The following is a 72,089-nucleotide window of genomic DNA, read 5'->3' as shown; positions in this document are numbered from 1 at the left end:
ACGAAGAGATATGTTTGCAAAGGTGCCTTATAAACCTTGGCAGAGAGGGAAAAAAAACAGAATAAATAGCTTGTGGAGCGTTAATAAGGAGAAACGAGCAGAACTTTGACAACTCCCAAAAGATGCAGTGTGGGTTTCCCATATATCCAAACTTCAGGTTGTGATCCGTTACAGAGGGGCAATGACATACTGACTATTTACTGTCAGCTCCACCAGGTCACATGAAAACCTGCAGGATCATTATGTTGTACCACTGTGAGAGTAATGGAAATGTTAAAGTAACTCCGTCTTTACAGATCTACCAAAACTACGGTGGAGTTAACAGATGAAGCAAGCAGTACAAAGGAGCTGAAACAGTCAACCTCAAAGGTTGAGAGATTCGCCCACTACCTTGTGATTATAAGTTAATTGTAGCAGATAAGAAGAAATGAACATAGTCAGTTATGGTAATGTAACAGGCTGGAGAGAGGGGAAAATACAGGAAAGTGGACGTAAGGAATGTCGGTTCAGCCATGATCCTATTGAATCAGGCTCGAGGGGCCAAAAGGCTTCGATGTGTTCCGATTCCTTATGGTCCTTGTGAAAATGGATTTAGGGAATGAGAATGGCTGCTGATGACTAAATCTTTGCCCCTGCTTGAGGATTTGAGCTATTAGGAAAGGGCTGGATAGATTGGGAACTTTTTCCCTGAAGCATCGGAGGTTGTGGGGTGCCCTTATAGTGATTTGTAAAATCATGAGGAGCATAGATAAGATGAAAAGCATAAGTCTTTTCCCTTGGGTGTGTGAGAGTTCAAAACTAGGGGGCATGTTTTTAAGGTGAGAGAAGAAAGTTTGAAAGCGTCCCTAGGGGCAACTTTTTCATCTAGTGGGTGTTTTGTATGTGGAATGAACTGCAGAGGAAATGGTACATGTGGGAACAGTTACAACTTAAAAAAAACCTTTAGATAGGAACATAAATCAGAAGGATGTCGATGGATGTGGGCCAAATACAGGCAAGTGGGACTAGTTTGGTTTGGGAAACTTGGTCAGCATGGGCGTGTTTGACCGAAGGATCTGTTTCTGTGCTGTATGACTCTATGACTCTATAACACACCCAAGCCCACTCTCTCTGCATCTGCCATTCTCAGCAACACCCCATCCCCAAAAATGCACTTATCTGCGACCTTGCTCCTCAAAACATTGGCCGTTGACAGTAGCTCTGACCATGATTGTCCGATTGCTGAGCACTAGAGTTGTCAGCACATTGTTGGCCAGCATTTCCTGCTGTGCAAGATGTCCGCTTCCTGGGACTTGATTTCAGAGACATCCAGTTCTCGGAATTGGAGGATGATATGAGAAATCTTGCTGTGAAAAATTTGTTGAAGTCTTACCATCTTTACAGTGAGTGAGCAAGAGAATCAACAACGCCGATTAATCCTGGCTCTGAACACTGCAAAACTATTCTTGCTGGAGCAAGGGTCTTAATCTGTTGTGTGGGTGTCATCAATTTTTACAGTAGATGTAAATACTCACAAAAGGGTGAACTAGATGTATAGAATATTCAATATGTGAAATTATTTAAGTCACCAGCCATTCAGGAATATTTTTAAAGATAAGCTTACTGCTCAGTCGCATTGGAAGAAAAATATGTCCAAGTAGTTACAAAACTGTAAGGTAACATTTCCCCAATAGCTGTCATTCATCTTAAAAAAGCTTTTCATAACCTCTAATTATCTGATTGTAGTATTTTTTGTTATATCCAGAAGTGCTCTTACACGCAACTTTGTTTTCTTTTTCCCCATCACCAAATCGCTATGTTTTTTATTCATGTATTAACCACCACCACCAGTAAATCACTTGTGTTTCCAATTGAATAATTTACATGCAAAGCCTGTTAAAAGTCAGCTGAGACTCTAAAGATCATAATTTGTTTGAAAGGATCAGCTGCCACTGAAGTGAGCAAATCTGTTTGTTTTATGAGGGATTATGTTTTTGAGGGAATTTAAAAGCTTGAATGAGGCTTCATAAAGTTTTCCTTCAATATTGTGAATCCTGCAATACATTATTTCACTTTTGTCTTATTGAACCTCAGAATGGCTCTCACAGTCTGATCATCACAGATACTGTGTTGGCATGGGGGTGAGCTGGGAGTGGGTGGGGTTAATAAGGCCAGACCTTCCAAGGTTGAGGTGTGGAGGGCATAAATTTTAAGGGAATAACCAGGCAAAATCCCAGGGAATGTCAGCAGACTTTTTAAAAATCTCACCTCAGCACAGGGCAGTCCTTATGGTTACTCTGGTCTGCGTTCAGGATCATTGGTCCTGACTCTATGTTGCACTAATTACCACTCCTGTCTCAAGTGAAAATGCAGTTGGATGGACCACTTGAACACTTCTCCCAAGGCAGGATAATCGACTTTGGGAATTTCTCAATATGCACCAGCTCAGGCACACAAAATAATCAACTTTCTCTTCCATTTATACCAGGAGCACGGGTAGATTACATAGCCCTTGAGATTGTTTTATTCTTTAATATGATTACAACTGAACTTTTAGATGAACTCTGCTTTACCACTCTACTTGTATATCCCTTAGTGTTCAACAAATTATCGACCTTAGTCATGCACATGCCTAATAATTGAGCATCCACCAGACAATTCCAAAAATATACAATTCTCTAAGTGAAAAAAGTCTCCTTTTCTTATTCCAGAATGATGTAACCCTTATCAAGAGGATATAGTCCTTGTAATATCTCTAGTAAAAGGAAACAGCTTCTTAACATTACCCTGCTATACACTTGAAGAATGTTACATCTTTCACTTCTTTTGTTAATTTTTATTTGTTCCTAGGATGTGGGCATTGCTGGTAAGAATATATTGGAATCTGTTAATGCACTAGAGAAATGCACTGGTGAGTTGCCTTTTTGAAATATTGCAGGCCATGTGGTAGGAATATATGCACAACGATTTTGTTTGAGATTTCAAGATTTGGCTCTGTCAATGTAGGAACGAAAAAACAACTCAATTCAGAATGGTGTCTGGCTAAGGGGGACTTGTGGGGGAGGGGAATTGGGTCAATGGGCTGATGAAAGACAGATGGAGTTTAATTTGGATAATTGTGAGGTATTACATTTTAGTAAAACAAACAAAGGCAGAACTTATACAATTAATGTTAGGATCCTGGATAATATTGTAGGACAGAGAGACTTAGGGCTTTGGGTGCATAATTCTTTGAAATTTGCATCACAGGTAAATAGAGTGGTTATGAAGGTGTTCAGCATGCTTGCCATCATTGCTCAGATCATTGAGTAAAAGAGTTGGGGTTGTTTGCAGTTCTGGTCACCCTGTTACAGGAAGGATATCAATAATCTGAAGACAGCTCGTAAAAGATTGACAAGGATGTTATCAGGAATGGAGGATTTGAGTTACTAAAATTAGGCTGGATAGGCTGGGACCTTTTTCACTGGAGATTGAGGGCTGACCTTACTGAGATTTATAAAATCAAGAGGGTCATTGATAATGTGAATAGGAAGATGGGGGGTGTTCAAAACTAGGAGGCATATTTCTAAGGTAAGAGGAGAAAAATTTAAAAGGACAAAGGAGGCCACTTTTTCACAGTGGTTAGTGTGTGGAATGAACTGCCAGAGGAAGTGATGGATGCAGTTACAATTCAACATTTAAATGGATAATTACTTGAATAGGAAAAGTTTGCAGGGATATGGGGCAAATGCAGGCAAGTGGTATTAGTTTATTTTGTGAACATGATCAGTGTGGACTAATTAGACTGAAGGGTCTGTTTCCATACTGTATGACTCTATGACTATGACTCTGTGTCTGGTGCCTTTGTTCTTTTATATAGTGGGGATCTGGATAATGCTGAGAATTTTTTACTCTTGTTGCAGCTGCATTCATCCAGACTAATGGGGATGATTACATCAAACTCCTGGCCTTTGCAGAGGTGGACAAGGGTTATGGAGTCAGGGGATGGGTTACTTGCCACAGAATTTCCAATCTCTGGTGAACTCTTGTAGGCATAATATGTATATGATTGGCCCAGTCAGGTTTGTAGCCAATGGTAATCAATGATTGATTCAGTGAGGATTCGGTGATGGACATGTTGGTAAATGTAAATGGACTTCACATGGTCAGGAAGAAGAGATCACATCAGGAGTGAGACACAGCCCGAGTAAGTATATTGCTCAAGGACTTGGAATTCAAGGCAAGGGGAAAGAGGTCTTTTTTGCTTACTGTTTTTGGCTTACGGTTTGTAAGGTTTTTTGTAAATTGAAGCCCAGGATTGGGTGCCCATTAAACATCACAGGAAAATGTAATGTTCGTTGGTTGGCAATAATTACTTTTTGATGACCTAATACAGGTTCCTTTCAGATTGAATGTAAATCAGAAATATTTACAGATTACAAAACAAAAGACCAGTAGGAAATTAAAAATAAACAAATTATGAATTAAGTAGATAAAATAGAGATGCTGGGCTAGACAATGTGTTGTACCAGTCTGATATGGGAGCTGATGGGCATCATTGTGGTTTAGTGACCACATCTGTAGTAAGTGTTGATTGCAGAAATGACTCCGCGTGGATGACCTTCAAACAGTCTGATACACTAGGGAGGGGGGAGACGTACCTGGACACTGCATTTCAAGAGATAGTCAGAACCCTTAGACTAGCTACCTTGAACTCAGTCAGTGCACAGGGATATGAGGATGTGACTACAAGTGAGGCAGGTAAAGGGATCCAAGAGGTAGTGCTGATGGAGCCTTAGCCTTGGAACATGTCTAACAAGTTTGAGATTTTTGCACACTGTGTGGAAGAGAGTGGGTTCCGTAGAGAGGATGAGCAAACTGACCATAACACCGTGGTGCAGGGAGCCATTTCAGAGGAGAGAGAAAAGAAAAATGTAGTTGTACATTTTTGTGGCCAGCATCAAGTGTATGAAGGCTGTTGCCTGCCTGGCACCCAGGTTCAGGATATCTCCACTGGGATACAGTGGAGGGGAGGGGAAAGAACCAGTTATTGTGGCCCACGTAAGTAACAACGATATAGGTACAAAGAGGAAAGAGACTTTGATGTGGGAATATGAGCAGCCAGGGGTTAAATTAAAAAGGAGAACCAAAAAGGTAACAATCTCAGATTATTATCTGAGCCACTGGCTAATTGGCATAGGGTCAACAAGATTAAAGAGGTAAACACAAGGCTGAAAGATCGGTGTAGGAGAAACTGTTTCAATTCATGGCAATGTTGGCTGTAGTACTGGACCTGTTGCAATGGGGCAGGCTTTGCCTGAATCATATTGGGACCACAGTCGAATCCCATATGTTATGGCAAATCCCATAACGAGGGTTGTGGATAGGGCTGTAAACTAAATAGTGGCAGAGGGGGTTCAGTTGCATGAAAGATTGTGGAAAATGTCAAAGAGTGGGGGTGGCCACAGGAGAGGTTATTAAAATTTCCAGAACATAATATAGAGTATGGAAAGGCTCAGGAATCTAACTTCAGGCACAGCAGATAAAGGGGCAACAATGAGAAGGAGGACTGAGGGTGTTATATTTAAATGCATGTATTATACAAAACAAGGAAAATGAGCTTGTTACAGATTGAAATTGGCAGGTACAGTGTGATGGGTATCACAGAGACATGGCTGCAAGGGGATGAGGGCTGGGAACTAAATATCCAAAGATATGCATCCTACTGAAAGGACAGGTGGCTTATTAGTAAGAAATGAAATTAAATCCATAGCAAGAAATGATATTGGCATAGAAAATGTAGAATCTGAGTAGAGTTGAGGAACTGCAAATGAGAAAAGACCCTGATGGGAGTTATGAACAGGCTTCCTAGCAGTAGTAAGGATATGGAGTAAAAAATAAATGAGGAAATAGAAAATGCATGTAAGAAAGGTACTACTACAGTAATCATGAGGTCTTCAGCATGCAGGTAGACTGGGAAAAACAGATTGGCTGCGAACTCCAAGACAAGGAATTTGTGGAACGTCTACAAGATTCTTTTTGGAGCAGCCTGTGATAGACCCCGTTAGGAAACGAGTAATTCTGAATTTGATGATATGAAATGAGTCAGACTTGATTAGGGAATTTGAGGTGAAAGGGACAGTGACCATAATATGATGGAATTTGCCCTGCAGTTTGAGAGGGAAAAGCTGGAATCAGATGTAACGGTATTCCATTTGATTAAAGGTAACTACAAAGACATGAGGGAGGAGCTAGGCAGTGGACTATAATTTGGTATCATGTGATTTTGGATTTTGTTTACCCAGTCCAACACTGGCACCTCCACACCAATGGGAGCCTAGCAGGGGAGATTGGAGCATTAATGACTGCAGTTTCTGAGGGTAATTTTGGAGGCACAGAAGAAATCCATCCAAAGGAAGAAGAAACTAAGGGCAGGATGAGACAACTATGGCTGACAAGGGAAGTCAGAGACAGCAGAAAAGCAAAAGAGAGCATATATTGTGATGAAAATTGGTGGGAGGCCAAAGGATTGAGAAGCCTTTAAAAGCCCGCAGACAAAATTTACAAAGCAATAAGCGGGGGAGGGATGGAGAAGATGAAACATGACGATAAACTTGTGAGTAACATAAAATAAGATTGCAAGAGTGTTTTTCGGTATATAAAAGATAAGGGAGGGGCAAAAGTGGTCATTGGACTGCTGGAGCAGTAATAATGGCAAGCAAAGAAATCATGGAGGAACATTGTATCAGTTTTTACTGTGAAAGACAGCAATTGTTTACCAGAACTTCAATAGAGTCAGGGGGCACAGGTGAGAGTAGTGCCCATCATTAATGAGAAGGTTCTGGGAACAGAAAAGGTCCAAAGATGGATAAATCACTCGGACTGAATGGATTATACCCAGGTTCTGAAGGAGAAATTAAGGGGATTGTGAAGGCATTGGTCGTCATCTTCCAGGAATCACTGGAATCAGAGAAGGTCCCAGAGGACTGTAAAGTAGCTTATTTAACACTCCTGGTTAAGAAAGGAAGGAAAGAAGATGGGAAATTATTGGCCAATTGGTCCCTGACCTCAGTCATTGGTAAGGTTTTAGAGCACATTTTTAACGATGAGATTAGAGTTCTTGGAAGTGAATGGTAAAATAGGGCCAAGTCAGCACAGTTTCGTCAAGGAGAGGTATAGGATGGAGCAAAAAAATCCCATCATCTAAAATACCTAAGATGAGACCCTAGACTTTTCCAATATCTAAAATATTGGGCAAACTCCTGAAAGTGAGGCTGCAGCAAATACAACAGAGTTAGCAGAATGGAGATTTCTGTCTGAGACTATTGTTCAGCCTGGAATTCCAATTTACACCTCAATCAAAAAGGACAATCGATCGAAACTAACAGATTCTAGCCTGACATGGCCTTTATGCCTCGGGCTACCCAGTATAGACAGTATAGGACCTACAGAGATACCGAACATTCCACTTCAATTAAAATCCATTCACACATGCTCTTAACGATCAGAAAACCAATTTATTTCAGATGGAAACACCAGAAACAAAATGGAAAGCACAGATTTGGTGTGAAGCTAAGGGGCCCACAATCAGTATAATTGCAGACGCCGATCTCATCCAAAGGTGCATTCTGAGAGCTTCTGAGCAAGTCCTACCAGACATAAGCCTATTACAAGCCAAGAGAACCAACAGCAACTGACCACGACCAGCAGATCCAAGGACTGACAGACTCTGCAAACCAACCAACTCAACCAATACCACAAGACCTCCGACACAACCTGAGGTGAAAATCGGGCCTGCAAGCCAGCAGAAAGTAAGGAAAATCAAGGATTTATCCACTAGATTTAATACGCACCTTACCACATCAGTAGGCTCAACCCAAACTGAAACTACACAGCCCAAAGTCTTCATCCAGGCTCTGGGTATGGCAAGTGGGAACAGCCAGGCATGTCTCAAAACTGTTTTTCCCTCATTAGTGAGCGTAAACTCCCGAGACATCAAAGATCTGACCCAGGTGCCAGTGCATTGGGACCCAAAGGGTAGGAAGTCTGATTAAAGATTCTGTAACTAAAACTGTTATTTTCTGTGTGTGTCAGTCGGATAAGGTTCTATAGTGTTACTCCAGCTATTAGTGTATTTAATAGTATTACTGCTATGGGGATAATTAATTGCGTCAATTTCCTTGTTTATTATAATTACCTATTTTTCTTCTTTTATACTTACTGTTAATAAATGCAGAGATTCTTTTGCCCTGAAACACCTGTCTACTGCCTTCTTCATTTCACATTCACAAAATAAATCCAAAGCCTAGATCCAGGGATTGGTGAGTGATTCGAGCAATTTAAAAATCAGAACTTAACTGATTGCAAACCAGAACCCTCCAGAGGCTATGCCTGACAAATCTGTTAGAATCCTTTGAGGAAGTAACAAGCAAGTTAGATAAAGGCGAGCCAGTGGATATGATCTATTTGGATTTCCAGAAGGCCTTTGACAAGGTGCCATGCAGGAGGCTGCTAAATAAGGTAATAGTGTTGCGGTCAAGGTACTGACATAGATAGACTGGATTGGCTGACTGACAGAAAACAGAGAATGGGGATAAAGGGGTCTTTTTCATGATGGCAGCTGGTGACTAGTGGAGTTTCACTGGGGTCAACATTGGGACCACAATAATGATCTGCACAAAGGAACTGAGAGCATCGGTGTCAAGTTTGGAGACGACACAAAGCTAGGTGGAAGGACAGATAGTGTTGAGGAAACCAGAAGGTTGCAGAAGGATTTGGCCAGGCTGGGAGAGTGGGCAAAGAAAGTGGCAAATGGAATACAGTGTAGGAAATATGAGGTTTGTAGTTTACTAGGAAGAATAGAGGCATAGACTATTTTCTAATTGGAGAAAGACTTTGGTAATCTGAAGCACAAAGGAGTTATGATTCCTGGCTCAGGATTTTCTTAAGGTTAACATGCCAGTATAGTTGACAGTTGGGAAGGCAAATGTAATGTTAGCATTCATTTTGAGAGGGTTAGCATACAAAAGCAGGATGTACTGCTGAACCTGAATAAGGCTCTGATCTGACGATATTTGGGATATTGCGAGCAATGATTTTTAGATTAGATTCCCTACAGTGTGGAAATGGGCCCTTTGGCCCAACAAGTCCACGCTAGCCCTGAAAAGAGAAACCCACCCAGACTCATTGCCCTACATTTACCCCTAAGGCACCTAACACTACAGGCAATTTAACTTCGCCAGTTCACCTAACCTGCATATCTTTGAACTGTGGGAAGAAACCGGAGGAAACCCATGTACACACAGGGAAAATGTGCAAATTCCACACAGACAGTCACCCAAGGCCAGAATCGAACCCAGGTCCCTGGTGCCGTGAGGCAACAGTGCCACCCCAATATCTAAGGAAGGATGTGCTGGCATTGAAGGGAATTCAGAGGAAGTTTACAAGAATGATCCCAGGGGATAAAGAGTTCGTCATATCAGAAGCAGTTGAGGACTCTGTGTGTACGAAGGAGTTGAGGAAGATTGGGGGGGGCGGGGGCAGTATCTGATTAATACTTACAGAATACTGATAGACCTGGTGAGAGTTGACTGGGAGAAGATGCTTCCACTAGTAGGAAAGACTATGGCCCAGCCTCAGAGTGATTGAGCAACCCTTCAGAACACAAATAATTAATTTCTTCAGCCAGAAGATGATTTATCAATTGAACTCTTTGCTACAGAAGACTGTGAAGGCCAAGTCATTGAGTGTCTTTAAGACATAGATAGACAGTTTCTTGATTAATAAGGGAATCAAAGGTGTAGGGAGAATTGGATTGAGAAACATATCAACTATGATCAAATGGTGGGACACACGCAATGGGCTGAATGGCCTAATTCTGCTCCTATATCTTATGGTGATATGGTAGTGGTTAAATTTTGATTTGTTGGAGATGTCGTTGCTTGGTATGCCTGTGTGCTTTTATGGAAAAGAGTCATAGAATTTGTTTGAAGTGATGGTCCCTTTAAGAGCCGTGCTTCTCTGAGAGTTGAGTTTTGGTAAAACTTATCATGTAACTAAATTGATTTGAAGATAAACAATAGAAATAACTAATGATCAAGCAGAAGTTAATGACATAGAACAACAGATTTTGGTATTTTTTTTCAGACGATTTAGTTTTTAGGTCAGAACAGGATTGGTGCAGGAAATATCTCTTTTAAGAAGGATTCTGTGAAATTCTGTTTGTCTTTGGAAAGGTTTAAAATCTTGTCGAATGAGTGACTATGGATTATTAATGCTTTAAGAAATGTATTGCTTAAATGCTGGATATGCTATAAGGGCAAATTGAATAGGAAAGATTTAGAGGGATATGGGCAAGTGCTGGCAAATGGGACTAGATTAGGTTGGGATATCTGGTCATAGTGCATGAGTTGGACCTGATGAAGGGCTTTTGCCCAAAATGTTGATCTTCCTGCTCCTCAAATGCTGCCTGACCTGCTGTGCTTTTCGAGCACCACACTCTTGACTCTAATCTCCAGCATCTGCAGTCCTCACTTTTACCGAGTTAGACTGAAGGGTCTGTTTCCGTGCTGTATATCTCTAAGACTCTAAGACTACAATGAAACCATATTACTGTGCACTTCAGCAGAATCATGCTATAGTGTGGATGATTACAAAGTTATCTGTAATTACAGGTGTAGTCTAAGCTGTTAATAAAGCTCATATGAATTTTTCAAATAAATGGAATCCATGCTATTTAATCAGTGTTACTTATGAATAACACAAGAAACGTAACACACTGATCCACAATTGTCTCCTCTTTGAAAAAATAAGACAGTGATACAAGTTTGAAAATCACAGGAGAAAGCTTCATGTAAGATTTGAAACCATACAGAAGTTACAATCATTGCTCAGACGGTGAATACTTGATTTGTTAAAAATCAAAATTTTAGAAAGTGTAAATTGCAAGTGAAAACAGCATTGGGCAGATTGCGTTCAAAAGCAAGCAAAACACAGCAGCTGTATTTACTGAATCTCCACACATTGACCTTATCATAGCAAAACTATTATTAATTTCTTTCACATCCATTGTGCCTTTAAAGACAGGAAACATCACAAAGATGACTAACCAAATTCCCCAGCATGAATTGGAATGCGCAGACACATTACCTGAATTCATGCTCTTTAGACAAAAAAAATCAATTTGCTTGGTAGATTTAGCTGTTTCAGAAGCAAGCAGTGGATATAAAGATCACAACTAGAACTATGCCACAGATCTAATACTTCAGGCCTATCTCAAGAAGACTAGGGAGATCCCGCTAAATCACAGGAAATTCTGGACTATCAGCTTCATGTAAAAGAATGTTTAGAATTTACCATCTCGAGCTAAACATCCAGAGTCTGTATGATGCTGACATTTTATAAGAAACTCTCGCAAGAATCAAATGATTATTTTATCAAAAGGTCCTGTGACGCAGACAGTGACTGTGATTTTTCAGAGGCTGAGTTGCTTGAGCAGATAATAGATGTAAGTGGAGCTTCATTATCTATTGTAACTTACCAAAATGACATCTTGGAAAAAGAGAAAGATGGTAGAAAATATGAACGCATTGTAGCCAGACAACAACATCTGCAAACATTTGGTACAAGTACCTGTCTTGGCACAGTAGCCAGGTTATAGAAAACAACAAGCTGTATGAGAAATGTGATCGGTTCTGTCAACTGTGAAGCAGCCCTCAGTTGCAAGCTATTTACAAGTGTTGTCAACTACCTGATGAAGCATCGTCGCTCCGAACGCTAGTGTGCTTCCAATTAAATCTGTTAGACTATAACCTGGTGTTGTGTGATTTTTAACTTTGTCCACCCCAGTCCAACACCGGCATCTCCAAATAAGTCTGTGCCAGTGTTTATGCTCCACACAAGCCTCCTCCTATTCCTGTTCATATCACCTTATCCGAATACTCTTCAATGTCTCATACACTTAACTGGTTTTGCCTTTAAATGCTTCCATAGTATTTTCCACAACCATTCCTTGTGGTGGAGCACTCTCCAATTTTAGGGTAAATAATTTTTTTCCGAATCTCCTATTGGATATAAAATTCATTATTTTCTATTCTTGGTTGCTGGATTTTGAACTCCCTACAAGTGGGAACCTCATCATTATTTTAAAGACCAGTATCAGGTGGCTGCTCATCCTTTCTTTGAGATTTTTTTCCTCTCCTGATAATTTAACCCTCCAGTTCTGATATCAAGCTGATATCAAGCTCGGTTAGCTCGATGGCTAGTCTGTAGTTCAAAATAATGCTGACTGAATGGGTTCAATTCCATCCTTGTAGACTTGGAACCTGCCCCCTTGCCCTGCAGCTGAGAGTAGAAGTAATGATAAACAAAGCAATGGAACATCAGCAGACAACGAGCTGAGGGCAGTCTACACATGGTATCTTTCCCAAACTCCCCCATTGCCTCTCGTATTCATTTTTATAATGTGAAGATCACAATTAGACAATGTAATCCAAACATGGTTCAATCAAAGTTATTTAGACTTTTAACATTATTTCCCTGCTTTACAATTGCATCTCTCTGGAAATAAACTCAGTGCTTAGTTTGCCTTTTTGATGGTCTTATTCTGATCCTTTGTTATATTTCATCCCTTTGATCATGTACTCATTTCAATCTTTATTTTCCAAGCAGTATGTGGCATCCTCGTCTTTCTACCACAGTGTCTAAATTTATATGTAAACCTTATTTAACTTACTTTGCTGATTGTTTATATACTGACGACTTGACGTGGAGCCAACTAAGCTAAAACTGATACTTAACTGCATTCATCCTGGTTCTCAAATTTGATCCTGTTGTCGTCATTTACAAACATCATCATTTTTATAGCATTTGCAGGAACTTCCTGGATCAATTTGTGTTAATTATACATCTGGCCATCTTGCCACTACCTTGGTAGTTACAGAGGAAGTACATTATACTGGGCTCGAGGCTATTCTGTCTGATTTTATGTTTCACCTATCCAGGATTCTTTAGCAGACAGCATCAGAAAGTTAAGCATTGCAGCTACAACTTCCAAGAATGACAAAATAGCCAATCTTCTTTTACAAAAAATAAATTTCAAGTTGTGTTAAATTAGCAAGTTAATTTGCTTAACACACATGGTTGCTGACATTTACGAGCGCCACCAAAAATAGATAGTAAATGTATGAATATTTTACATCTCACCTCCATCAAGAAAGTATTGTGATTCACCGATGGTACCTGTATATCGACCTCGGGGGCTCTGGGTTCAAGTCTCATGCCAGGGCTTATGGTAATGGAAGGAGCATGTATGATGTGATTTAACAGACTGATAATCAGCCTGGAAAATCCTGCACCATTTCCTCGCTATTTCCCAAATGGGAATTAAAGGCGTTTGTGAAGATAGGCTAAGAGAAATCGCTCCTCTGGGCACTTTTATTCAAATATGATATCTGGGTATTTTCTAGGCTCTCTGGTATGTAGCCTTGCTCTGATCTCTTATGTGAGGGTTTCTTAAAGTTGCTATCACTGTTATCTTTAACCATTAAGCCATTGTTGGCTTGCTCCTCATGTCCTTAGAGAATTCCTAGCTATGCCCTCAATCTGTCTATTAATGAGTAAATCCCACTTGACGACATTCACGCTGTCCCTCCAATTCTCACAGAAATTGTTCAATCCACAGCTGGATTGGATGACAGTGCACAATTTATACCAGTTAAGTGCCTTTTCAGCTAGATCAGCAGCGCTTTTAACAGGTGTTTTCCGATCGACTGCATGGTTGTCTGTTACGATTAATGCATCCTGACATACCCAAGCTTCCAGAAAAGAGCAGAAGAAAGTTGAGCACACCCATCAATGCACAACAATGGCCAAAATATTCCATTCTCATTTTAAACATTGTGGCCAAGAGTTTCTACTTCAGGTACATTCATAGACCTGTGGGTGATACTTTGCCTAAAATTGCACTAGCTTTATTTAAGTTTCCACTGAACCTTAATTACAACTCTCCAAATATAATATTTGCCATGAACAAGGTCAATCAGGTATCTGTATAGAATATATTATCTTTGAAATTTCCTTCATTTAAAGCAAAACTTTTTTGATATCATTAAGAATGGTTGGATAGATGGAGGTTGCTTTCCTTGGAGCAGAGGGGACTGAGGAAGGACATGATTATGATATATAAAATTATGAGAGGCATATACAGGGGAGACACAAAGGAACTTTTCCCCTTAGTGGAGGAATCAATGACCAAGGGTTTAGTTTTACGGTAAAGAATAGGAGATTTTGAGGGAATGTGAGGAAATGTCTTCTCACTTAGGAGGGGTAGGAATCTGGAACTCACTACTTGTAAGAGTGTAGAGAGGCAGAGGCCCTCATAACATTTCAGAGGTAATTACGTGAGTGTCTGTGGTGGAGGGAGAAGTTGTTTGTCGATATGGGGCCAATGAAGCAGACTACTATGTTCTGATGGAATCAAGCTCCTTGACTGTTGTTGGAGTTGCACTCATTTAAGCAAGTGAAGAGTAGGCTCTCACACTCCTGATTTGTGCCTTGTAGATCATTGACAGGCTCTGGAGACTCAGAAAATGACTTGCTTGTTCCTTTTGACTTGATCTTGTAGATATTTATGTGGCTAGTCAAGTTCCACTTCTGGTCAATGGTAACTTCTCGGATGGTGGTGGTGGAGGATTCAGTGCCATTAACTATCAAGGAATGATCATTTCTTAATATTTGTTTGCCACTGGTCAGTCCAAATCTGGATATTGTCCAGGTCTTACTTCATTTGAACATTGACTGCTTCAATATCTCAGGAGTTGCAAATGATGCTGAATTTTGTGTAATCATCAGTGAACATCCCCATTTCTGATCTTATGACGGAGGGAAGGTCATTGATGAAGCAGTTGAAGGTGGCTGGGCCGAGGACTCTACCCTGAGGAACTCTTGCAGAGATGTCCTGGAGTTGAGATGACTGACTTCCAACAACCACAACTGTCTTTCTATGTACCAGGTGTGACACCAACCAGTGGAGAGTTTGGAGAAGATAAGGACTGCAGATGCTGAAGAGTCAGCGTCGAAAAGTGTGGCACTGGAAAAGCACAGCAGGTCAGGAGTATCTAAGGAGCTCAATGTTTCAGGCATAAGCTCTTCATCAGGAATGTGGGGGTGGGGGGAAGTGGGTTGACAGATAAATAGGAGGGCGGGGGGGAGGGTGGTGCTGAGAGGAAGGTAGCTGGGAAGGCGATAGTTAGATGCAGGTTTGCCATGATTCTAAGTGACTGAAGTTTTGTGATGACTCCTTGATGCCACACATTCTTGATGTCAAGGATGGTAATTCCCACCTCTTCTCAGAAACTAAAACACTTAAGGCAAATATGGAAAGACATGCCAAGCCGTCGACAGAAAATGGAAGGATCTGAAAAAGTAAAGAAAAAGATTTCCTGAAATTTATAGTATTATGATGAATAGTTAAAACCAGACAATAAAGTTACTGATCTTAAAGCTGAACCGGACTTGATGTGGTAAGCTGAAAAAGAAAATTATGTTGCTACCTGGGTAGGTATTGATTGTGATGTGAGTAGGATGCCAAGTGGGATTAGGGTGCTAAGGTGCAGGGTAAGTGATGCAGTGTTCAGTGGAGTTTTGGGGTGGACAGGAGAAATTGGGTCTAACAGGGATGGTGGAGGGTGGATGTTGGGGCTGGGAGCTGTTGGTTGTTGAATCCATCATGGACAGAGGTGTGGATTGGGGCTGGTCTGGCAGGGAGTGATTTGAGTATCACATCAACTCCTACAGGGAGGATCAGATATGGCTCAATCCACCAAGAGCAGGGCTTGTTGTTGTTTCCCATGTGGGGGTTGGATGTGCCTTGGTGGGTGCTTCTGCTAATGGTCTGGGGACTGTCGGCCAGGGGCTATTGGGGGTGGGTATCGTGTGAAGTAAGAATGGGATCTGTTTCATAGTTACCTAGGAGTTAGACTATTAAATACTGTATACGGTTTAACTCATTGTCTAACTGGGTGGCACAGTGATTCAATGGCTAGCACTGCTGCCTCACAGCACTAGGGACTTGGATTCGATTCCACCCTCAGGCAACTGTCTGTTTGGTGTTTGCACGTTTTCCCTGTGTCTATGTAGGTTTCCTCCCACTCTCCAAAGATGTGCAATCTAGGTGGATTGGCCATGCTAAATTTCCCATAAGGCCCAGGGATTTGCAGGCTAAGTGGATTAGCCATGGGGTAAAACCCCAAACAGGGTTAGAGAGATAGGGAGAGAGGGATTTGGTGGATCTGTGTAGAATGCTGATCAGACTCAATAGGCTAAATGGTCTCTATCTGCATTGTAGAGGGATTCTATCAGCCATTCTAACTTATCCTGAGCAACATTTTTTTCACAGAAACCTCCTAAGTCTCTAATTTAAATGGAGACTTTAGGACGATTCCAGGCATGGAGGAACTGCTCAGTGGAAAATTCAATTTCCCAAATAATTCCTTTGGAGTGTACTGTGATAGGAGTTCTGCACAATTTTCATGTATAACTCTTATCTACATTGGAATAATGACTGGCCTGTAGAAAATTGAAGTCATTACGTTTTTAAAAATGGAACGGTGATATTGAGACATAGAAATTGGATATTTTTAAATGAAAGAGGGTTTTTTTAATTGTAATCTTGTTCACAAAGGCTTTGATTCTAATTATTATATACCAAGGTGCCACATTTACTGCAACACTGTGGACAGGAGCTAAGGAACAATGCAGCAGTCAACCATCCACATGGAGAGCAGCATGAAATACATAAAATTTAGGTCCAGCATTTTGAGTCCAAAAGTGTGATTGCTTTCAATTAATGGGAAGTAGGAAAAACATTGGCTTGCAGCTTTAAGATTTCAGAGTAATAGATTGTGGAAACTCAGTTTGTGCTGAACATTATTTGAGGAAATTCCACAATGTGTAGTTTTATTTTTGCAGATTTCCCATGAATTACATTGAAAAAGCTAGAGTAACCTTGTTATCTTGTTATGTTATTCATAAAGAGCCAGAAACTGTCCTGTGAATATTATATCCTGGGAGGCCATTTATGGTGTCGTGATGTGCTGAGTAACAATGGATGAAATTGTCCTGAACAACATGGGCAATGGTGAGTCACTTCGGAAAATATAGTGAGGTTGAAAAAATGAGGTTGTTGACAGTGATGAAAAAAGTGCGATATTTGCGGCCAAGGTTTGAACAGAGAGATGAGAATTTTGCTACAGAATGGTAAGAGATCTATTTGCATGCATTAACATGTTATTATTATTACCAATTCTCACCTTATGAAATGTAATGTGCTATTCTCCCAAAGAGCAGGGAGAAACTAGATCGTGACATTTCCTAACATGAAATCTGAGCCGGTACCTAGCTGCTCCAGTTCACCACTTGCTTCTGCAGGCTCCATCTCAACCAGAATTCCCCAACACCTCAGGGCATACTCTGTGGGTAGCAACTGCCTGTACTGCTGATGCTGGGATCATGGGTTCATGGAGCTGGGATCAGACATACACAGCCTCACTATGTCATCATAACTCACATAATAATTATCCATCTCAGTGCTGCTCTTTGGACTGACAACTTGCATTGCAATACCATGCTGCTGCCAAGGTGCTTTGTGTACAGGGCCTGATTTCATGGGTTTGAGCAGCCTCTGAGCTTGTTTCCTTCGTGCTCACTCATTTTGCACCAACTTGGATGTTCACAGCATCTCTGCCATGCCTTGCTTTTTGTATGCAGTGCTGCATCAGTCTGAAAGTAGAGCCCCACAGTATCTTTACCTTGCTTTTTAGTGCTAACACAAAACCTGGCAGCTTATCAGGCTTGACACAGCTGCTCATACCTGCCTCATGTGCCAGCAATACACATGGCAAGCGCACTGCATGTGCTTCAATATAAGAGGAGTAGACCTCAGTTGAGTCAAGGGGAACAACCATTATTTGGGAGTTACTGGCAAAGTTAGTCAGAGGCATTGTCCGATATCAATCCACAATCTTGCACACAGTCAGTTGGGCAGTTGGGTCAGTCAGTCAGGGGGCAATATCATTTACAGTTCAGGAAGTGGGCCATAGTCAGTTCTGCCATTCCATTATAACCAGTCTGGGAAATAGTTATAGCTCAGTGGGGAGCTGCACAGAAATCGATCAGGGGTCTGCTCACTCATCATTCGGGACTATTCATCCAATTCAGTCAAGGAGGTGGTCAGGTTGGGAGGTCTGTACGCTATACGTCAACAGGGTTATCGGGACCACTACTTTGATGGAGACACTGGGGAAGTCAATTCTGAGAAGTGGAGGGGGTATGCTGAGATACGGATTGGGCAGTAATCGTAAGGTGGGTAACTCAACAAATAAGGATGGGAAAGATAAAACATGGGACAGGAAAGAAGGCTGTGAAATGGGGTGTTCATCAAGGTCAGCACCACTGTGGCTTTGACAGGGGTCAGTGAATCAAGAGTGTGTGCTGGAAAAGCACAGCATGTCAGGCAACATCAAAGGAGCAGGAAAATCGATGTTTCAGGCAAAAGCCCTTCATCAGAAATGAGGCTGGGAGCCTCCGGGGTGGAGAAATAAATGGGAGGAGGTGGGGCTGGGGTGAAGGTAGCTGAGAGTGTAATAGGTGGATGGAGGTGGGGTTAAAGGTGATAGGTCAGAGGAGAGGGTGGAACGGGTAGGTGGGAAGGAAGATAGACAGATGAGACAGGTCATGAGGGCGGTGCTGAGCTAGAAGGTTTAAACTTGGGTAAGTGGTGGGAGGGGAAATGAGGATACTGGTGAAATCCACATTGATGCTATTGGGTTGGAGGGTTCCGAGGTGGAAGATGAGGTGTTCTTCCTCCAGAGTCAGGTGGTAAGGGAGTAGCAATGGAGGAGGTCCAGAACCTGGATGTCCTTGGCAGAGTGGGAGGGGGAGTTAAAGTGCTCAGCCATGGGATGGTGGGGTTGATTGATACAGGTGTCCCAGAGATATTCCCTAAAGCACTCTGCAATTAGGTGCAATTCCTGCGGTGGCAGGGGAAAGTGCTGGGAGTGGAGAGTGGATTGTTAGGGGTGTGGACCTGACAAGATAGTTGTGTAGGGAATGGTCTTTCCGTAAAGACCATTCTTTCTGCAAATACCTGGTCAGGCCCACGCACCCCCCCCCCCACCCCCCAACAACCCACCCTGCCTTCCTGGCACCTTCCCCACCACAGGAATTGCAAAACCTGTGCCCACACCTCCTCCCTCACCTCTGTCCAAGGACCCAAAGGAGCCTTCCACATCCATCAAAGACTCACCCACACTTCCACCTATGTTATTTATTGTAGCTGTTGCTCCCGATGTTGTCTCCTCTACATTAAAGAGACAGGACACCTACTTGCAGAGTGCTTTAGGGAACATCTCTGGGACACTGCACCAATTGACCCCATCACCCCATGGCTGAGCACTTTAACTCCCCCTCCCACTCTGCCAAGGACATCCAGGTCCTGGACCTCCTCCATTGCCACTCCCTTACCACCTGACGCCTGGAGGAAGAACGCCTCATCTTCCACCTCAGAACCCTCTAACCCAATAGCATCAATGTGGATTTCACCAGTATCCTCATTTCCCCTCCCACCACCTTACCCCAGTTTAAACCTTCTAGCTCAGCACTGTCCTCATGACCTGTCTCATCTGTCTATCTTCCTTCCCACCTACCCGTTCCACCCTCTCCTTTGACCTATCACCTTTACCCTTACCTCCATCCACCTATTGCACTCTCAGCTACCTTCACCCCAGACCTATCTCCCTCCCATTTATCTGTCCACCCCAGAGGCTCCCAGCCTCATTTCTGATGAAGGTCAATTTTCCTGCTCCTCGGATGCTGCCTGACCTATGGTACTTTTACAGCACCGCTCTTGGTTCTAATCTGCAGCATCTGCAGTACTCACTTTCGCCTAGGGAATCAGTGAATGACTGTTTGGCATAACTGAACTGTAGGTATGGGGGTCAGGGGATAAAGTGGAGAGACGAGCAGTGAAATAAAAGATAAAAGCAAATTACTGTAGATGCTGGAATCTGAAACCAAAAGAGAAAATGCTGGAAAATCTCAGCAGGACTGGCAGCATCTGTAAGGAGAGAAAAGAGCTGATGTTTTGAGTCTAACTGACCCTTTGTCAAAGCTCTTGCTACACCTTTGATTTGGAGAAAATGGGATGAGTTGAAGGAGGAGTTGTTGAGAGAGAGAACAAGTTCAGCCAGGCGGAGGAGAGTGGTGATGGATGGAAATTGTTCGAGCCTCTTTTCAAGAAAGAAGCGAAGAGCTTTCAGCTTTGACAAAGGATCAGTTCGACTCGAAATGTCAGCTCTTTTCTCTCCTTACAGATGCTGACAGACCTGCTGAGATTCTCAGTGAAATAAAAGAGTTGGGTGAGAGTATGAGGTACATCATAATGGAGGCAGCTAACAGGGAGGGCAAAGCAGAAAGGAACATGAAGGTTTGGTGGGTCTCCTATTTAGACAGGCTGACCTGTGACTGATCTCCATGAGGTGCTATCTGTGTAGTGCTCCAATCTTATCCAAATCTCAAATGTGTAATTGAGATGAAAAGTGACAAGCACCACACCCGTTTGGGCAAAGTGCTTCTTTCTCTCTGAAGGAGATGGCTCCACTTGTGTGTGCAGTGAGACCCTTGAAGGAGCAATAGCATTAAACAGACATACAGTACGTCTGTTGTCACATAATCCTATATTGAACATCATGCACTGACCAACTGTCTAAATTAAAAATCATGGCCAGAAGCAATCTTGACCACATCATTCAATGTTACAAATTAATCCTAGTAATGACTGCGGAGCACAAGTAACGTCAGATGAGATGTAAAGTATAACCATAGGTTCACAAATTGTAAACATCTTCCACGGTTTTATAGCATTCACAAAGTGCAGAAGCTGCCAATTTCACACATTGAGCTATGACACCATTATCGTCTGTGACATGTTGCTCTTCTCATCACTCATGTCCAGGTTGGAGGTTAGGACAGAAGTTCCTATTCTTGCTCCCACAGTACAATCTCTGACTCCACGTGTGCCAAATGGTTTTATCAGCAATTATCTGAATCAGTCAACAAAACGCAAGCTCCATGCAGAACCATCCTAATGTCTTCCTTGGCAGAAGCCTCCATGTCCCAAATGTTGAGGCCGTTGCTAAATGTTATGAATTGTGTGCTGCAATGCTGAATGATCACATTATTGCTGAGCTGCTTTATTTCTGATATTGCACGAACAGAGCCCAAATGCAAAGACAAGGAACATGTGCATATGGAAGCTCAGGACAAGCATCAAACTCCAGATGTAAGACAGCCTCCTAATATAGAGTTCAAGTCATATGTGGCCTCATGATATGATAAAGATGCAGGAGACCCACAGTCAATTATCTTCCAGTGAAATGCCATGTAGATGAGAGAGGGTCAGTAGTGTCACGCTGTGTCCAAGGATGGTGGTCAGAACATCATGTCATCATGCCTGATGTATCTCCAATGCAACACCTTCTTGCAATGGGGATACTGAGAGCCATGGGATGTCTCTTGCACATCTGGTTTCCATGCAGGTCATGTCTGGGTTTGGAGTACAGTATAAAATGTTGCTGAATTAGAGTCATGGAGATGTACAGCACAGAAACAGACCCTTCAGTCCAACTCATCCATGCCAGCCAGATATCACAAACCAATCTAGTCCCACCTACCAGCACCCAGCCCATATCCCTCCAAACCCTATTCGTAAACCCATCCAGATGTTTTTTAAATGTTGCAATTGTACTAGCTGCCACTACTTCCTCTGGCAGCTCTTCCACGCACATACCACCCTCTGTGTGAAAACATTGCCCCGTAGACCTCTTTTATATCGTTTCCTTCTCACCCTAAACCTATGCCCTCTAGTTCTAGACACCCCCGCCACGTCAGGGAAAAGACCTTGTCTATTTACCCCATCCATGTCCCTCATGATTTTATAAACCTCTATAAGATCACTCATCAGCCTCCGAAGCTTCAGGTCAAACAGCCCCATCCTACTCAATCTCTCCCCACAGCCCAAATCCTCAACCTTGGCAACATCCCCACAAATCTCCTCTGAACCCCCTAAGTCCCAAAACATCCCTCTGATAGGAAAGAGACCAAAAGCGCATGCAACACTCCAAAAGTGGCCCAACCAATGTCCTGCACAACCGCAACATGACCCCCACCCCCTCAACTCCTGCACTCAACACTCCGACTAACAAAGGAAAGCACACCAAACACTCTCCTCACCATCCCAAAGAGCCACGAATCTGTGCTTCAAGGTCTCCCCACCCAACAACACTCCCCAGGACTCCACCATCAAGTGTGCAAGTCCTGCCAAGACTCACCCTCCCAAAATGCAGCACACCACACCCATCCAAACCAAACTCCATCTGCCAATCCTCAGCCCACTGGCCCTTCTGATCAAGATACCACCGCAATCCAAGGCAACCCTCCACGCTGTCCACCACACCCCCAACCCCAGTGTCATCTGCAAATCCCCCAACCACACCTCTCAAGTTCACATCCAAATCATCAATACACATGATGAAAAGTAGTGGACCCAGCACCAATCCCAGCGGTACCCCACTAGCCACAGGCCTCCAATCCGAAAACAAACCTCCACCACCACTGGCAGTACTCCACCCTCAAGCCAGCCCTGCACCCAAATGGCTAGCTCATCCTGCACTCCACGAGATCCAACCCTGCCCACCAGTCTCCCATGGGCAACCCTGTCGACTGCCTTACTGCCATCACGTCGACCGCTCTACCCTCATCAATACTCTTTGTTACTTCTTCAAAAATCTCAACGAAGTTTGTGAAACATGATTGCCACCACACAAAGCCATGTTGACTATCCCTAATCAATCCTTGCCTTTCCAAATACATGTACATCCTGTCCCTCAAGATTCTCTCCAACAACTCGCCCATCACCGACGTCAGGCTCACTGGTCTATAGTTCCCTGGCTTCTCCTTACTACCCTTATTAAAGTGTGGCACCATGTTAGCCATCCTCCAGTCTTCTGGCACCTCATCTGTGACTATCAGTGAAACAAATATTTCATCAAGAGGCCCGGCAATCATTTCCCTAGCCTCCCTCAGAGTTTTAGGGTACACCTGATCAGGTCCTGAGGATTTATCCACTTTTATGCGTTTCAAGATATCCAGCACTTCCTCCTCTGTAATATGGAAATTTTCCAAGATGTCACCATCTATTTCCCCACATTCTATATCTTCCATGTCCTTTTCCACTGTAAACTCTGATGCAAAATACTGGTTTAGTATCTCCCCCATCTCCTGCGGCTCCCCACAAAGGCTGCCTTGCTGATCTTTGAGGGGCCCTAATCTCTCCTGGTTACCCTTTTGTCCTTTGCATTCTCCTTAACACTATTTGCCAAAGGTATTTCATGTCCCCTTTTTGCCCTCCTGATTTCCCTCTTAAGTATATACCTACTGCCTTTATGCTCTTCTAAGGATTCATTCAATTTATTCTGTCTATACCTGACATATGCTTCCTTCTTTTTCTTAACCAAACTCTCAATTTCTTTAGTCATCCAGCATTCCCTATACCTACCAGCCTTCCCTTTCACCCTGGCAGGAATATACTGTCTCTGCACTCGCATTGTCTCGTTTCTGAAGGCCTCCTATTTTCCAGCCATCCCTTTACCTGCAAGCATCTGCCCCCAAACAGCTTTTGAAAGTTCTTGCCTAATACTGTCAAAATTGGCCTTTCTCCAATTTAGAACTTCAACTTTTAGATCTGGTCTATCCTTTTCCATCGCTATTTTAAAACTGATAGAATTATGGTTGCCGGCCCCAAAGTGTTCCCCCCACTGACACCTCAGTCACCTGCACTGCCTTATTTCCCAAGAGTAGGTCAGGCTTTGCACCTTCTGTAGTAGGTATATCGACATACTGAATCAGAAAGCTTTCTTGTACATGCTGAACAAATTCCTTTCCATCTAAACCCTTAATACGAAGGTAGTCCCAGTCTATGTTTGGAAAGTTAAAATCCCCTACCAACACCACCCTATTATTCTTACAGATAACTGAGATCTCCTTGCAAATTTGTTTCTCAATTTCCTCTGACTATTAGGGGGTCTATAATACAATCTCAATAAGGTGATCTTCCCTTTCTTATCTCTCAGTTCCATACAAATGACTTCCCTGGATGTATATCTGGGAATATCCTCTTTCAGCACAGCTGTAATGCTATCCTTATCAAAAATATCACTCCCCCTCCTCTCTTGCCTCCCTCTCCATCCTTCCTGTAGCAATTTATATCCTGGAACATTAAGCTGCTAGTCCTTTCCATCCCTGAGCCACGTTTCTGTAATTGCTATGATATCCCAGTCCCATGTTCCTAACCATACCCTGTGTTCATCTGCCTTCCCTTTTAGGCCTCTTGCATTGAAATAAATTTATTAGTCCTACCTTGTTCTCTGCTTTGTCCCTGTCTGCCCTGACTGTTTGACTCGCTTCTGTTCTCAACTGTATGAGTCTCAGTTTGAAATCTTTCCTCACTATCTTCCTGGGTCCCACACCCCCACTTTACTAGTTTAAATCCTCCCAAGCAGCTCAGACACATCTCCCTGCCAGTATTTTAGTCCCTTTCCAATTTAGGTGCAATCTATCCTACTTGAACAGGCCACTTCTACCCCAGAAGAGATTCCACGATCCAAAAATGTGAATCCTTCTCCCATACACCAGTTCCTCAGCCATGCATTCATCTCCTCTTTCCTTATATTCCTGCCCTCACTAGCTCTTAGCACCAGGAGTAATTCAATATTACTACTCTCGAGGACCTCCTTTTTAAATTCCTGTTTAACTCTCTGTAATCTCCTTTCAGAGTTTCAACTTTTCCCCTTCCTATGTCATTGGTTCGAATCTGTACAATGACCTCCCTCTCCCCATTGAGAACATTCTGCATCCTCTCTGAGACATCCTTGATCCTGGCACCAGGGAGGCAAATATCATTCAGATTTTTTGCTGCTGGCCACAGAAACATGTGACTGTGCCTTGGACTAGAGAGTCCCCTAACACAATTGAGCGCTTGGAACCCGACGTACCCCTCATTGCATTAGAGTCAGTGTAAATATCAGACACTTGGCTGTACGTGCTACGTTCCCCTGATAATCCATCATTGCCTACATTTTCCAAAACAGCATACTTGTTTGAAATGGGGATACCCACAGATGACCCCTGCACTACCTGCCTACCTCTCTTACCTTTCCTGGAGTTAACCCATCTATGTGACTGTATCTGCAACTTTTCTCCCTTCTATAACTGCCTTCCATCACATCCCCTTGCTCTTGTAAATTCCTCATTGCCTCTAACTGTCTCTCCAACTGATCCATTCGATCTGATAGGAATCGCAACCTATGGCATTTATAATGCTCAGTAACATGTAAACTCTCGCTAAACTCCCACATCCGACAAGAAGAGCATATCACTCTACTAAGGACCATTTTTGCTTCTTCCAGTCTGCAAACCCAGAAAATAGCACTACATTATTCCTCTATAAAACACTGCTCCAGGCTAATGTAATACCTATGGCTTATATTTTTAAGTTTAATCAAGAGACAAATCTCAATAAAACATATAATCAAGATAGAACCCATACTATTCACTACTGCAGACTGACAGCAAGGCCCCAATGCCACACTTAAAACTATTCACTTATCTGTTTCTGTGCTGTGACCTCTCCCAAACAGGTTCCTCCAAGATCCAGTGGTGAGTTTCACTGTTTGTTAATTTTCCCAGATGCACTGCGATGTTCAGCGATACATAAATTCAACAGCAAAGGCAGTAACTGGGCAAGTTCACTGCTGTGTCAGTTAGCAGTATGGGTTTCTTGCTCTCTCTCCCTGTCTCTCTGACTCTCTCTCTCTCTCCTGAACTGACCACACCATGCCTTTGTCTCTTCCTCTCCCTTTTAGAAGTGCCGTTGTTTTGACCTTTCTCCAACTTTCCAAAACAATGCAACAGCATAATAACCAGTAATTGCTGCTCCTGGAATTTGAGGAAGTAACCTCCAACACCTAAAATACCTCAAAAAATGAGCAGCATGTTACAGCCAGAAGTTCTTCCCATCCTCCATCTTGGATTACCCTTGGATATTTTTCTGTGGACAGCAGGATGTTGTGACAAGGTGAGAGCCACAGCACTGTACTGAGTAAGAAAATGAAAATGATCATCGGTACAAACAGAACTTCCAACACCCTACAGTATAGCAGCATCAGCAAGGAATGCTGACTACTTTGTGAACCTCATTCATGACATCATATTTCACTGACTGTAATTGTTTTGATGCTGATAAGGTCAGAATCCCCTGTGTAATTCCCACTTTAAATGCATCTTAGTGGTTTGAGCTTTTTATACTTTTTCTGTTGTTTAATAAAAGTTAAGGTTACAAACAGATGGACATCTTTGCAATGTCTGATGCTTCCTCATTGAATCTGTCAAAGTGCCATACCCCTAGTAATCGGGACTGTGGAAAAGGTCATCATTGTTCGACAGAGTTAGAAACTTGTCAAGTGCTAAAGATGACCCCACCTTCATTTTTGTAAAAATGAACAAAATGACTGATGGCTTAGGTTTAGGATGCATAGAATGGTAAGCTTTCCTTTAAAGTGATTTAATAAATGATCAGCATTCAGCTTTTATTCACAGAACACTAGACTCTTCCATACAATTAGGAAACACTTCAGTTCAGCAAGTAATTGCTAATAGTATGCTATAATTTATTGCCAGGAGAATTGAATACAAAAATAGGGAGGTTATTCTTTACTTATATGGGGATTGTTGAGACCACATCTGGAGTTGTCTTCTTAGGTAGTACCGTGGGATCAAGAGTGACTTTCTTCCATTCAGGAGTTGTTGGTCCTGAAATTACTAAATGGAGCAATACTGGATCTGCACACCCTGATGGAGGTAAGGCAGGTCCTTCTGGCTGAAGAAGTGGGTGGAATGTTCAGAATCTTCCATACCCCTTCCACTCATTGTGCATAGCTTCTATCTGGGCCTGATGGAGACATTCAAAATCCCTTCCACTACACGGGGTAGTGAGGGTATTGAATCTTTTCAGAGAGGCTTTGAGGACAATCTTGAAGCATTTTTGCTGTCTTCTTGTTAACCACTTGCCATGATGAAGCTTAGAGTAGAGAACGTGTTTTTGGGAGTCTTGTGTCAAGTGATGTGGCCAACCTAATGGAACTGATTACGTGTAATATAGGGTCTTGATAATGGGAAGCTTATTCTGTAACAGAACACTGATATTGTAACAGCTATCCTGCTAGTTCCTTTGCAAAATATTGCAGAGGCATTGCTGGTGATATTTCTCAAGGGATTTGAGGTAACTGTTTTATATTGTCCATGCTTGACATATGTAGGGGGGCTAGTGACAATGCTGCCCTCTAGAACATGAGCCTGATGCTAATGTTGAGCCCTCGTCATCAAACACTCTTCTTTAGGCAGTCAAAGACTGTGTCTCCGGAGTGCCAGCAATTTTGAAATTCATCGTCAATATTTGTGAACTATATTGGTCTCCTTGTACTAGAAGAATATAAATGCATTGGGAGCAATTCAGAGAATTTACTAGATTAATACATGGAATGGGTCTTTTGAGGGCAGGCTAGACTTGTGTCTACAAGAGATTAGAAGAGTGAAAGGTGACTTGATTGAAATTTAAGATCCCGAGGTGTCTTAGCAGGCTGGATGTGGAAAGGGTGTTCCCTTTTATGGAAGAATCTAGAAGCTGGAGCCACAGTTGAAAAATAACAGGTCACCCATTTTGGACAGAGATGCAGAGAGTTTTCATTCAGAGCCTTAGAATCGTTTTGCTCAAAAGCCAGTGGAAGTAGAATCCTTGACTATTTTTAAGGCAAAAGTAAGCACTGAGGCAAAAGATTTTCAGGAATAGGCAGAAATATGTAATTAAACAGTAATTAAACCTCTTGTTGAATGGTTGAGTAGTCTCAAGGAGCTGAGTGGCTCCTAAATCATACAATCACATGCACATGGAAAGGGGCAGGATAGCAAGCTGTGCGTGTGTGGTGTAGATGTCACTGACTGGTCCCCACTTCCAGTATAACAAAAGTGACAGTTTAAGATTCCAATAGTTTTCCCAAAGACAATTCTGGGTGAAGGCAGTGCCTCACTGCAGCAATCCTCAGCTACTACCCTTCTTATTCAAAGTGAGGTCAGTATTTCTGGCATAAAGGGATGCATATCTCCTCCCCACAATCCATCGGTAAGAACATGTTGCCCTGAAAGCGCACAGAACAGAATTCCTGAGGATGCATATGCATCATGGCATATTTCCCATAAACCTGGCATTTTAGTGAAGTATTGTTTGTACTTCACTACTCACAATCTCGGCATTGAGTCAACATCACTCTTTTCGATTCAGAAAGTGGAAAGGGTTACACATAAGAGCTTGCAGTGTTACATGGGTGACATTTATTATGGAGCCGTCAGCAGCACTAGAAAACCAGATAGCCCCAGGGTGATGTTACACAGTTCATTTGTGTCATCACAACTGAATATGTCGTCACTTTCAGTCCCAGAAGCAAAGTTGTCCAGCAGATGATCTTAGCCACAGGTCTTCATGTAATAACTGCTGTACCCTTATTGTCCTCACCCACCACAAAGCTCCTGGACTGTGAAAAATCCTGTTCTGAAAGCTACATACTGCACCGCTACTTATACCAAGCCGTGTTGTGTCCTAACCAGGCATGCTCAAAATTTGCTGGTGGCAACTGGCATCTAGCAATAGTTTTTTGGGTGCAGTGAATTTAATTCATAATTCAAAAGTAGATGTTAAATGTCGAATATTATGTCACACTCTTACATTGTTATATGATGCTGTTTATGATTGTCTCAACTGGATTATAGCTTTGTGACTTTCTTCCAACTCCAAGCTGTGTTTAGTCATACACATCCTCCATAAACACATTTAGCCAAATCTTAGCTTGCAACAATTGAGTTATTTCCCTGCTTAAGCAACAGTTTTATATATGGACATGCTAATTGGTGACATTGAATATTTACCTGGAAGGAGATGACAAAAGAACTGACATTAATTACAGTTTAGCCTTTCCTGACCCCCCTTCTCACTCATTCCAATCAGCTTTCTTTCTTCCTGTCACTCAAAACAAATGCCTGAAGTATTGGCATAAATTGTTTAAAGCAGTTTTAAGAAGAGGAAGAGAAAATGAAGTCAAATTTTTTACAAAAGCCAACCTCAATTTATGTCAAAGAGGGTTAAAAGACCTTGGGATTAAAGCAATAAACTTGCTCCTGTCAGAGATAAAATCCACTAACAATTTAGTGCCAAACTCATGTTGTTCAATATCATTTCATATTATATTATGTCACAAGTAGGTGATGGTTGCACATCAGACTGACAGGACTGATTTACTCTGAAGAATTCATCGACATTTTGTGGAATTGAAGCTGACTACATTTTGCTCTGATCCAGGATGGGAAACATATCTGAACTTAGGTGCTATTAAGAGCTAAGTAGCATTTTGTGGTTGAGAGTCACTGCAAACCCATATTCTCATGTACATTTAGCATTAGAAATAGTGAATAAAAGATGTTGTTCCAATTCACATTTCTCGTTTTCACCATTGTCAGGAGACTACCAGGCCCCAAGTGTAAAGCAAAGCGATGATATACACCAACAAACGTAAATGAAACAAAGAGATGTACATACCAGATGAATGGATTGGTATTTTCAGCCATTTTATCATTTCTGTGGTCTATCAACTGGACACAAAAATTCATTCACCTTGTGCTTTAGTTGCACTGGGAAAGGCTCATACACAGGCAATGTCTTTAATAGTGAGACAAAGCAAAATTGATCTTGTGTACTGTTGAATGCTCTTAGTTTTATTGCATGTACACATACAATTTCTAATAGTGTAACTAAAATACATAGAGACAGGTCCCTTCTGGTTTGAAGCCCAGAGGATAACATGGTACTGAAGCGTAAATAAAGCCTGCCACTAGCAAGGAGTAACTGGCAGCAGAGGAAGCCAGAGCTTGCAAACTGTCATTTTACTCTGGAGGGCTTATACGCTTTATCAAATCTAGGCTTGCTAATTCACTTCTAGAGGTGTACTGCCAACACAGGCTCTTCTCTTTCTTTCATTATATACAGAACGATGGACAGGTCCTGAGGATAGATCCATTCACAACATTTGTTCTCCACAAGCATATGTGTGTCTGTTTCACACAAACCCACTTGGCTAATGGATGACACGCACCCTGTAAAACTGAGCAAGTTTACTAAATTGCAACCAATGAAATTCCATTAGCCATAAAATATCCTCTCCAGTTCTTTGAATCCAGATGAAGTAGCACTGAAAAATGTCAGAATGATTTATTATACTCTTAATCTTGCACTTCCTTGTTTATATATAAAACAAAATGGCTTCGAATTTGCTCATTGCTGAAGGTGGCTAAAATTAGCATAACATTAGATTTTGTGGGTAGATTCTGGGCAGGAGCAGTTTCTGTTTCTATCCTGTCACAGCAGCCTGGCAGTGCCTGGTGAAGTCTGGATCTGTACATCGGTGTACTCACAGATATTGCGGGGGGATTAATTTCAGATATCCAAAACAGGAATAATTGTATCAGAGTCTCCAAATCCCATGATGGACTCCTATAACACCAGGAGTAACTTAGAATGTAATAAAGGCACAACATTGTCAGTTGACTATGGGATTCTCAATTAGTACGTTACTGTATTCAAATACCATGGAGGAAGAAAATAGTGTGAAGCAACATCTAGGGACATACTGCCCTACAACCTATTGCAGCCTTCTCATTTCTTAAAATGACAGAAACAAATTTCAATTTGCTTGCCACAAATATGTATTTTCAAAGTTTGTGCAGTGATTTGTGTGAATTTAACCATATGCAAGTCACTGCAGGATGCCATGAACCACAGTGTTGATAGCAAAATTATTTCCCATAGTTTTGCAAAATCTCTCAGCTTTGTTCAAATATTTACAGTGGACTCTTTCTGTCTGTGACTGTTAATAATGTTTGGCAGTAAATGTATGATGATTATTGCAAATTGCTGCCCAATTCTTGGAAATGCCATCTTGTGCATATGCCTTTACAAGTAACAATAAATTGCTTTCAATAAGTTTACTGTCTAGCAGTTCTGTTTCTGTTCTTTACATTTTAGCCCATGTTAATATTGGTAGTAGAATATTGCAGCAAAATCCATGAAATGATTAAAAGATCCAAATGTCAATGTTGTGAAATAGGAAATCAAGCTTATCCTAAATGGGTCATGGCACTGAGAATGTGGGATTTTACATTTGGGATCAAATATCATTCACCCAATAGCATTGCCTGTCAAATTTGAGAAAAAAAGATGGTTGGGTGATACAGGCGACCTTTTACACACTGACAGTGGATGGAACAAAGGCACCAAATTCCTTTGTATCTGGGAATTTGAACGAAAAGTTGATGCGCTTCTGCTGACTGATGCCTCCATTTCCAAATCACTTGGTTGACTTTCAGAGGAACATTCTGATTTATAACCTTGCTTCAACAGATCAGTGATTCTGACTAATCATTATAGAGGTTTAATCTTAAAGTCTGAAATCAATTGATGCATACATTCCTCTATTGTGTCTCAAGCAGCTGGCCACCTTACAGATGTTAATCAGGATCCCAGCTTCTAAGGAATGGTCACTGGACCCAAAACATTAACTCTGATTTCTCTCCATAGATGCTGCCAGACCTGCTGAGCTTTTCTAGAAATTTGTGTTTTTGTTCCTGATTTCCAACCATCACAGTTGTTTCAGTTTTTAATTAGGATCCCATCTTGGATATACACGAATCACTCTGAATATAGAAAGGTTAGCTCGATATCAGCAAGTGACATGCCAAGTTTTTATAGGGATGTACAAAAGATTTAGTCACTAAAAAGGTCTTCTGTTGCAAAATAATTCAACTAAATCTGGAAGAAAGTAAAGATATTAATAACTTCCAAATCCAAAGCAACTGACATAAACATGTAAGCAAATTAAATTAAGATAGACAGGCACTCTGGAGTGACTCAACTGAGAGAACCAATAAAGAGTATAGCAAAAGAGAATGTGCTGGGCTATGAATTGGTGATATGAGCCTTAGGTGAAAAGCAACCTATTTCTAAGGGAAGACATTTTCCAGACTGACACATGTTTGATATTTGCTTAAATTTCTGATGAGACAGTTACAATTACAATTACCATTTAAGGTTGGTATGAACCTCATTAGATTTTAAACAGTTTGTTACATTGTAAAATGGAATCAGTCATATCAATACTCAAGATAATAATTTTGGACGTGAAGTTTGCTAGCTGTTTAACTAACATTTGAGTCAGTTGTAGTTTGTGTGAATGGAGATGCCCAGTTTCTCAACTATTTCCCAAAATTGTTTGATAACAACAATTAAAGCCATTATTTATAGAAAAATCGAATTAAATTTCAGTCACATTGCAGTTTTTGAATACTTGAGTTATATGTATTTTTCAACCATGAGTTGACTTTAGCTGTTTTTTTTAGCAGGCTGAATAATTCAACAGCCTTTTCTAGAAAAAACACACAGTTCTGGGAAATCCAATTAATATCTTTTCTGGTTGCTGGGATCACCTCTGCTAATGCAAAAAAATGTTTTCCAATGGTCATGCTCATACCAGGTCACAGATACGTGTGTATGACCAACCATGTGTCAATATGAAGAAAATGTTGCCTTGTATGGATTAGTGCAGCTCTAATACACTACAAAATACCCAGAAGAAAACCACCTATTAGGTTGGAACTTCACCACTGCCATGATGCACTATAGGAAATCTCTCAAAGTTTCTTTGACAGTGGCCCCCAAAAGTACCACTTTTACCACCTAGAAGGACAGGAACAGAATGCATATGTAAACATCACCATCTCCATGTTCCCAACAAGCTACACTCCATTCTGACTTGGATCCATATTGGTGTTCTTTCACAGATCATTATCATTGAATCTCCTCCCTAACAGTAATGGAATGCACACGTCGTATGAACTGCAGGAAGGCAACTCACTAACATTTTCTCAAGGGTACTTAGGGATAAATAAATGTTGATGATACCAATCATGTCTACATCCTATGAATAATAACTCAAAAGTATATGTATTACCGGATAGTATAGGATCTTACTTGGATATGACTTTATATATGGTTTAAATCTGGCTAGGGATAGGCTTACCATTTTTGATGGTTGGTGCTCCTAATCACAAAATTGAGCTGCCATCACTAATCTCAGTCTTAATGGTCAGCTTGCCAATTGGGAGAACAGAAAATCTATCAGGACTGTAATGTTTAAAGACAGCCTGTATTTATTAAAGGAGGGGTGGGCTTTTAAGTTGCTGGCTACCACAGCTCATTTCTGTAATTTGGCAGCAAGATGACTGCAACCAGGCAACAAATTTTTTTTGGATGGTGTGTTATCTGAGCCATTTGAGGAAGTGAGCTGTGGAAAGGAAGTCTTTCCTTTGTGATAGGTGCTGAGTTTTTGGAGATATTTCTTATGTGTGTGCTCCAATGAGTTAACAAACACAGCTTTGTAATTTATATCCACTCTGTAATTAATATTAGGATCTGACAACCAGTTTCAATGAATTGAATTACTAAGCCATTGTTTCTTCCTTTATCCAGCACACTATGTGGGATTGCCTCACACCTCTTCAATAGGGCACTCACTAATCCACTCTTGGCCTGCTTATGGGAGAATCAACATACAACAAAAAGTGAGGATGTCCTTCCACAGAACTCACACCAAAGGAGGAGACCACCATCAACATAATTGGCAAATTAGTGGGCATGCTGTATTGGGGATGGTGAAAAAGCAGAAAGCCATGCACAGTCAGAATCTTTGGCCAAGTTCCCTTCCTTCTCTTTTTATAATTAACATCCTGAGTCACACACTCAGCATGACAACCTGGTAGTGCAATGTACTGCCAATCATGTATTGCTGTTTACTGTTGCCATTCTATGCTAATCCTTGTCCCACTTCACGTTTCTAATGTCCCAGGCTTTGCTGCAGAACAGGCGGGGGAGGAGAACACTTGGGAAATTGCATTTTGCTCCAAATCTTTCCAACATCAGTGCAGAAATTGGCTTGCTGTGTTCTATAATTAGTGAGTGTGAATCATTGGGCAGAATCTTCCCAGCCAGGCTGGAGATGCATCTTGCCCTGTACAGAGAATTAAATCCCCTGAATTTGACTTGTGAAGAGCATTGTAATGTCATTCTATCTTCATCTGGATTTCCCGGAACAAGCAAGAAACATCCTTTGGTCTGACAGGAAACAAAGTGGGCCAATTAAAAAGAGAATTGAGAACCTCTTTAACATTGGAATTGTTCTTTTCCCACAATACATAGGCAATGCATACAATGTATGGACCAAAAGGAGATGAGCTGTTTGGTGCCAGCTGCTTTCTGGATGAATTTAAATAAGGACCGGCCTCAATGTTGCCAGGAGTCTCTTTGCTACTGGAATGAATGTCCCTCCAGTACACTAAACCAGTTGGCTGACCAAAGCCTGAAGGTAGCTAATTAAAGGTTGCAATACTCCACAGCACATTTTGTATGAACCCATGAACATACAAGTATTTTCTCCTGGCAGCATGCTCTGTTGGCATACTTTGCTGGAATTGTAGCATGAGAGCATATTTCAGATTCAGTAAAAGGTCAGCCCTGCAGCAAAATGGAAAGTGAGCACAGGTGTGAAAGAGCTGAAAGGTTGACTGAGTCTTCTGAATGCTGCCTCAGTGAAGCTGAGTAAAGTCTGTACGGCATAAATCCCACTGCTATATGTTTCTAGGGTCTGAAAACATTTTACACATTTGCTCTGACAATCTATGGAATTCCTGTGGGGTATACTCTGCAGTGGCAAAGGTACAATGATCAAGTTCTGCTGGCACCCAAAGGTCTAACCTATTATGTGAAGCATATCAAATGACAATATACCTGTATGTAGGTCAAGGTCTTAATCATTTTCTCTCACATCTACATTACTGCAGTGACTACACTCAACAGGGTTTCATTAGCTGTAAAGTGCATTGCAGCATCTCGAGGTCATAAAATGAACTATATAAATGTAAGTTCTTTCTTTTCTTGAGGAAATGTACAGATGCGTGTTTTCTCACAAATTAATTAAACATTTGCAGGAAAGTATGATTTTGAAAAAATATGATTTTATTTGCAACAGCAAAAGAACAGAAACCAATCTCAAATCACCTGTAACATCCAAAAGTAAGCTTCATGTGATATAAATGCAAAGATAACTTTCTCAGTCCAGCTTGGAGTCTCCAATGTTTTTCATAAGTAGTTGAATGACATGTGAAAAAAGTCAGTTTAGTGTTGCTGCCCAAAATATAATTTGTAGTGAGATAGGATAGTTTTAAGCATTCAAAGGAGGTACAAAGCATTGTCATTGAATCGTATCCAGTGCTGGTATTATTCTCTCATCAAGGAAAGCACTTAGTAAAAGAGCAGATTCACAACCAAGGCAAAGAATTTTATGCCACACTGGGGCTAAATGGTATAGCTCTGAACTCTGAAAGTGATAGCAATCTTGCTGACCCCAATAGCTCTGACAGCTTTCTGTCGTTTTTGAGTGCTTTACAGTGTAGTTGACAACCTTCAATTATTCATGTTTTGATTTTCCTTTTGACATGTTTCACATCATTGAAGTCATATTTGGTTCCTAGTTGCCTCAATCGAATATAATTTTAGTCAATTATCTTGTTTGCATCTTGCTTAGTGCATTGGAAGACCAATTGTTTTGTACAATGTATTTCCTTTTTAAGCTGAATTGTAGTTTTGTTCAGACGTAAAGTTTTAAAGATATCTTCCAATTCTATGCCTTGATGATGGAAAGGTAGGGTGTTTTCCTTTGTCCTTTGTGATTGAAAAATGTGTCTGCACACCTTTGAAACATTGCAGTGCCTTTTGCCAATTGCAGACAAATGTTGATTCCAAATGCAGGTGGATATGCAGCTGGCAGTTTGGAAGAGTCAACGCCATTGTGATCAGCAAGTTGTCTGATCAAGGACCCAGGATGCTTTGCTTTCAAAGAAAAAATTCTCTATAATGAGTCCAGGTTATTTATTTTTGATTTGACGGTTATTTTGTTGAGGTGTGTGTTTGTGCGTCTTTGTATATGTAAATCTTCCACTTAAAATGCTGTGCTGCCTATAGAAAGTAGACAAACATCTCGCTAAGATTGAAAATCTGAAAGCAATGTTTCATAGTTTCACCATCTCCATAGCCATTGTAACATTCTTGGAGAGATACTGTAAAACTCAGTAAAGAAGAACTCAGAGTCAGAATTCGACATTTCTTATTCTCCTCCTTGACTCTTGCTGCTGTATGGGAGCCTCAAATAATCAAAATTCCCCCTGTTTTCCAAAAACTAATGGAGAAGTCAAGGGAGTTAGGTATACTTTGAAAAGTGAAATAAGAACAGGAATATCAGAGCGCATATTATAGGAGCAGGAGTTGTGTTGCCTTATATACAATTACAGAGCATTGTCTCACTGCTGTAACCTTTCAGTCACACTCATCTTTGTCCATCCTATGCAAATGTCTTCATGAACTTCTGCACAGAGCTAATGATCAACACATATGCAAATGTGATCAAAAACAGAATAATCAAATTAAAGTGATTGCAGTGCAGAACATCAAATCCAAAGCTATAACAGTAATGCAAAGTGATCAAGTACTTCTGAGCGTGACAGTCATATTGGAAGGAAAACAAACCCCAATGACAACCAGTCACTTGTTGTGACCATCACAAAAGGATCAATGATCACTGCAAAGAAATCTATTAATCTATATCTTAAACATATTCAAAGACAAAGGTTCCATGGTCCTCTCTGCTGCAGAATTTCAAAGGTTCACAACCCTCTGAGGAAAAACATTTTCATCATCACCAATTGAAGAGGCTCTCCAGTTCTAGATTCCCCAACTAGAGGAAACATGGTATTTGCATCTACCCTGTTTGTCCCTTGAAGTATTTTGTAAGGTCCAATGAGATCACTTCTCATTCTAGAGAAAACAAGTCTACGTTCATCCAATCTTTCTTCACAGGACAGTTTTGCCATCCCAGGAACAAGTCTGATGAACTTTTGTTCATTTTGTTCAACTAGGTCCCTTTATACATCTCCACTTTCCAACCTCTTACCATTTAAGAAACACTCTGAACATGATCTTTCTTCTACCAAAGTGAATGACATTACATTTTCCACATTATATTCCGCCTGCTTTGTTTTTGCCCAAGAAATATTTTCTCTCATTATAAATTACTGGGTGCATTGTTAAGTAAATAGAAAATATCATAGTGTTAATAATGAAGTTGAATGTGCACATTAAGTTTATTGTTTAAGCTTTTGGAAACAAACTATTGGATCACATCATGTAGTTATTTACTAAGAAGAAGAGGGAAGATTTGTTTTGGAAATTGCATTACCTATTTTATCCACTTAAGATAATATAATAATAGCTTGCTTGTGCCTTTCTTTCGTTTGTGCAGAAAATCAAGATGGCTGACTCCTGAAATGCTACCACAATTACTAGTGCATTGCTGATGTTCATTGAGATCAGGTGAAACGTCTCAGTCACAACTTCACTAAGTCATCCAATGTTTCTAATTCCATCATCACTCCACAATATTCACATAGCTGTGACAAAACTATTGGCAGAAGAAGTTGCTGTGAACACTACACTCACAGGTAACATTCCCCTTCACCTCATGTTTGATTGCAAAATTCACTAAAACATTAACTAAACTCATGTTATTAGTCCAAAATCTTAACTGTAATTGTGACATTATTCTCTTCTACCTCTTATGAACACGAGGTGCAATTAGGAGTAAAAGATGCACTTTGTGGCACTGTACAGTTAAATTACATGAGAGTGGTAATTTTAACTTTGATTGCCAGTCGGAAACCAGATAGATGGGTAGCGAAAATTCTTCACTAGCTGTAATCTTTCTCCCTTTCACCCAGCTGCCTTTTTGAACAAGTTAATAGACACTTGCCATAAACATTGGGATCTGTCTTAAATAATGTAGATCAGGCTCCAATAAAATTATTGGAGCACAGTTGCTATCATGAACCTGAACCAGAAGCAATTAATTTGTTGGGAAAAAAACCAAACCAAGAAACTAAGTTCATTTGCTGATGGCACCATAAGGAGTGGGAGAGCTCCTCTTGGTTCCTGTGGAAGGTTTATGACTCCCACACACATAAATTACCTTGTATTGCTCTGGGCCAGGAGGCACTCCTGAAAGCCCCTCTTCACAACTTAGCAGTGACAGAGATTGGTCCTTTAATCTCTGATAATGGCCTCTTGACACCTGATACTCTACTCAGAATGACAGCGAGCTGCTACTTCCTGTTGGTTTCCACTAGGAAGCTAGGAGGATCTCGCAAATGAGACTCAGGAATTGTACTCTCTAAGGAGTCAGGCACGCTCCTCGGGTTTGGATTTCTGCTGTCCACTAGTTTCCATTGTGAGTTGAAACTGGAGCTTCATTCACCGTGAGTGAGCTTTACATTTTCCAGAAGTCAAAACTATATTTTTTTCAATCACTTTTAAACAGTTTTTCAAAGACTTTTTTTTCTTGGAGGGCTATTATTATTCAATTTGGTTCTGTCTCCACATGGTTCCACTGATTCAAATTACTGAAGGCCAAAACATCACATGCCTGGGTGGAACAGAAACAAAGACTGGAACCATACTCAAGTCAGTTTCTGAGCTGGTGGACGGGTTTGGACAATACAATAAGATTCCATTCTTTCACCCTCAGCAACTGGGTTTAATTTTAGTCAGAATTGGAGAAGACATATTTTCTAACCTCTGATAATTTTAAAAATCTTGAAGGAAAGTGGCTTTGGCAGTTTCAATTTATTTTCCAGCAGACTGAAAAAGCGAAAGGCTGTCAATGAGTACTATTTATTGAAATCAATATGACCTTCTTTTCTTTCACATCACATTGTCAATTACTTTAATTGTTGATAGAGTACATTCGGGCAGGTAACTACTAACTCATTACTATTTGTCAGCATAGTTTATTTTAATTGAGGTTCATGTTTCAAAGAAATGTGCGTATTCCAATTTTTTTTTGATGTATTCACATGCAATCAATTCTGCCAATCCTCCTGATTACTTTCCTGGTGAGTAAATGAACCGTTTCAGAGCAGCTGAGACTCATGGTTGCTGTTATCTGATCTTTGTTGGGGCATTGGTCCATGCTACCCAATTCACTTTGGTATCCCTTGACGAGGGACAAAGTCTAACCTGCATTCCTGCTGCTGTCCACTGAATGTATAGTGTGAACTTTGGTTGAGAATAAGGTCAAGATCTGTGCTGCCAGATAACTCTGACATTCACTGAACTTCAATAAAATGTAGAGATTTAAATGATTTAGTAGAGGGCAGTAAGCATTGGAAACCAAGGAAAACCCAACATTGTGAGAGAAAGAGAAAGAGAAAAAATATTGTAGGCTAAGTGCGAAGTTGTCATCATTGGTTCAGTTACGTCACTTTCTCTCTGTGTCAGAAGATCATAGGTTCAAATCTCACTCATGAAATCCCTTTGTTTGTATTAAATAAATTGCTAGTCTCATGTTTGAGGTTCTGTTCTCAAACATCCCTTTGCTCAGTTGACTGAAGACTGAAGTGGCACATTGAAAATGTCTATTTCTATGGTCAGGGATAATTGGAGCTTGATCCCAGGGTCTGTGCATCACAATGCATGGGAGAAGTACCTTTAGTGGTGCCTGTCATATCCTTGAGTTGTTATCCTTAACACAGAATTATCACTTGTACTGATTGGCAGGTAGCATGTGTTCAACTTACATGGAAGTCTCAAACAGATTTATTCAACAGGCAAACTGATGGCCTGTAGTTGCAGGGCAACTGGTATACACATTGTCACTCGAACATACTGCTGTTTGGATTCTCATGGCTGCTGGTCATGTGGTGTCATTCTGGTCCTTGGCTTATTGATAGAGTCAGCAGTGACACAACAGTGTCTTTGCCAGATCCTGCAACTCTGATGGGGGGAAAGTGAATCCAATAGAAGTCTCCTGTCCCGGGTGAGGATGCCCAGTTTAATTAGTACTAATCATTGAAACCCAGTTCTGTTGGGTGGAACAAGTCCTTTGCATACCTGACACCAGGCTCCTAAAGTGTTTGCTCCAAACTCCAAGCTCCAATGCAACAAGATATGGACAATATCCAGATTTGGGCTAAAATCGACAAGTAAAAAGTAACATTCTTGCCATACAACTGTCAGGCTATGACCAACACCAACAAGAGACAATCTAATCACGGCCCATTTACATTCAGTAGTGTTCATCATTGAATCTCCACTATCAATATCCTTATAGCTACCATTGACCAGAAATGCAACTTGGACTCATCACATAACACAATGGCTACAAGAGCAGGTCACAGGCTGGGAATACTTCAGTGAGTAACTCACCTCCTGTCCCCTCCGAAGACTGTCCACCATGTACAAGGCACAAGTCAGGAGTGTGATGGAATTGTCCCCAACACTTGCCTGAATGGGTGCAGCTCCAACAACACCACCAGAGTGGAATGATTTGGAGATGCCGGTGTTGGACTGGGGTGTACAAAGTTACAAATCCCATAACACCAGATTATAGTCCAACAGGTTTAATTGGAAGCACTAGCTTTCGGAGCGCCACTCCTTCATCAGGTGGTGACTTGATGAAGGAGCAGCGCTCCGAAAGCTAGTGCTTCCAATTAAACCTGTTGGACTATAACCTAGTGTTGTGTGATTTGTAACCAGAGTGGAAGCAAATGATTCTTGATTCTAAAGAGCTGCCTTAGAAATCTTTAGTTAAACAATTATTTGTTCTATAAATTCTGATAAAAAAGACTTAAAGCAGAGATGAGGAGAAATCAAAACACGAACAGTTTGGCCATGATCTTATTGAATGGCAGAGGAAACTCAAGGAAAAAACCTCTCTTCTTCTTTCTTATATTTATATGTACACTGGGGAAAACATTGGACAATATGAGTTGGTTTATTGAGATATCAGGTTTGGATATATCATCGGTGGTTTCTAGATAATCCTGTCTTGAGGCTGGTACAATTACAACATTTAAGAGGCATTTGGATGGGTATTTGAATAGGAAGGGTTTGGAGGGATATGAGTCGGGTGCTGGCAGGTGGGACTAGATACAACATAGAACATAGAACATAGAAAAATACAGCGCAGTACAGGCCCTTCGGCCCTCGATGTTGCGCCGATCCAAGCCCACCTAACCTACACTAGCCCACTTTCCTCCATATGCCTAGCCAATGCCCGTTTAAATGCTCATAAAGAGGGAGAGTCCACCACTGTTACTGGCAGGGCATTCCATGAGCTCATAACTCGCTGAGTAAAGAATCTACCCCTAACATCAGTCCTATACCTATCACCCCTTAATTTAAAACTATACGGTTGGGATATCTGGTCAGCATGGACAGGTTGGACCGAAGGGTCTGTTTCCATGCTGGACATCTCTATGACTCTATGACTCTATAAATGGATGATGTTGGCAAGATCAATACTTGTTGCCTAAACCTAATTGCCACAACTAAGTGGCTTATATAACCACTGATGAAGGGCTTATGCTCGAAACGTCGAATTCTCTATTCCTGAGATGCTGCCTGGCCTGCTGTGCTTTGACCAGCAACACATTTGCGGCTTATATAACCAGTTGAGTGGACATCTGAGAGTGAGCCACATTGCTGTGGGTCTGGAGTTACATGTAGGTAGGGAAGGTATGCTTCCTTCCCTACAAAACATTGGCAAACCAAATGGATTGATAGACAATTGATGCTACTTTCATGGTTGCAATTACTGATGCTAGTTGACAATGCTTCATCTATTAATCCATTTATTTTAAATTGTACAAACTGCCCATGGATGGGACTTGTTCTGGTTTGCCAAATTATTAGCATGTTCCTCTGGATTACAAGTACAATCACATTTTCACTCAGCCACCAACATACTTAAACTCTCCCATGTAAACTCTCTCCAGCTAGGAACAAATAAATCAATGCTTGATAGATGCAGGATTGTAATAATATTCCTTTCCTTAGTACTACAACTTTTTTTTGTTGTTGACAATACATTATGCGCAATTTTTTGTAACTATATTAAGGTAACTTGGTAGAATGAACTGATGTCACATCCTCATGAAGCTAAGAAGAAACCTGACCTGCATTATTTGCTTTCATCCCACACAATGAGCTCTCCGTTTTGTCATTTATTTCCAATATTTTCTTTTCTATTTGTGTTCTCTCTTCTGAATATGAGCAGCAGTTTTTATTCAATTGTGATGGCAATTCACTGAAAACCAGCCAAAGCAGGTAAGTGATTGAGGAAATTCTAATGGAAATTACATGGTGAAAATCATGTATGCCGGTTTAAATCTTATTGTACCAGATGTTGGCCCCACCCTTAGAATAAGCTGTGCCCCAGATCAAATTAATATCCATTGTGAATTTCCACTAATTACACGCATTTTCAAGTCTTTGAATGGTTCTTAAAATTAAGTTTATTTTTTACGTGAGGATACTGATAGGCAAATTTTAATCATTTTGTTAGACGTTTAAAAAAAAAACTATTTTTCCCCAATGTATAGTAGTATAACTAGTGTCATGCATAGTTTCAGTGTCAGTTTCAGTTATTTAAGGTCAGGGTACTCAGAGGTGGTGTATCACACCTAAAAATGCTTAATTTTTGTGATAAACCTGTTTCCAACTGTATTAAAGGTGAAATGTCCACTTGGGAATGTATTTCATTCAAGCTTGCCAGCAGTTAATGGTGTGTCTCTAGGGAACAGAGATAAGATACACAGAAATACATTTCAAGCAGACAAAAATGGGCAAAGGGAACGTTATATCCAAAGTTCACTTCCTAGATTCTTCTTTTCCCTCAAGGAGATCTGACACTTCAGTTCCTTTCTCATCAATCTGTGGGAGGAATTGCATGCACTCTGGAGCAACTCCAAATGGGAGTTATCGGTCAATAGAGTGAAAAGCTTTAGACCCACATGGGAGATAGTGTAGCCTGACCCAGGTAACACTAAGCAATAACCAGACAATATCCCCATTCAGTCTCCCCTCTATAATTTGTGATCTACTGCCTATGTAATAACACACAGCTTGGTTTGAAACCCTGACCTGCTAAGTTACCCTGCCTGTTGTGATCTTGGCATCAAGAGGGGGGATGAGGAGCAAGAAACAATGAAACAGGGAACAAATTCAATAGTATGGATATGTCAAAATGTCTTTTTAAAACAGAAAAATATTGCTTTAACTTACCCTGTTTGAAACAACCCTCATACAGCTGAGGATCAGAAACCTTCACACAGTCAGGATGGAGAGATCACATCCAGAGTAAGGCTCAGTCCGAGTGAACACGTATTTGTGAATTTTGGAACAGCACAGTAATAGAACTGGATAAATTGATACTCATGATTGGGGGGAGCAGCACAAAACAAACAGTGACACCACAGGAAACCCACATTACAGAGACACTCAGTTAGGTTTGGAGTCTCAGAGTGGAGCCTGTTGGAGAGGTGTTTGCACTGAGTGGTGAATGACAAAAATAAAATAAAACTTCATTCTGAACAGGGAGAAACAATCAAGGGTGAGGTCACAGGAAAGTGGTGAGGTGATTAACTGCTTAGAAACCAGTTTAGGGACTGAGGGTAGTACTAGAAGGGGCACTGAGTTTAACACCCTTACTTTAATGATTAGTAGTTTATTTGGAATAGAGAAAAAGAGAGAAGGAGAAAGCTGATTTGGTCTACAGTGGGTAAGGTTGAGTAATTTGTTCCCAGCTTATCATTTATAGTTGGTAAGGATCCACAATGGCAGAAGAACTCAGCCCTATGGAATGCTCATTTTACAATACCTGAGATATCAGGGACAATTTCAGTGTCCATGGTGACCACGTATGCAGGGAGTGTGTTTAACGGGCAGCTCAACATTCCAGGGTATAGAAGTTTCAGACATGGGGTTGGTGGAGAAATGGATGAGATGTGTGGACATTGAATTATCGAGAAAGGAAACTATCACAGCAATAATGAGGGAGGATATCTTAGAAGGATCTTCAAATGAAGCCAACTGGGTAGAGTTTAGGCATAAAAAAATGAGTGATCACTTTGCTGAGATTATAATACTCGGCTCCCAAAGGCCTGAGGGAGATAGAGGAGAAGATATGTAGGTAAATCACAGAAAGGTATGAGAGGAATAGTGTTATTGGAGTAGGAGATTTCAACATTGCTAAGATTAACTGGGACTGCCTTACCATGAAAAGATTAAGTTTAGTTAGTAAGTTTGCAGATGACAACAAAATTGGAGGTGTAGTGGACAGTGAAGAAGGTTACCTCAGATTACAACAGAATTTTGATCAGATGGGCCAATGGGCTGAGAAGTGGCAGATGGAGTTTAATTCAGATAACTGTGAGGTGCTGCACATTGGGAAAGCAAATCTTAGCAGGACTTATACACTAAATGGTAAGATCTTAGGGGGTGTTACTGAACAAAGAGACCTCGGAGTGCAGGTTCATAGCTCCTAAAAAGTGGAATCGAAGGTAGATAGGATAGTAAAGAAGGCACTGGGTTATGCTTTCCTTTTTTGATCAGAGTATTGAGTACAGGAGTTGGGAGATCATGTTGTGGCTGTCCAGGACATTGGTTAGGCCACTGTTGGAATATTGCATGCAATTCTGGACTCCTTCCTATCAGAAAGATGTTGTGAAACTTGAAGGGGTTCAGAAAAGATTTACAAGGATGTTGCCAGAGTTGGAGGATTTGAGCTATCAGGAGAGGTTGAATAGGCTAAGACTTTTTCTCTGGAGCATCAGCGGCTGAGAGGTGACCTCATAGAGATTTATAAAGTCATGAGGGACATGGATAGGATAAATAAACAACATCTTTTTCCTGGGGTGGGGGTCCAGAATTAGAGGGCATAGGTTTAGGATGAGAGGGGAAAGATATAAAAGAGACCTAAGAGGCAACTTATTCAAACAGAGGGTGGTACGTGTATGGAATGAGCTGCCAGAGGAAGTGGTGGAGGCTGGTACAATTACAACATTTAAAAGGCATCTGGATGGGTTTATGAATAGGAAGGGTGTGGAGGGATATGGGTTAGGTGCTGCCAGATGGGACTAGATTGGGTTGGGATATCTGATCAGCATGGACAACGTCGACCGAAGAGTCTGTTTCCGTGTTATACATCTCTCTGACTCTATGACTCTAAATGAGGTAGAATTTTTAAAATGCATACAGGGAAGCTTTTTGTGCAAATATGTAGATAGTCCTATTAGAGACAGGGCATTGCTAGTCCTGATCTTAGGGAATGAAGCTGGTCAAGTGGTTGAAGTGTCAGTATGGAAGCTTCTGAGGATATACCATAACTTTATAAGTTTCAAAGGCATTTATGGAAAGGGATAAGGATAGTGCAGAAGTTAATTGTTTGAATTTCAATATCATTAGATGGGCAAACATAGACTGGGAACAGGTACAGCATTTGGGAAGTGGCAGTCTCTTAAAATTGAGAGTTCAGAACCAACATGTTCCTCCAAGAGTGAAGAGCAAGGGCAGCAAGTCCAGGGAATATTGGATGTCAATGGAAATGATAAAGAAAAAGAAGGAAGCATATGTCAGGTATAGAGCATTACAAACAAGCCCTTCAGAAGTATGAAGATTACAGGAGGGAGTACTTAAAAAAGGAAATTAGAGGACAAAACACCTTTGGCAGATAGGATTAAGTAAAACCTCAAGACATTCATAAATTAAATTAAGAGTAAGAGGATTACCAAGGTAAGAGTGGAGTCTAATAGAGACCAAATGGACAATATGTGCATGGAGGCGATAGTGAGTACTGCCGATGCTGGAGATCAGAGTCAAGAATGTGGTGCTGGAAAAGCACAGCAGGTCAGGCAGCAGAAACGATGTTTTGGGCAAAAGTCCTTCATCAGGAATGAGGCTGGGCGCCTCAGGGGTGAAGAGATAAAGGTGAAGGACGTGGGGCTGGGTGAAGGTAGTTGAGAGTGCAATAGGTGGATGGGGGGGGGGGGTAAAGGTGATAGGTCAGAGGGGAGGGTGGAGTGGGTAGGTGGGAAGGAAGTTGGGACAGGACATGAGGATGATGCTGAGCTGGAAGGTTGGAACTGGGGTAAAATTGGAGAGGGGAAATAAGGAAACTAGTGAAATATATGTTAAAGCCGTGGGATTGGAGGGTCCCAAGGCGGAAGATGAGGGTGATGAGGGAGTGGAGATGGAGGAGGCCGAGGACATTCCTGTGGTGGCAGGGGAAGGTGCTGGGAGGGGAGGATGAGTTGTTTTTGGGGGGGGTGGAGGGGGAGGTGGACCTGATGAGATAGCCGCAGAGGGAATGGTCTTTATGAAAGTGCATAGGGGTGGGGAGGGAAATATACAAAGATGTGGAGGTCAGGTGAATCGGCTACGCTGAATTACTCATAGTGATGGGTGCATTAGTCAGGGGTAAATCTAGGCCAGGGGAATGGGTCTGGGTGGGTTACTTTTTGGAGGGTTGGTGTGGACTTGTTGGGCCAAAGTGCTGGTTTCCATACTGTAGGGAATCTAATCATATTTCTGATGGTGGGGTCCATTTGTAGGTGGCGGAAATGACGGAGGATGGTGTGATGTATACAGAGGTTGTTCCCTCCATGACTTCCTGGTCAGGTCCACACCCCCCAACAATCCACCCTCCCTACCCGGCATCTTCCCCTGCCACTGCAGGAATTGCAAAACCTGCACCCACACCTCCCACCCCCCATCTCTGTCTAAGGCCCCAAAGGAGCCTTCCACTACCATCAAAGCTTCACCCGCACTTCCACACATTTCATCTACTGTATCGGTTGCTCCCGATGTGGTCTCCTCTACATTGGGGAGATCGGATGCCTTCTCGCAGAGCACTTCAAAGAACATCTCTGTGACACCCACACCAATCAAACCCACTGCCCTGTGGACGAATAATTCAACTCCCCCTCCCACTCCGCCAAGGACATACAGGTCCTAGGCCACCTCCATCACCACTCCCTTACCACCCAATGCCTCATCTTCCACCTCGGGATCCTTCAACCCCATGGCATCAATGTGGATTTCACCAGATTCCCACCTTACTCCAGTTCCAACCTTCCAGCTCAGCACTGTCCTCATGACCTGTCCCACCGGTCCATCTTCCTTCCTACTTATCCGCTCCACCCTCCCCTCCAACCTATCACCTTTACCCCCTCCATCCACCTATTGCACTCTCAACTACCTTCATCCCAACCCCACTGCTCTCCCATTTATCTCTCCACCCCTAAGGCTCCCAGCCTCCTTCCTGATGATGGGCTTTTGTCCAAAACGTTGATTTTCCTGCTTCTCTGATTCTGCCTGACCTGCTGTGTTTTTCCAGCACCACACTCTTGAATCTGTGCCAGAGGACGTGAGTGAGGTTTTAAATGAATATTTCTTATCTATATTCACATCGGAGAAAGACATTGCATCTGGGAATTTCAGTTGGGATGGTGAAGCTCTGGAACATGTTAAGATTAATCAGGAAGAAATATTAGATATTTTAGTGAGTACAAATGTGCATAAATCCTCAGAGCCTGATGAGATGGATTCCAGGCTGCTATGGGAAGGAGGGAGGGAGGGGGCTGCTGGGGCCCTGATGGAGATATTTAACACCTCGCTGGCCAGAGGTGAAGTGCAAGATGACAGGAGGATAGCTAATGTAATTCATAAAGGGCAGCAGGGATAGGCAAGTAATTATAGACCAGTTAGTTCGATGTCAGTGGTAGAGAAATTATTGGAAAAAAATTCTGAGGGAGCAGCATTAATCAATAATTGAAAAGACTTGATTGTTTTTGATCAGGGATAATCAGCACAGATTTGACAGAGAGAAATCTGTCTGTCTAATGGAATTGAGGATTTTTGAAAAGGTGACTAAATATGTTGATGAGGGTAATACAGTTGATGCGGTTTACATTGACTTCAGTAAGGCCTTTGACAAGGTCCCTCATGGAACTGATCTAAAAGGTAAGAGCCCAAGGAATCGAAGGCAAGTGGCAAACTGTATGCAAATTGGCATATAAATGGGATGGCTGATGGTTGAGAGATGTTCTTGTGATTGGAAGCCTGTGACTAGCAGTGCACCACAGAGATCAGTGCTGGGCCCCTTGCTGATTGTTCTGTGCATTAACAGCTTGGATGTAGATGGAGAAGGTACAATTCGTAAGTTTGGAGATGATGTGAAAATTGGGCATGTTGTTAATTAGAAGGGGGATGGTTTGCTATTGATCAGCTGGTAAACTGGGTAGATCAATGGCAGATAGAATTTCAGCCTGGTAAGTGGAAAGCGATGCATTTTGGGAGGTCTAAAAGGGGAAGGCTATATACAGTGAATGGTTGACCCTAGAGAATACTGAGAAGCAAAGGAACCTTGATGTACAGGTAGATATAATACTTGCCTTGATTAGCTAATGTGTGGAATAAAGGAGCAGGGAAGTCATATTGTAATTTTAGGAGCATTGGTTAGGCTACATATGGAAAACTGTGTGCAGTTCTGGTTGCCTCACAGTAAGAAGGATGTGATTGTAGTGGAGAGGATGCAGAGGATGTTGCCTTGAATAGAAAGTCTCAGTTATGGGGAGAGACTGGATAGGCTGGGTCCTATTTTCCCTGGAGCAGAGGAGACTAAGAGGGGATTTGATTGAGATTCAGAGAATTATGAGGGGCCTAGACAGAGTACATTGTGAGAACCGTTTCCCCATGACAGACATGTTTAAGACTAGAGGGCACACGTTTAAGGGGAGGAGTAAGTGGTTTTGAGGACATCTGTGGAAACAATTTTTCACTGAGAGGGTGGTAGAAATATGGATTATGTTGCCTGACAGGGTGGTGGAGGCAGATACTCTCAGTATACCTAAGAAGCATCTGGACGAATGTTTAAAGTGCCAGGGGTTAGTAGGCAATGCAGGTCAATGAGATTAGTATAGTTTGATGTTTGTTGATCAGTATAGACATGATGGCTGAAGGGCTTAAAAATGTGTTGCTGGAAAAGTGCAGCAGGTCAGGTAGCATCAAAGGAGAAGGAGAATCGCGTTTCGGGCATAAGCCCTTCTTCAGGAATGATGGCTGAAGGGCCTGTTTCTATGATTCTAATTGATATAAAATACACAGCAGGAAATAATGCTTTAATAATAATAATTACAAAGAATTATGAAAATTTGGTAGATGTACTTTAAATAACCTTCAAATATCGAAAGTTAGGAAGAATCTCGGAATAGTTCCAAGATATTTGAAGTTGTAACAAGAGAAGTGAATCAGCTTACCTCACACAGAATTCTTTCTATCATATATGACAAAAAGAAACAAAGAATTTCAAGTGTTCTATTCCTTGCCTTCATTAAAAGAATAAAGACAAATTTCAACCATTCCATGCTCGGTTGAGAATTTCTAACCTATGAGGTGGCAGAGATGCAGCACCAGCATTGTACCTGGGATGATGCTTATGGTATTAGCCAGGATTCTGTTCACAGTTGTCTCCAGTTTATAATGTACTGAGCGAAGAAAGGAACAGGAATCTGCAAAACTAAAAACTTTTTCAGCGTCGGCCTCTGGTGTACTATGCCAGGTTGCACTTTCTGTATAAGTTGCTTGAGTGATGCAGTGGAAATCACACTTCCTCCCTTCTCCAAAGAATTCTAGCCACTTATAGAAGGAGAAACAATTTAAATTGTTTTATAAGACTCGTCCAAGAACAGTTTATCCATCTTGCATTTTCTACCATTCTTTCCGTAGTGCTTTCCCATGTCTTAATCACGTAGGTTCAAGTGACCATCACAAAATATGTGACCTGCCGTGACTCCAGATTCTTTAGAGGAAGTCACTCTGCCTGCTCCACCAAACAAACTAACTGCCTCAGTTATGTTTTACCCTTTAGTTATGTCTCAATTTCATCCGTGCTCTGTAATGTGTAAGTTAATCATTTCAAGAGGAGTGCTATAGCTGCCCTGTGTGATGCAATAAACATGCATTAAAACAGCTCAAAGGGCAGAAACACACCAGCAATTCTATAAGCGTGTTTAATCTAAGCATTGACACACACACACACACACACACACACACACACACATTTCCTTCTTTGCAATCTTGCAACCTTCTGGGAGAGAAAAAGTTCCAGGTCAATTTAGAAAAACAACTCTGGAGAAATTATTCTCTAATCCCTGAAGGCAGTCATGTTAGCACCAGGAGATTGCAGTGACAGGCTATAGTGAACTTAACTATTTTCTGCATGTATAAATGTGTACCATACAATCATAGAATTACACTGTAGAAGAGACCTTTTGGCCCATTAAGTCTGTACTGCCAAAATTACTTTAAATCTACATCACTCCCACTTTCTAGAGCTAGATCCATAGACTGAAATAATATGAAATTTCAAGTGCTCATCCAAGCATTTTGGAAAGTTTGTGAAGTTTCCACCTCAACTGCTCTCCAAAGCAAATCATTCCTGATCTCCATCACCCTCTGATAGAAAAAAAGCTTTCCTCAAATCCCATCTAAATCCTCTGCCTTCCACCTGAAACATGTGACCCCTTGTTATTTACCCTTCAACTGAGAGGAACAGCTGCTTCCTTTCCACTCTGTCCATGTCCCTCCTCGTCCTGTACATCTCTAACAGGTTCCACCTCCGCCCCACCCATCTCCCAAACCATCTCTGCTCCAAAGAAAACAACTCGAGCTTATCCAGCTTCTCTTCACAGCTACATTACTCCATCATCCTGCACCCCTCCAGTGCAGTCTTTGATTTGATTAAATTCCCTACAGTGTGAAAACAGGGCCTTCAGACTACCAAGTCCACACCGACCCTCCGAAGAGTAACCCACTCAGACCCCTTTCCCTCTGACGAATGCATCGAACACTACGGGCAATTTAGCATGGCCAATTCACCTGACCTGCACATCTTTGGACTGTGGGAGGAAACCAGACCACCCGGAGGAAATCCACGGGGAGAATGTGCAAACTCCACACAAACAGTTACCCAAGACTGGAATGGAACCTAGGACCCTGGTGCTGTGAGGCAGCAGTGCCAATCACTGAGCGACCATGCATCATATCCTTCCGATAATGCAGCAACCAGAACTGCACCTAATACCCCAGCAGTGGCCAAACCACAGTTCTGTACAGCTCTAAGATTACCTCCCTGCTCTTACAATCTATGCCTTGATTGATAAAGGCATGTATTTTGTATACCTGCTTAATTATCCTATTAACCTGTCCTGCCACATTCAGGGATTTGTGACAAATATGACCCCAAATCCCTGTGCTCCTCTGAGCTTCTTTGTGTCGTGCCATTCATTAATTACTCAGTTTGTTTGTTATTTCTTCTGAATGGGGTTATACACAGTTGCAGATAGTCACCAACTCAGTTTTTAATTCTCTATACCCATTCCATGGACAAACAATTGATTGTAAGAGTCGACACTGTTAAAATAAGCACCTTCTTTCATTCAAATATGTATCTATGATTTTGTCACTGGGAAATATGGCCCTAGATTTCCTTAAACTAACCATCTCAAACAGCCTATCATGTGAAGATTTGAGTGCATTTATTATGTTAGAGGCCACAATCATATCCATCCTCATACTCTGCTTTTCCATAGGAAAAACTAATTTGTGGTACACCAGGAAAATATGCTTTTCCTGGTTACAAAATTCCTTAAACTCAGAATTAATCAAGCAGCTTTTTCATTAATGCTTCCACAATATCAGGACCAGAAGTAGACACTGTATTTTAGAGGTGGTCAGCTGAATCTTTGCACAACACACATTATTTTGTGTTTCATTTTAAAAGCTATAGATACCAACAGCCTATTTGTTTCCACAAAAAAACTCATGAAACTGCTCTTAAACCTTCAAAGAATTACATATTATATTTCCTAGGTTATTCTACAATTTAATGATAGGTAACATGCAACCTTTCATGTATGAGTGGTCTTTGGAATAGCATCTACCCAGGTGCATCAAATAATATATTATCACCATTAAACAGATCTCTGTTAAGGGGTGTGGGCGAGCCAGACGACCTCCTTGAAGGTCTACTCCTGACCCTCGCCAATTAAGAGGTCCAGGCAACAGGCCTGGGTGTGGGGGATGGGGGGATGTGGGTTGTTGTAGTCGTTGATTCCCAGTCCCTGTTCCACAGCTACATTCATACCTTGGTCCTGTTGGAGAAGGAGGACACAGTGTCTACCAATCCTCTCAATTAGTTCAGAGAAAGGTGGGCACTGCAAGGGGTGGGAGTGCTTTATCTTCTCCTCCAATCCCATTTTGATTGAATTCCCCCCGCCCCCCTCCTCTCTCTCCCTACCTCTCTCTCACCTTTGATGTCATTGCATTGTCCTCAGTGGGCTTTCAATGTCGATTGAACTATTGCAACATGAGTTTAGTGGTGGTGGTTAACAGACGAAAATACACAGATGGCATGGTGGTGGAAAAAAATGTTGCGTGGTTGTGTGTGATAACACGTCTGGTATAAAAGTTAAACAGTTCTCTGAGGACTTTTAGCATAGAAATCGTGTCCCTATTTCTAAGTTAGAATGCATGGGTTCAATTATTATGCTCCAGAGGTGTGTCATAATATCCTTGGATAGTTGGATTAAAAATTCCATAAACATTTCTTTTACCACTGCAACGTGATCAACGCTCAGTTACAGCTTTCATACTAACACCCAGAAAATTCTTTATGAAATTGTAAACTGACAAATATTTCCTTCATCCAGATTGTTGATAAAGATGCCAACACCATTCTAACATTACTCTCTGCAGGATTCTAGTAGTGACTGGCCCTAGCCAGAGATGCTTTCATTAAAAACTGCCTTCTGTCTACATCAACGTAGCCAATTCTATAGCCAGCCTAATGACAGTTGTTGATCCCACTATTTTACTGAGTAGCACTTTATCACAAACTATTTGGAAGTCTATGTACCTGAGAGAAAGTTTGTTTAAGCCCATTTTTCAGGAGCTGATGGTATTCCAAGCATGTCAGTCAACTATGCCGATGTAACAGTGGCTGTTCAAGTGCAGTGGGAATATCTCTATCTCTGGACCAACTTGCTCCAAAGGTATGTCATAACATGTTGGAACAGGTTGATGACAGATATCTCCAAACTGTTCCTGCTGGTTAATTTGATTAAAATAGATGGGCTGCTAGCAGTAGTCTGGCTTTTAATTGGTTGCTAGAGTAATGAGTGGGATGGACCATTTAAAAGCATGCATCTCTTAAAGGGGAGGTATGCAACTGGCTGGAGGCAGTGCTGATTATTAGCGATAACAGCATAGCTACAAGTAATAAGGGTGTTGTGGTGCAGTATAAGTATCCCTGTCTCTTGTTCAGAGGGTCTAGTTTCAGGTTTCACCTGTTCTAAAGGCATATTATAATGTGTTTGAATAGATTGATTGAAATATTAGGGCCCTTGTGTTACAGAAAAAAAGGGCCCCTACCTCTGGGACAGGAGACCTAGGTTCACATCCCACCTACTCCAGTGTGTATAAGATACTGGTTAGAAAATATCTAGCTGCAAGGACCCTCATTTTCTATGTAAGATGTAGCCAGGAAGGAGATCTCCTATCGGTCAATCAGCAGGAAGATATCAAGGCAAACTGCCTTGAACACGTTTCCAATTTCACATTATGAGTGCAAGCCAAAATCTGAAAAAGAAATCATAATATTGAGAATGTGCCTGTCAAAAACGTTTTTGTATTGATTGGTATTCAATTAGAAATGCTAAAATAAGGTCCGACATCTGATAATGACAATTTTACTCTGCTCGGGAGTATTGGGCCTTCATTGGATGAATCATCTGAGGCAAGAAGTGAGTAAAGTAAGCTGTGTTTCAAAAGGTCAAATACAAATCATGATATGTGAGAATTAGGCAGTTTATTTAAAGGATATCACAGATAGTGGAAGATACAACACTAGATCAAAAGTTACAGAGGAGGTGCGCATGATAAAAGATTTGCCAACGAGTTAGAGAAGATATCAATATTCAATGGAAATGTGCAAAATAACAAGCCAGAAGAGGTAATATTACCAGGCAACAGATGGCAGTGAGGCTCCTTTCAGTCATGGCTGACCCTGGGTTGCATCTTCGTTGTTCTAGCTTTCTGCTTCCCTGAAGCAATGTCCCTTATGACTGAAGAGACCAATGCTGGAGTGACAGTCTCGGTCGCAGAGGTCACATCTGCATGGGGTTATTGATCTGCTCGAGCTGTTGCACTTCTTCCTGCTTGACTACTGCAGTACTCATCAGTTTCTTTTCCCCTATTGGTTCAAGGTGCTTTTCCATCTTGTGCAGTCAGCTGCAAGCCATTCCCAGGACTCCATAATGATATCAAGCACTTAATGTCCCTCATGCAGATGTCCTTGTAGTGCAGCTGGGGATGCCCTACAGGTTTCTTCCCAGATGCAGGCTCTTCATGGAGGTTATCTTTTGGGATGCAGCCATCCTCCACGCAGTGGACGTGGCCCAGCTAGTGCAGCCTCTGCTGCCTGGGCAGAGTGTACATGCTGGGAAAGCCAGCACAAGATAGAACCACTGCATCGGACACTCTGTCTTGCCAAGATATGCTTAGGATATGGCTGAAACTCCTCTAGTGGAAGAAGTTCAGTCTTCTCTCCTGCTTGTCATATGTAGTCCATCTTACATTGCCGTACAGCAGTGTGCTTATGATGCAGGTGTTCTAGACTGACATTTTTGTCTTCATTGTCAGCTTAGGATTTGTCCATGCTCGAGTCGAGAGGCGAGCAAGAGTGGAGACTGCTTTCCCGATCCTCTTGTCGATCTCTGTGTCCAAGGAGAGGTTATCAGTGATAGTAGAGCTAAGGTACGTAAACTGATGGACGACACTGAGTTTGTAGTTGTCGATGGTGAAGACCGGCAGTGTTCCAGGATGCTGGTCTTCTTCGGTCTGAAATCCTTGCAAGTGTAAGAGAGGCGGTCTGTTAGTAACTGGAGTTCCTGCTGGGTGTGTGTTGCAACGGCAACATCATTGGCAAACAGCATGTCCCTGATGAGTGCTGCACATACTTTTGTCTTGGCTGTGAGATGGGCCAGGTTGCAGAATACTGCTGTCTGTTCTAGTGCGTAGGTTAAAGATAAAAGATTTGCCAACGAGATAGGGAAGATATCAACAGTCAATGGAAAAGTGCAAAATAGCAAGCCAGATGAGGTAATATTAACAGGCAACAGATGACAGTAACAATAAGCATAACGAGGAAAAAGAAATTAATAAGCCAGAGGAAAACGACATAAAATGGTTAAGAGCAAGGGAATGAACTAAAGTAAAAGCAGTAGAATAAAGAAGGAAGGTCCACAAATTTAGCAAAGCCCAAACTGATAGATTATCCCAAAGTCTGGATTGACTGTTGGGAGGAAAGTTGTGTGTTAGGTTATTTCGGGGGAGGGATGGTCAGCAGTAGATAAGCTTCTGCTGCTCCTTTGCAATAAATGTCATGAAAACCTTGTTGAGGAAAGTAAACATAGCAATTACAAACATCATAGCTCAGTGAAGCACAATTGCAGACAATGGCTCTGGAAATGCTGCTAGTTTTGATAACTTTGAGGTGCTCCTTGAATCTGTCCAAAAAATATCAACCTGCTTTGCCAATGTTGATGTTTGGGAGTTTGTTGTGAGATAAATAACATTGTTAGAAATTCAAGAGATTTTAAGTGATATAGAAGGAATCCGGTGTGCCCTTTATGTTACTCTTTAGAGAGTGAAATTTACATGCAAAACAGCAGGCATAAAATATTTGTTCATAGGCTAAAATCCACTATGCAAGTGTTACAAACCTAAAAGCACTTCTGCCTACACTAAACCCTAGGACCTCATGCAGTGTACCTTTTACAGTGCTAAGAGTCAGAGATATGTTGTCATTATGCTGTCATTATGGTGACTTATTCATTTTACTTGGATACCAAAAGCAGACCAACAGAGCTTTTTAAAATATTGTTTTGTTTTCCTTCAGAAAAATATACAATCCAATATCATTGTTATTCCAGGAGAAGCTGTATTCAACAGGTATCACTGAGTCAACCCTATTTGTGTTAGAAAAACAGAATCATATTTATGAACAAAAAATCCAAAACTTGAATATCACCAATAGCTTATATAATGACAAGAAATTTGAATAAGGTCTGACAACAGACAAGGAAACCATGCTGCATTATTAACCAATGACTAATTATTTTAATGTAAGCACACATTGTCCACCAAGGAACTTTAGGTTCATGTGAAGCTTGTAACACTTAAAACTACAGAAAAAACTGCAGATGCTGGATATCTGAAACAAAAACAGAAATTGCTGGAGAAACTCAGCAGATCTGTCAGAATCTGTGACTAGAAAGCAGAGTCAAAACTTTGGGTCCAGTGACCCTTCTACAGACTATTTGAAGCTAACCTGTATAAAGAGGAGATGCATTCTGGCTGCAACATACAGTACTTATGGAAGAGTCTAAGCAAGGAAGGAGAGCTAATGTCATGAAACAAGGCAGAGAGCAAACTCCAAGGTTCTCCAATGCAGCACAGGAGGCCTTACTTGAGGAACTGGAAAGGAAGAGAGATGTCTTCATCCTGAAGTAGATGAGTAGGCATTCCTGATAAAAACTGAAAAAGTGGGGTGTGGTATTAATGTAAAAAATGTACAACCACAGTGCATAATGTACAACAAGCAAAGTTTGATGACCAGAGTCAGTGAATGCATTTGCAAATGCCATGTCCCTACAAAACATGCACCGGCTTTGTACACTGCACCATTCAGCACCACCAGTCACATCACCCAACCAGACTGTATCACATAAATTGACACATCCTACTCTGGTGCATGCTCAGCTGTATGTCCTTATCTCAACTGAGGCGATGGAACTGGCAATCACTGCTGCAATGACAACTGAGTCCATGGCCTTCTAAAGGGTTGGAACTACAGAAGGGGATTTAAAAGTGCAGACAGTCTAAATATGTTCTTCTTAATTTCCTTCCCTTCCCCCACCACAGTCCTACCCTTAGGATATTTCTCTTTCAGAATATCTGGTGAAGGACTGAAGCCAGAAGCAGGATACTGGGATGAAGAAATGCTCTCATTTGATCACCTACTAGAAACAGCAGTGCAGATACAGCCTGACATTTCTTGGTTTTATGGGACAGTACGAGACTAGCATATGCATGTGTTGAATCACTGGGTGTGAACTGCCTACAGCCAGGAAGGAGAAAAGGATAAGACAGTTGCCAATTTCCTGAGGGCCAGATTACACAAGGTTACTACAACAGAAGACTGACAAGGGTTTTGATGGGGCAGTGTATAGCAAAAGACTATAGGAAGTGCACTGGTAAGCTTTCCATGATGCCTACACTCACAATGAATAAAGGAGTGGGCCATGTATTGGTGCAGCGATTTGCACAGTGCTTGTAGCTACTTCTTTTCAGTGTGAAAGTGGTGACACCTAATCCACTTGTGGACCCAGCCACTGCAGCATAGGCTGAAGCCACCTAACCATCGGAGTGCTGCAGGTGAAGCTCAGACTGGAGTCATGAGAACCACACTGGCTGCCATGAAGTCTCACACTGCTGTCATTATGGCTGTGTCCTGAGGAACTTGTAGGGTCTCTTAACTGACCAGCAATCAACAAAATACAAGAACAATTCAGGTATTTCCCAGGGGAGTGGCAGTGACTGCATGTATTCCACAGTGATCCAGCCTTTACCGTCAGCCTACTAACCAAGCAGCCATAATGGGAGGGTGCATCCCACAGTCAGGCTTTCTAGATCTGGACCTACTTAATATCATCCTACAAAACCACAGAAAGTCAAAAACCTTCCATGAACCACTGATATGGAACACCAGGTCAGGGATATTCAGGGGACCCACAGGATATAAGGCAAAGTACAAGCATGATGTTTGACTCCTGCATGAAATATTGGGTGGCTTGATTAATACATTTGGTTTCAAATATTTGTTTTAGGTTCACATTTACTTAAATTGTGATCAAAAGGATACTCTGGTTGTCAGTAACACTGGTAGGATAAGTTGTCATGCTAAAGAATAAGGAATTGTGTTTAGTGATCCCAGTTAGTGAGATAATCATGGATGGCCCAGGTAAAAATAAGTCACTTTTGTTACCCCTTCTTCCTGTTTCTCCTCTTCCTTCTCCTCCTCCTGCTCCTCAGTTTGCTATATTCCCAATGTGTCCTCATGGTGATGAGATTAGGCAGGGCACAGTAGAACAGAAATAAACAGGATGCACAGCCCAGCAATTATTAGCAGGCACTTTAAAACTGGTCCAAGCAGTCAAACCACTGCATGAGTGCCACAGTGACTTGTTCTATAATGTTCTGAGTGGTATAGCATAGCTCCCAATGTCCTCATGTTGGCCATGCTTCATGATTATTGTCAGGATAGTGGGCATTCATCAACATGATATGCTAAGCATGAACATGCATTCCTGCTCCATTTCCCTTCCATGCTGTAGGTTAAAGGCATGGTAACAGAAGCTGGGTAAGTTGTGGTGCTGAGAGAGCAGATGATCAGATGAGAAACGTTGAAGTCAAAACTTTACTCTTCACAAGTAACTTCATAATGAGTGAACTCAACCAAACCTCTGTAAACCAGGAAGAGCTTTTACAAACTCTATCAAAGCCATGAAATATAATTAACATGCAACCTGCAAGTTGCTGCAGTATCTTAAAACGTGATTTGGAGATGCCAGTGTTGGACTGGGGTGTACAAAGTTAAAAATCACACAACACCAGGTTATAGTCCAATAGGTTTATTTGGAAGCACTAGCTTTCAAAACGCTGCTCTTATAGCACTCTTGAAAAACTATTTTTGCTGCCAAACGTATTCAAGTGAGCATGTTTAAGAGAAGGTACTAGCTGGAATGGCTGTGTTGTAGTACTAGAGTCAAATAGTACTGCACACTCACTGGCATAGAGTGCTTATCACTTAAAACCAGCTCAACATGTTGTTCACATACCTGACACCAGATGCCCAAAGCAGTTGCTCTCGATAGAACTTGGTCATAGCAAGAGATACAATGACATTATTTTGCATTATCTGAATGTAACACAAATGAAAGAGATGGATTCTGTTTTCTTGAAAGATCTCTAGCAGATTTGTTTATAACTAAATAATTACCATAGAGAGTAATCTCCAGACCCAACCTGCACTTCCAGTACAGGGACCCTGTGGATTGCAGTCAATAGACAACAACTCGCTACTTGGCTCATTTACATATTGATGTTTTTTGGATTACTTACAGTATGGAAACAGGCCCTTCAGCCCAACAAGTCCACACCGACCCACTGAAGTGCAACTCACCCAGACCCATTCCCCTACGTTAACCCCTTCAGCTAACACTACGGGCAATTTAGCATGGCCAATTCACCTAACCTGCACATTTTTGGACTGTGGGAGGAAACCTACGCAGACACGGGAAGAATGTGCAAACTCCACACAGACAGTTGCCTGAGGCGGGAATTGAACCCGGGTCTCTGGCGCTGTGAGGCAGCAGTGCTAATCATTATGCCACTGTGTCGCCCACTAAGAGATATGACCCCAAGAATGATAACACAACATCCTCATTTCTTTTCCCCAAATAGAGTTCACATACGCTACAAATGAAAAGCCATAGGCATTAAGTAATATCATAATTCGTTATGCAGATAAGGGATTGTAAAATTTATTTGTTCAGAAGTCTCAATGTCCATATAACATTATGATGGAATGACAATGCTTCCAGATCTTGTTATGGTGCAATTTTCTAGAAATGCTAATTTCCCTTCTTGGCATTTTTATGGTCTGGAGACATGTTGTCAGTATGTTAATTGCTGCCCTGGTGCTCTAACATGTTGTTGCCTGGGCATATTCTTTCATGTTTGCTGTGCACTATTGCTGTATTGTACACTTGCCTTGGTTGGCATCTGTTCCACCTCAATATTGCTCCATTAGGTGTCATGATTTCATAAGATCTGGGCTCTTTGTACACTGTGGAAACCTCCAGAGGTAACCATGTTCCCATTGTTGGGGTGTGTGGCTCTGATCTTTGTCCCAGATGTGATTGAGGTAGTTGCATACCTGCTTACTGGCCATGCACCAGTGTCATCCTTCCTGTTGGGAAGTGTCTCTGAGAGAATTTGTTTAGGTAGTGGCTTGGCACTTTGCTCTCAAACATGACTCTGCTGTGATGGTAACCCCATATCCAGAGATGAGGGGATACATGGCAATGCACAAAATCTTGCTTTCTTGACCAACACTTCTTGACAAGTGATTCAATGGTGTGCGCCATTCCCTATGCTCTGGTTTAATGTGGTGACAATGTCACATGTTTCACACCTCACCTGGCACATGTCTGCTTATATAGTGCAGCCCAATGTCAGAAACTATTTCTTCAGGTGCACTGAGCCAACTTAATAAGGTACTCAGTGTTTCAACCATGAATACACTTGAAGTATCCTTTCCTTATCTGACAATTGAAAGTATGGAGAAATAATCAGTGACTAATACGAAGTTGTTTTTACTTACAGTAAATAGGTCAATGACAATTTTTAATGAAATATCTGGCAAACCCTTGAGCTTGTGTAAATTTTCCACATTGCTCTATCTGATGCACCATATATCCTCACTGAATTTTTAATGTCAATATTAATCCCAACAAATTATCTTTTGTGTTAGTCGTTCATTTGGTCTATGCTTAAATGCCCTTAGAGTGCTTGTGACAGTATTTCCTGGTGGAGCTCTTCAAACACAAATGCTTCTTCTCCTTTGGAGATATTGTGTCTTCAAGTACCAAGCTCACCTCAGACTAAAAGCAACTGAGAGTGTCTGGCACCTCTTTCATTTTGGTAGACTATTCTTATATGATAGTATTTTTCAGTGCCTTCTGTTGTGGGTCATTAGTTGTTTCTTAGTGAGGATGCTCACAATTATACTGATCAAACTACAATAAGTGGATTTTGAGACATCTGCCATGTTGTCAGTTTTGGATCCTATGGAACATCTGCAGCCTATTTTGGGTTTGGTGATCTGCTCCTCATATCTGAGGTAATCATTTTGGCACCATGTTTATTCCACATATGAACCACCCTCTGTGTGTGAAAAAAATTGCCCCTCGGCTCCCTTTAAATCTTTCCCCACTGACATTACAATTATGGCCTGTGGTTATGAATTCCCCTGCCCTAAGGAAAAGACATTTGCTATTCATCTTATCCATGCCCTCATGATTTTACAAATCTCTATAAGGTCACCCCTCAACCTCCTTTGCTCCAGTGAAAAAAGCCCCAAACTATCCAGCCTCTTCTTAAAAATCAAACCTTTCAGTCCCAGTAATATCCTTGTAAATCTCTTTTCTGCACACTCTTCAAAATTTAATAATATCCTTCCTATAACAACGCAAACAGAAATGTACAAACTGCTCCAAAAGAGGCCTCACCACCAACGTCATAACCACACTGTCTACCTGTGATGCAAATTTCAAAGAATTATGTACCTGAACCCCTCGGTCTCTCTGTTCTACAACACTACCCAGGACCCTACCATTAAGTATCAAAGTCCAACCCCTTGTTTGCATTTTGATAAAATAATACCTCACATTTATCCAAATTAAACTGATTCTGCCCCTCCTCAGCCCACTGGTCCGAGTGATCAAGATCTCTTTGTAATCTTAGATGACTTTCTTCAGTGTCCATTATACCACCACTTTTGGTGTCATCCACAAAAGTACTAACCATGCATCCTAAATTCTCAACCAGATCATTTATAAAAATGACAAATAATAGTGGACCCGGCCTGATCCCTATGGAACATTACTGGTCACAGGCCGATAGTTTGAAAAACAACCCTCCACAATTAGTTGAATTGATTAGAATTCTTGGGAATTATATAAATATTGTCCCTCTGTGATTAGCAGATTAATTTTATTCATCCCTTGATGGAAACATTCGTTGTGCCTGAGATTTTAAGTTATTAAGGAACATCAAATGGCTTTCCCTGCACTATAAGAACCAAAAGCGAGGCTTGGAAAAAAGGGTGCACAATTTCTAGTTATGCCTTAGTGCAGTGCACTGCACTGTTAGCCACATGCAGAAGTGTTTAGTATTTGTAGGTGCATCACGTTATACTTGATGAACACAATAAACTTGGATGTGTCCTCCAGGCATCTACCAGCTAATCCAGTGTAGGTGTTTGGGATATTTTTGCAATAGAATAAATGACATTGTTGAAATGCATATGAATTGATGAGTGATATGCAAAGTGCCTGAGGTGCCTTTTATGAAGGTCCTTAGGGGGAGTTCAATTTGCATATGAAACAGCAGGCAGGAAGGTGTTTCCTCATAGGTCAAAAATTTACCATATTAGAGATACAACCCTAAATGTAATGCAGTACAGTATAGGCAGTACTCTAAATCACAGGACCTGCTGACTGAACTGCAGGTTTTGATGTTCAGTGTTCTGTGATATTAAAATATTCTGATCACCTCCTACAAGGACTTTAAAAGTGACATTTAAGAACAAATTAGATAAACACACAAAAAAGAAAATATTACAGATTGGAGGAAATGAACAGACAATGAAATTGAACTAGATAATTTAGATATGGAGTTAACTATTCTGTAGGCATATTGGGTCAAATTCCTTCACTTGTACTGAAATTTCAAAGATTTGAAAGAATTTACCTTCAGGAACAAGATCTGGCTAGGTAGACCCATCAAAAAATGGCATCTCCTCATTCAGTTTTACTGAGCACGAATCCAAAGAAAATCCTGATGCAAACCATTACATGAAGAACTCTATCTCAATAGATATCTGCTTCATGAATTACCAGCTGTTTTCAATCACAGCACTATAACCTCTGCCATGGACAGGGACATGTCCCATATCAGATTCCAAATCTATCCCAAACAGAAGGGCAATCAACACCATGCTATTTCTACCAAGCTGATCTACACTTACTGTCTAGTGATCTATCTCGGCAACAACTCCTCCCCCAGGGGTCTGAACTTTTCTGGCAACATACACCTTTGCATACATGTTGCAGCGTGGGTTGAAAAGTGCGGTGCTGCAAACAATACAGCGGGTCAGGCTGCATCTGAGAAGCAGGGGAGCGGTCGTTTCAGGCATAAGGCCTTCACCAGGAAGCGCTATGGAGTCAACGCTCCAATTTCTTTCCATCATGTGGCTGACCAGGAATCTCTTCTGCTTTCACCACCTTCTACTGTGAACGATTCCAGTCATTCACACTCAATATGTTTGGTTATATTGTGAACACACCTTCCTTGTTTATCAAGTCCTTCAGTGGGACTTCAATTCAAACATTTTGGCTTAGAGGAGGGATGTTACTATTGTGTCAGAGGACCCCTTTCAACAGTTAACTAAATATTTTCTATTATCTTCTGTTAGAATTAAAGTTGTGCTCATGAATTTGCAGAAGCTTTGCTTTACCTCTAGGCCTTACATTTGATGTGCAAAAGAATATACGCACTGCTAATTTAAATTAATATGTTATTGATAATAAATCATCATTTTCCTCTTTGATAGAGAAAATGGCAACACTAACAATAAAAAAAATCTAACTATGAAGAGTTTTAAAATAAATGTTTACATTGAGTTCACACTAGCTAAAGTTATGTATTTTCTGAGTTTGTACAAGGAATACATTTGAGTTATTTTAACATGGAGAAAGTAAGGACTGCAGTTGTTGGAGATCAGAGTCGAGAGTGTGTTTCTAGAAAAGCACAGCCGGTCAGGCAGCATCCGAAGAGCAGGAGAATCGACGTTTTGGGCATAAGCCCTTCATTAGGAATGAGGCTTGTGGGCCGAGGTTGAGAGATAAATGGGAGGGGTGTGGGGTAGCTGGGAAAGTGATAGATGGATGAAGGTGAGGGACAAGGTGATAGGTCACAGGGGGGGAGTGATGGACAGATCCAGAGGGCGATGCGGTGTTGGAGGCTTGGGACTGGTATAGTGTGGGGGGAGGGGAAATGAGGAAGCTGTTGAAATCCACATTTATCCTGTGTGGTTTCAGGGTCCCAAGGTGGAATATGAGGCGTTCTTCCTCCAGGTGCCACGTGGTAATGGTTTGGCAGTGGATGAAGCCCAGAACTTGCATGTCCTTGACAGGGTGGGAAGGAGAGTTGAAGTGTTTTAACATGGTTTAACATGGCCCAATTTTGAAAATACAGATTTTAATTTCCTAACTTTTGAAATTTAATCATAGAATCCCTACAGAGTAGAAGCAGGACTTTTGGCCCATTGAATCCACACCATCCCCTCCAAAGAGATCCCACCCAGACCCACCTCCTACCCTAATACTGTAACCCTGAATATCCCAGGACATCCTACACATCCTGAACACTATGGACAATTTAGCATGGCCAATCCACCTAGCCTGCACATCTTTGGACTGTGGGAGGAAAGCAGAACACCCAGAGGAACGCTACATAGCCACAAGAAGAATGTGTTAACTCCACACACCGTCACTCAATGGTGGAATCAAACCCTAGACTCTGGCATTGTAAGGCAGTAGTGCTGACCACTGAGCCATCCTAGAAAGCAAAGTATGAACTATAAACACTCACTCTTGATCCCATGACCTTGCGATCAAGAGACTTGTGCTCTGTTGGCTGAGTTGGCCAGGTAGCATGTCTTCCATGTGAGTTTCCCAAATTGAGGAATACCCACTGTCTCTGAATGAATTTGTTACTGTTAATTTGTAATTAATGTATATGTGATATTTATTAGGGCTAGCTCTGCAACAATGGTACAACAGAGCTAGGGGCACGTCATGCATACTAGGAGGATTTCCTAATTGTATCCCAAATGATAGTTGCAGCTCTACTACAGCTTTGCAAAATAATTTCAAATTAATGTAATTTTGAGAGTAAGGTTTGTTTAAAGCAGTAATCAAACCGGATTAGCAGACAAAAGAAACATGGAAAGTAAAAAGAAGCAGACAAAAGGGCTCTTGATTCTTTGCTGCAAGCTGTAAAATCGAACCCTTGACTTTCGAGGGTCTGTATTGGGTTTGACCTCTAACACTGTATTCTTCAGACTCATCTGTCTTAGCTGTTTTATGCTGTTTATCTGGTTGTATTTCGGGATTGCCGTGTATCCTTCTAGATTTATTTCTTATGTTATTAACCTTAGAGCTGACAAAAAAAGTAAGAACCAGTCCTATAATGTGATAATAGTAGTAGGTTGCCACATTACAAAAGTAAGTAGCCTGGCTGGCTATATATCATTTCCATGTAAAGCCTCTCTCTGGGTAATGTTCACTTTGGCTGATAGTGTAAAGCAAGCATTTTCGATTCAGCCTCACATTATACATCTCTCTGGATTTTCATTCCTATTGAAGTCAGGCTTGAAGTATTTCAATTAGGTAGGATGGGGAAGATCAAGGTTCATGTGTATGAATTACTCAAGGGAAGAAATCAGTTAGATGTTAACAGTTCTTTTCTCTCCCCCAGACCTGTGGAACAAGCTGTGCCAAATTGTGTGATCAGTGCTGATTCATTGGATGTTTTCAGGAGATTGCATCCAGATTGGGATTAGGTTGCATTGTACAAGGTAGGTTCAAAATGAGATAAGGTGTAATCAATGTGGTTGCTTGAGCAAGTTTAGTTGGCCTAAAAGGGATATACAGGAGGGTGCTTTTTTGGTTTACTTTTCTCTAAATGGTCTTGGGTTCACAATCTGTCCTTTTGTTTTTTTTCTCAGGAGCCTATAAGACGGCTAGAGAGTAATGTGATGTTCAAATGCCAAAACTGTGCATGAGGTAGAAAGGTCGATCAACTGGATTTTATTTGCTGAACATTTTCATACTTTCTCATTTCCCAGATGCAAATTAGAGACAAAAGAGATTAAGGCATGGACAGGTTGGACCGCAGGGTCTGTTTCCATGCTGTACATCTCTATGACACTATGACTTCTGATGTCATGTTCCCTTTTGCAATCTTCACGCTTTTAAGAAAATTCCCCAGGCATGTGGCTAAATGGACTACTTCTGCCTGGATAGCAAAATATGTGTAGACATCAGGACCATGAGGCAGAAAGTACTATCAAATGACTCTGCCTCATTTACCCAGGGCCCAAAATAAGAGATGGTTCACTAAATCTAGACATTAGAGGCTGCATCCAATACTTTCTGATAGGAATATCCAAAATGTATCTGCCAGCAAAATCCTCAACCATTCCAGGTTGAGCAGGAACATTGCTGGAACTTGAGTCTTCTGGTCAGTTCCTGGACAGCAGTCAGTAGCTATTGTCACTTGTCTGTCAGGAGATATTGACCTTGTTTCTGGCTAAGTCCTCTAAGAGTCATTTTTTTAAACTACTTAAGTAGGTTATGGGAGGGATGATAATAGTCTGCAGGTTCAAATCACATTGCATGGAGACTACTAAAGGTCCTCTTGCTAAACCTGCACCGAGGTGAAGTTAGGAATAAGTAGCCCAAATATTCTCAGTGATCAGATAATCATTGCAGAATTGTTGCACACTTGCTGCATTTTGCACTTGTGGAATTCCTAACACAGAGACTCCATTAGAATTACCTGGAAATTTGCAACTTCTATAATAAAGCAAAGAATTGTGGATACTGGAAACCTGAAACAAAAACAAAAACAGAAATTGCAGAAGAAACTCAGCAAGACTGGCAGAATCTGTGGAGAGAGAAAGCAGAAATAACATTTCAAGTAGGGTGGCCCTTCTTCAGAACTGAAACTTCTAGAGGACAATTCCACTCTGTTCGAAACCACCCAAAAAATGCCCTTAAAATCAGAAAAATCAGGGAGTTCCTTTACTAGGTTAAACTTAATAGTTCGGGTAAAAAATGAGGTCTGCAGATGCTGGAGATCACAGCTGAAAATGTGTTGCTGGTTAAAGCACAGCAGGTTAGGCAGCATCCAAGGAATAGGAAATTCGACGTTTCGGGCATAAGCCCTTCATCAGGAATGAGGAGAGTGTGCCAAGCAGGCTAAGATAAAAGGTAGGGAGGAGGGACTTGGGGGAGGGGCGATGGAGATGTGATAGGTGGAAGGAGGTCAAGGTGAGGGTGATAGGCCGGAGTGGGGTGGGGGCGGAAAGATCAGGAAGAAGATTGCAGGTTAGGAGGGCGGTGCTGAGTTGAGGGAACCGACTGAGACAAGGTGGGGGGAGGGGAAATGAGGAAACTGGAGAAATCTGAGTTCATCCCTTGTGGTTGGAGGGTTCCCAGGCGGAAGATGAGGCGCTCCTCCTCCAGCCATCGTGTAGTTATGTTCTGCCGGTGGAGGAGTCCAAGGACCTGCATGTCCTCGGTTGAGTGGGAGGGAGAGTTAAAGTGTTGAGCCACGGGGTGGTTGGGTTGGTTAGTCCAGGCGTCCCTGAGGTGTTCTCTGAAGCGTTCCGCAAGTAAGCAGCCCGTCTCCCCAATATAGAGGAGGCCACATCGGGTGCAGCGGATGCAATAGATGATTTGTGTGGAGGTACAGGTGAACTTGTGGCGGATATGGAAGGATCCCTTGGGGCCTTGGAGGGAAGTGAGTGTGGAGGTGTGGGCGCAAGTTTTACATTTCCTGCTTGGCACACTCTCCTCATTCCTGATGAAGGGCTTATGCCCGAAACATCGAATTTCCTATTCCTTGGATGCTGCCTAACCTGCTGTGCTTTAACCAGCAACACATTTTCAACTGTAAACTTAATAGTTAGCCAGAAGATGCTGGTGGATTAGAGACCTCCTCCATTTCCTGGGTAGCTATTAAATTGACCCTCAGTTCACTACTAATGCCACCACTAATACACATCCCCTGATCCCTTATACATCTGGATACCTGGAAATGACCACATCTCCAACCTGACCCCGTTGGATCTCACACCTCCAGCCCCATACCAGTCTGACTCTACTCGCTGCAAATTAAGGAATTAAGGGCTACGGGGAAAATGCTGGTAAGTGGAGTTGAAATGCCCATCAGCCATGATTGAATAGCGGAGTGGACTCGATGGGCCGAATGGCCTTACTTCCACTCCTATGTCTTATGCTCTTATGGTCTAAATCTGAACTGCCCAAACTGAAAATCCCTCTCTAACTAAGCTCTTCAGAAATAGGAATAAGTGTAGGCCATTCAGCCCCTCCAGTCTGCTTTGTCATTCAATAGGATCACAGCTGATCCAAAATTCTTTATGTCTATACTTACCTGTCCATTCTCCATAACCCTTGATTCCCTGACTGATCAAGAATCAGCTTTCAACATACGCAAAGACTCTGGGTCCACAGCTCACTGTGGCAAGGAGTTCCAAAGATCCTCAACACTTTTGAGAGAAAAATTCCTCCTCCCCACAGTCTTAAATCAATACCTCTTTATTCTGAGACTATGCCCTCTGGTCAGAGACTGTCCCATGAGGGGAAACATCTTCTCATCATTTATCCTCACAAGCCCCTAAAGATCACCTCTCATTCTTCTTATAGTCCAGTGAGTAGAGTCCCAACTAGTTTAACCTTTGTTCATAAGACAATCCCTCCATAGAACATTACAGCGCAGTGCAGGCCCTTCAGCCCTCGATGTCGCACCAACCTGTGGAATCAATTTGAAACTCATCTATCATACACTATTCCATTTTAATCCTATGTTTGTCCAATGACTATTTAAATGCCCTTAAAGTTGGTCAGTCTACTACTGTTGCAGGCAATGCGTTCCACGCCCATACTACTCTTTGAGTAAAGAAACTACCTCTGACATCTGTCTTATATCTATCACCCCTAAATTTATAGCTGTGTCTCTTTGTGCTAGCCATTGTCATCCAAAGAAAAAGGCTCTCACTGTCCACCCTATCTAACCCTCTGATTAGAACATAGAACATAGAAAAATACAACACAGAACAGGCCTTTCGGCCCACAATATTGTTCTGAGGATTATTCCTAATCTAAAATAAAATAACCTAACCTACGCACCCCTCAACTCACTGCTATCCATGTGCATGTCCAGCAGTTGCTTAAATGCCCCTAATGACTCTGCTTCCACCACCACAGCCGGCAACACGTTCCATGCATTTACAACTCTCTGCATAAAGAACCTTCCTCTGACATCTCCTTTCTCCTAATATCTTGAAACGATGACCCCTCATACCAGTCAATCCTGCCCTGGAGAAAAGTCTCTGGCTATTGACTCTTTCCATGCCTCTCATTACTTTGTATACCTTGATCAGGTCACCTCTCTTCCTCCTTCTCTCCAGAGAGAAAAGTCCAAGCTTAGTCAACCTCTCTTCGTAAGACAAGCCCTCCAGTCCAGGCAGCATCCTGGTAAACCTTCTTTGCAACCTCTCCAAAGCCTCTGTATCTTTCCTAAAATAGGGTGACCAGAACAGGAAACAATATTCCAAGTGTGGTCTCACCAGGGACATGTGGTCTCACCAGGGATTATCTTATATGTTTCAATTAAGTCACCTCTCAACCTTCTCTCGAATGAAAACAGCCTCCAGTCCCTCAGCTTTTCCTCATAAGGCCTTCCCTCCGTACCAGGCAACCTCCTAGTAAATCTCCTCTGCACCCTTTCCAAAGCTTCCATATCCTTCCTATAATGCGGTGACCAGAACTGTACAGAATACTCCAAATACAGCCGCACCAGAGTTTTGTACAGCTGCAGCATGATCTCGTGGTTCCGAAACTCAACCTCTCTACCAATAAAAGCTAACACACCGTATGCTTTTTTAGTAACCCTATCAACCTGGGTGATCTATGTACATGGACACCAAGATCTCTTTGCTCATCTACACTGCCAAGAATCTTACCATTAATCCAGTATTCTTTATTCCTATTGCTTTTTCCAAAGTGAATCACCTCACACTTTTCCACATTAAACTCCATTTGCCACCTCTCAGCCTAGCTCTGCAGCTTGTCTTGTTCTTCTGTAACCTGCAACATCATTCTGCACTATCCACAACTCCACCAACCTTCATGTCATCTGCAAATTTACTAACTCATCTCTCTACACCCTCTTCTAGGTCATTTATAAAAATGACAAACAGCAGTGGACCCAAAACAGATCTTTACGGTACACCAATAGTAACTGAACTCCAGGATGAACATTTTCCATCAACTACCACTCTCTGTCTTCTTTCAGCTAACCAATTTCTGATCCAAACTGCTAAATCGTCCTCAATCCCATGCCTCCATATTTTGTGCAATAGCCTCCTGTGGGGAACCTTATCGAACACCTTATTGAAATTGATATACACCACATCAACTGCGTTACCATGTGCTCACCATCTCAAAAATCTCAATAAGGTTTGTGGGGGATGACCTATCCTTCACAAAATCATGCTGACCATCCCTAATCAAGTTATTCCTTTCTAAATGATTATAAATCCTATCTCTTACAACGTTTTTCCAATACTTTACCCACAACTGAAGTAAGGCAATGATCTCCATGGATGGATGATCTCCAAGCCAGAAACTATCCTACAGAAACTTTTCTGTACACCCCACAATAAAATGATCTCTTTTCTTAAATAAGGGAATGAAAACTGCTCATAGTACACAGATATGGTCTCACCAGAACCTTGTACAATTACAGTATTCTCTCATTATCCTTATATTCCAAATCCCTTGCAATTAGGGTCAACATTTCATTAGCCTTCCTGCTACCTGCTGCCTTTGTGTACTAGCTTTCTGTGTTTCATGTACAAACCCCTTGATGTTACAGCTTTCTGCAGTTTTTCTCCATCTAACTAATTTTTGCTCTTTTATTCTACCTTTCAAAATTAACAACTTCACTTACTCCTGCATTATGTTCTATGATATTCTATTTCCAAATTTTGGTTACTTACTTGGTTACTTGGATAACTCTGTTATCTCTATCAGGTTGAAAACCCCTGATCCAAAAACAGATCCTAGCCTATCCTGTAATTCCTTCCCATTTCAACTGGGCCCAATAAAAGCCCAAATCAAACTGACACTCCCCTCCCCATGAGTCTAATCCAACTGCATTCCCCAATCCCCATGCCCCGCTCATTCCCCGCCACTCTCTCACCAGCAGTTGGCTGAAACCCCTGAAGCTGACAATCCAACAAGAAGGTAAAAACAATGAATGCAGATGGTGGAAACCAGATTCAGGATTTGAGTGGTGCTGGAAAGGAATCTAAAATCTAGGCGTTTCAAAGTAGATATTTTTAATCAACGTGTTCAAATATGTTCTGACACACCTCTGAGCCAAGTGGCCCAGGTTCAGGTCCCAGCATCTGCAGTCCTCACTTTCACCAAGTTCAGGTCCTAGCATCTGCAGTCCTTGATTTCACCAGGTTCAAGTCCCAGCATCTGCAGACCTCACTCTCACCAGGTTCAAGTCCCAGCACCTGAATACCTCACTCTCACCAGGTACAGGTCCCAGCATCTGCAGACCTCACTTTAACCAGGTTCATGTGCCAACTTCTGCAATCCTCACTCTCGCAGGTTCAAGTCCCAGCATCTGCAGTCCTCATTCTCACCAGGTTCAGGTCCCAGCATCTGCTGTCCTCACTTTCACCAGGGTTAGGTCCAAGCATCTGCAGTCCTCATTTTCACCAGGTTCAAGTCCCAGAGTCAGCATTCCTCACATTCACCAGTTTCAAGACCCAGCATCTGCAGTCCTCACTCTCACCAGGTTCAAGTCCCAGCAGCTGCAGTCCTCACACTCAGCAGGGTCAGGTCACAGCATCTACAGTCCTCACTTTCACCAGGTTCAAGTCCCAGCAGCTGCAGTCCTCACTCTCACCAGGTTCAGGTACCAGCTTCGGCAGTCCTCACTCTCACCAGGGTCAGGTATCAGCTTCTGCAGTCCTCACTCTCACCAGGTTCAGGTACCAGTTTCGGCAGTCCTCACTCTCACCAGGGTCAGGTATCAGCTTCTGCAGTCCTCACTCTCACCAGGGTCAGGTCCCAGCATGTGCAGTCCTCACATGCACCAGTTTCAAGACCCAGCATCTGCAATCCTCACT

The sequence above is a fragment of the Hemiscyllium ocellatum genome, chromosome 17, assembly GCF_020745735.1.
Source record: "Hemiscyllium ocellatum isolate sHemOce1 chromosome 17, sHemOce1.pat.X.cur, whole genome shotgun sequence".
NCBI classification, from domain to species: Eukaryota; Metazoa; Chordata; class Chondrichthyes; order Orectolobiformes; family Hemiscylliidae; genus Hemiscyllium; species Hemiscyllium ocellatum.
The sequence above is the reverse complement of the archived record's forward strand: the minus strand, read 5'-3'. Positions refer to the sequence as shown.